Source organism: Polyodon spathula, chromosome 8 (genome assembly GCF_017654505.1).
Source record: "Polyodon spathula isolate WHYD16114869_AA chromosome 8, ASM1765450v1, whole genome shotgun sequence".
NCBI classification, from domain to species: domain Eukaryota; kingdom Metazoa; phylum Chordata; class Actinopteri; order Acipenseriformes; family Polyodontidae; genus Polyodon; species Polyodon spathula.
The window spans coordinates 7,115,812-7,175,232 of record NC_054541.1 but is presented as its reverse complement, the minus strand read 5'-3'; the positions used below and the strand labels follow the sequence as shown (position 1 = coordinate 7,175,232).

Sequence of the window (59,421 nt, the reverse complement as noted above, 5' to 3'; positions counted from 1 at the left end):
AAACTGCTCTGGAATTATTAACTGCATATAGCATACAATTGCGCACGGTATACTCAGGCATAGCTGTATGCAGTGCTACGTTCCTATGTCTGAAACAACCCAAGCACACTGTCATTTTTATATATGTAAAAAATGCACAACCTATTATCGACAATTCAAGGAATGTCTAGCAATGCAATTTGCCAGTACAGTGGCTTAGTTGAGGTGCCCTCCTGGTTTTTGTCCAGACTGTACACTGAATTGATTAATTGGACCAATTAAACTTCTAATAAGGACTTGATTGGTCTTATTCAGTAATTTAGGGCACAGTTGTAAGAAAAGCCAGGAGGGACACCAGCCTTCCAGGACCAGGATTGGCCACCCCTGCTCTAAACAATATAGAGGCAGGCACGACCGCTATAGGTCATTAAACATAATAATAATAATAATAATAATAATAATAATAATAATAATAATAATAATAATAATAATAATTTACCTAAACTGGACCGCCTGTTCTGAAGACTCTGGATCATGGTGGTTTCGAAGTGTGTTGGTGCCCATGACGATGCCACCTCCGGGCTCATGTAGGTCGGGTAAGGGCTAGAATAGGATCCGCTGACCGAGCGCACTAAAGCGTTACCATATTGCTCCGCTCTGCCGCTGTTGCTGATCACCAACGGGTTCTGGTAAGCTCCTTCCCTGGTGCTGCTGCTGACTGCGGTGCTGTGCGGGTAGGAGAACCCGGACGGAGCGTGTGGACTTCCCGGGTTAAAAGCAGTATCGGTACCCGCCTGCGCCCAGCCGTGGTGGCTGCCCGGAGGGTGAGTCTGATGTGCCGAGTCGCAGCTCTGGAGGTACGGCAGCGTCTGGAGCATGGCAGGCACTCTGGTTGTAGGGACGTACACAGGTGAGTTCGCGGAGGAGTGGAGGTAGTTCCCCGTGTCGTGCGGGTAAGCAGACTGTCCATGGTTGGGTGCTAACGCCAGGCTCGGATACATTCTGCTCTCGCCGGGCTAACTTTTAGGTCCTTCTGTTGTCCTGGCTGGTGTCCTTTTGAGTGATTCCAGCGGCGGTAAAGTACGTCCACACTGCTCAGGTGCGTGTCTCGATTTAAAATGGAACCCAACACTGTCTGGGTACCTGAGATGAGGGATCCCCTTAAAGTCAAGCCGCAATAAACAACTCTCTCCCAGTGATTATAATCTCATTAATGCCTGAAACGAAACAGACAATGGATGTTACATCTAATCAACTTCTTTCTGAGTACATGTTCTTGTGACTTCTAAGGGCAGAATGCATATTACATTGCTCGTGTTCAAAAGCAGTGCTAAACGCTTGTTTTGTATGAGCAGTATAGGCTACTAATAAAAATGCACTAGCCGCAACCAGTATCACATACACTGGTCTTATTATTAACAATGCATAGACATTAGGCTACGACATGCTTTCACAAGAATTTTCAGTTCATTTATAAACCTGTTAATACACACAAGATGCCATCTAATCTCAAAAGTAAAAAAAAAAAAAACCCGAAAAACAAAACTAAAAAAAAACAAAAAAACACTAAAACAAGATATTGTATTTAACAAGCAAGGTGCAGCTTTAAATGTGGAAAGAACACCGAATGAATTATATTTTTTAACATTTCGCTTTGTAATGCTGTCGTTTAAACATCTAGTTATGTTTTATCACACACAGTGCAACCTGTTCTAAATAATAATAATAATAATAATAATAATAATATAATAATAATAATAATAATAAAAACATACTATATCCTGTTTTCGATATGGCAAACGAGAATATGGTCCGGCAAAAAAAAAAAAAATTATACCTGCCTTCATCATCAAAAGATAACATTACATTCATATCATATCACGTATATATTATTTTTATCACATCACACAAATAACACAATGTATTGATAATATACTCGCACAAATACAATTTCATCCAAAACCCATCACTGCATTATCTTAGCAGATAAGGTCATCTGAAAGATAAGCAATTCACTTAATATATACCGCAAAAAAAACCAAAACGAAAAGAAAACTCGCAGATACTTACAGAGTAAGATCAGAAACACTGAAGGTATAAGAAAGCGTTTTAAATCTTCAACCCCAAAACAAAAAAAGCGAACAGGGCAGTTGTCCGGTTAAAGCAAATGCGAATCAGCAGGTATACGATCCTCTTTGTAAAACTTCTATATCTGTAAGCAAACAACTGTTGCCTTCGCTGATAATCTCAGATTTGAAGTGGATTCTCCCGGCTTCGGCTCCAGCACTTTACAGCCTGTTATTTGTATGGGCAGGGCCACGTGACCCCTCCTAGGTAGAAGATTGAGTTCTGGGGGAAAAATGGGTGTATACCTGAAACTGACTCTCATCTGAAGGGACTGTTACAGGATCGATCCAAATCAATTATTACCGACTTTTCTTTCTTTCTTTCTTTTTGTAATACTGTAGCCAATTGTCCACTGCCACCTCGGTGTTTCCTATTCTGTCCTTTCACACAGGGATGCATTAAGAAAGCGTAGGCTGTTTGTATTGGAATTCATCTTATTCTGAAATAGCAGGTTAGATCTTTATTGTGTCTTTTTACATCAATTTGAGCACAACTGCAAGTAAACACATAACCTATCAAAGTAAAATAAAAGCTAATTTCATTCCGTTCCCAAATCGTTTTTGAACCTTTCGGAGAACAATTACATCCACAGAATATGTCTGCGCTTTAAGAAATACCTTGTCAGTTTTGTTCTATATATATATATATATATATATATATATATATATATATATATATATATATATATATATATATATATATATAATCAAAAAAAAAAATCATAAAATAAATTATCTTAAAATTACTAAATTTATATAATTATATACATATTAAGTATATTAGTCGACATTATGAATAAAATTAAAATAATACATTATATTATAAAAATTTTTAGTGTTATTCTTTGAAATCCAGCGAATCTCCGCAGAAATAAAGACTTTGAAAAAAACGTTTTCTTTCACATTCACCTGTAGTAAAACGAGCTTTTCCTTCTAATAAAGTTAAATTTTCTTGTATTATATATTTGAATAAGGCAAATTTCAGTTTCAGACCACCTACCTTTTCTTTCTTTTTCTTTCTTTCTTTCTTTCTTTCTTTCTTTCTTTCTTAGTGCAAATCCAACTGAAAATCATTTTAAAATAGTTTTATGGTACACAAAAAACTAATCCATTACTTAGCGAGAGTAAAAGATCGGATTGATTGAAGTCATCCTTAGGACTTCTGACTGTCGGCTTTCTACAGTTTAGGGAAAGTTATAGTCATCTGCTTTATGGGCTGATACATTTTAGTAGCTTCTTAATCAACAATGAAAGCAAAATGATAAGAAATTACTGCATCATAAGTGGACATGGCGATAGTACATTTTTGATTTAGAGTGGCGGGTCGAAGGGTAAACACAAATTAATGTTGCAATACTTCGACCAAATGATAAAAATATTAAACTAACGAGAACAAATATAGTTTGCAAACATTTAATGTTAGAGTATTATAAAAAATATTTCAACTAGATCTTTCTTCTTAGAATACTGCCATATGAATATATATATATATATATATATATATATACACACACACACACACACACACACACACACACACACACACACACACACACACACATACACTATCCATACGCTAATATAGTACAACGTTGTAACAGCCGGTGTATACAATGCGTATGACTGATGTAAATAATATATTTTAATATATTGAAATGTCGTTAGGCTAAGATTTGGTTTTTTTTTTGGCGACACTGCGGCTTACCTTTCAAAGGGGTGAGAGCAATAACGTGAAGACATTATTCATGCACTGTGCCAAGTTGTAAATGATATTTACCCGCAATTGAGTTTAAATGACCAATGCAAGAATACCAACTTGAGAAGGAATTATTGAAACACTTGAGAAATTTAACAAACCGAATAAGGTCACATTCACAACCGTTCACCGTGCTAAGTTAACACCACCTGTTTCTGGTTGGAAAAAGGAAAAAAAAACAAAAAAAACGTTTATGTTAAAAAAAAAAAACATTATTAAAAAAAACAAAAAACGACATCTAAATAAAAGCTGATACATAATGCTGGAAATAGTTATGGTGCCACTTGATGGTGAAGCGATCACGCAACTAATATCTTGTGCGTCACCTGTTAGTCCTACAGCGGAAAACAAGGGCAACGTACTTAGACCAAGAAACTATCGAATCGAAGTGTGGCAGCTGGCAAAGCAATTCTTTTTACTCTTAAAGCAAACGTTTGTCTGCACGATTCATTATTACTTTTTTTCTGTACTTTTCCTCGATCAGAGACAAGTTCGTTGTCAATTTGTCTGTAACACTATTTCCCGACAAAACCCGCAAAATCACCGAAATCATTTACAGCAAGGCCGGGGCAAAATCAACAAACAAACAAACAAACAAACAAACAAAAAAAACACACAACAACAACAACAACAACATACTACTACTACTACTACTACTACTACTAATAATAATAATAATAATAATAATAATAATAATAATAATAATAATAATAATATATGTGTTGTATTTTTTATCTTTTAAAACAAATGCATTGATCAAACACCAGATTCAATTAACTTAATTTGATTAAAATACATGGACGTCTGTGACTTACCAGATTGCATTAATTTGCATATTTTAAAAAGGATTCTGCTAATTTGATTATATAGTTTTAGGCCGGTAATTTTCTTTTTGGATGCTGATTTATTTATTTATTTATTTATTCATTTTTTAAGCGTGGAAACAATAAGCCTATGATAATATAAGCTAATAAGAACAGCGAAATGCACGGGCGTGAATGTGATGCTTTTATTTTAGCTTTAAACAATACATTGAAAGATATTTAACATAAGCGTTTTATAAATCATGATTTTCAATGTGTTGAGTTCCGTAGTTTACTGGTGTTAAATTTCTGACATATAGCCTGCACGTAAAAACGAAGCACAAGCCTTGAAGGATTGCACACAGTATAGATCTATATAATGTCAAATATACAAGAAAGTCAAGTGATCTAGCTGTTGCCTATCATCTAACCAACTGATGCAAGCCTTACGTTTTGGTGTCCGCGTGATTAGTTAGGCTGTAACAAAACATGTCAACTAAAATGTTTAAACTTACCAGTTGAGTTATTTTTTTTTATGCCTGGTACAGAGCAAATAAATAAACAAGCACGTTTCGGGGAGGTGGTAGGTTAATTTTATAGACATGTAAACCTACCAATTACGAGCTTCAGTGAGAAAACAGGGCAATCATAAGCGCTTTCTCTTCTGCGTCCCATGTACCCTTACCCGTGTACCTGTCAATGTCGTTAAACACAAAGATAAAACAGATAAAGCCAGTCAACAGAGTGTGAAGCTACACTCAATTAAAGTGCACGATGTAAGGAATGCTTCGGCTCGCTGTAATGCAACAAGGCGATGCTGCATACCTTGAAAGTGTACCTAACCCCTGTCGGGGACCAGCCAATGGTGACGCGATCAATGGTTGATCATCCAATGGGAAGTGTACTGGAGTAATTTTAACACTGAATTACATTCCGCTTTGCAGTTTTCCATGTGCTTTTGATATATCATGTTGCAGTTTTTTTTTGATTACATGATGTAAATAAAATATCTAAATAATAATAATAATAATAATAATAATAATAATAATAATCTTTATTTTTATATAGCGCCATTAAATTATGTTCATATATAGTATATTTTAAAAGTATGTCTCGATTCTAAAATTCTAGGTGATGCAAAACATTTGGCCATCCCTTTAACATCAAACGTGTTATAATTTCTAAAAATATATATTTTATAAGGAAAGGTTATTTTCGTATGGATTTCTGGCTGCATTTTATGTCAAAATGGATTTTACCACAAATGAATTCGCTCGTATTATTGAGATTTCACTAATATACTGGTTAGACGAATGTATCGTTTTTAGTCAACATTAATTTATTTGTGTGTGGTTGGTTCTTTTAATTAGACACCTGCAGTATTTATTTTCCTAAATAAAATAATTTAATCAAAAATGAAACACAGGGGTGTGCTAACTGATAATATTACATTGATATGGTAAGTAAATTAAATAAATACACAATAGTCGAATACATAGCAGAGTTTACGGAAAAATACGTCATTAGCGTGCTTCAACCGAACCGACTCGTCGGCACCCAAAATACGTCTTAATCTATAAGATTAGCCAGGATTGTTTTTTTTTTTTTTTTTGTTTTTTTTTAAACATTCGCTTGTTGAAAACAGTATTTGTTTCATAGGCTTAGGTGCAATAATGTACACTAGTATACACACAAGCTCGCCTGCAAATGTACAGTTTCAAAACAAACGGTTATTTATTAGTCAGATTTATGTAGCAATGGATATAGCAATGCCCATAGTTCCTTTACTGTGGATCGAATGGATACATTTTTTCCGCAAATGTCTACGTTTTGTTATACCAGTTTGTAACATTGCATTTATTAAATTATTCCTTCATAACGATATTTATGCCAGGACCTCCAAAGGAAAAATTAATTGGTAAATAGCCATTTTAAAATAAAATATAAGTATTTTTCAGAACTGTTTTTTGGATAGACTTTCTAAACATGGATTGAAATGAACCCTCTCTTAAACAACTGAATAAATGTGCCCTGAACCCCAATACCAATTCTCAATATAGCCAAGGGCAAATATTAGAAAACAACATATAGACACAAAACAGAGTTTCAGATCATTTTTTAAATTTTCTTTTTTTTTTTAATACAAAATATCGAGCTTGACTGTACATCGACTGGGTTCATATTGGGAGCATCAGAACGTGTCTGGTGGTAGGATTGCAAAAGAGATTTGTATAATTATTCATGATCTGTCGATTACTTCACTGCAATTCAGGAGGAAATTAAATTATCATACTGCCTTATAGTTTTCAAAGGCTAATCAAAGCTGGCCATTGGCAACCTCCAAGAAAGATTATCTCCTTACCATGCAGATAAAGATCCTGTTTATTATTCAGAATACATACTCGTTCCATGAAGCGCTGGGCAAATAACCAACACAGGGCAATACAACTGCTGGCTTGGCTTAGTTCCCTGGAATGTAATTCTTAAAAAAAAAAAAAAAAAAAAAAAAACATTAGGTCCTGATCCTTCTAAACGTGGACTGGACAGTTATGGACAGGCGGCTCTGTGGTCCAGCGTTTAAAGAAACGGGTTTGTACCCCAAGCAAATCACTTAACCTCCTTGTGCTCCATCTTTCGGGTGAGACGTTGTTCTAAGTGACTCTGCAGCTGATTCATAGTTCACACACCCTAGTATTATATCTTGTAAAGCACTTTGTGATGGTGGTCCCATATGAAAGGCACTATATAAAAATTATTATCTCTGTAAACTGTTGCATCTCAGTGAAACTACTGTTGTTATTGTTATTATTATGATGATGATTTCAGTTTTTCATTTTACTTCCTTAACATCTTTATACATCTTCATATTTGCAGGTCTCACTTATTTAGAAATACTAAAAGAAACGTTTAGTGTTTCTGAATAAAAAAAGCCAATGACAAATGTTTCGCCCAGAAGTGTTCAACACTGAAGACACTGATAGAGACTTATGGTTGTCATTGAATTTAGTTTCTTTTACATCTCAGTTCACTCTGGACAGTCGGATTTGAAGAATATGTTATTTTTCTGATATATTAACCCTCTGTGACAGACTGTATGTGTACTTGTCTCCCACACCCTCGGTCAAGTTGTCCTTGGAGAATATTGCCAACACATTTTTCACTGCAGACCACTGGAGCCTAGAGCTACAGCAGGCAGGTATAGCCAGCAGGCAACTCCCTGTGATAAACTGACAATTACTTAGTTACACCACCTCTCAGTAGTGAGACAAATTGGTCAGAAATTTGTTCAGTAAACAGAGCCTGCAAACAGGTACCAGAAACTTATGAGGGCTGCCTCAGAGCTCAGATAGTGTCAGGGACTAGTTGACTATGTCTGACAAAAGCAAATTCAAACTAACAAACAGTGATGAGCAAATAGTTTCACTGCAGCCCTGAAGAAGAGAAATGTATTGATTTTAATAGTATTTTAGACACACACACACACACAAGTTTGTCTATATTTTTCACGAGGACTTTGCAGAGGGCCATAGATTACTAAGAGTAAATACTTCTGGATTGAATATTGTTTTTTCAAAATATTTTTTTCAAAATATATGTTTAAACATGGGACATGGCCAGTATCCTCACATGATAGTTTCGTTTCATTTTTTAAAACTTTTTCTGACCTCGTAACCACTAACACACACGCACACACACACACACACACACACAGAGAAATAAAGTGCAACCAGTATGGATATTAATATGATTACAAAATAAATACATACAACCATTACAACTACTACTACTCTGGTTTTTCTTCAGATCAAATCTTTCGCATTTTACTAAAGATTTCTGTGGAGAGGAACATTTATGAGTTTCAACTCATTTTTTGATGCCCTGCTTCGGCGGGGCTTCCCTGTATTGTGCAATAATAGAACAAGCTGCATATGTTCATATGCATTTGAATTACACACTATTAATGTCTGTTAAAATATATTACTACCACTATTATCTGGTTCCATTGAAAAAAGCTGTTTGAAATGTGCCTGCTCACCACGGTGCCTTGGTTTGGCAGACTATTGATTTTGGCTAATGATCTAAACAGTGTGGCTCTAAATCCTGTCACCTTTTAACTTGTAAATCCACTATGTAGACTATTTTGATACCTCTCTGATCAGATCATTACCATAGACCCCAGTGTCTCTGGAAAGGTTCAGCCTGAGCCCAATGGGGCAGAATCAGCCCAGTCAAGCAAAACTGTCTTTATATCTGCTGCACTCATGCCAGTAGCTGTTTCCAAGATAAACAACAAATGTTGCACATAAAACATACAGGATCCGAGGACGTAAACAAAGGCAGACCTTTCTACTGTAACTTCTACTGTATATTACTTCCTTCCAATCCAAATCTATTATTCTGTAAAGATAATTAATGGTTTGGACATATTTCATAAGGGTACATGACATAATTTTATTTATGTATCTACTTTAAGTTGTCTGGTTCCATACTTATGAATTAGGTGTTCAGTGAACCATTTCTCCATTAAAAATACATTAAAGTACATTTCTGTAGACGTCCACTTTGGTTATGTAAATAAAACTTTATAGCATATATACAATGTTAATACGCCTATCTGCAATATTAAAGCTTCTTTTTAACTTTATACGTGGAATAATTGTCAGAAGTTTTAGGGCCTATTCTTAAAAGCATGCTACTCTTATCTGTACTTTATTTGTATTTTAGGTAAACTGGTACTTAAACCACTGTATATGCATTTATTTAACGTCAATTTTTGTTAGCAAAGTAAATCAGCATGGATTTTATCAAGACAGGCAAACGGTAATACAATAATATTCCACAGAAAATACATTTGGATGCAATTCTATAATTACATTTGAATTTACCACTGTAACCTATGCAATGGACTGCCGTCAGACTTGTACAGTAAAGGCCATAATCTAACTGCCTTCTCTTAAGTCTGTAAAAGACATGTGTGATAATAAAGGCCCGGCTCACGTCATGAGTCATGCGAGACCGGGGGACAGAGTTTGTGGGAATGCGGAGGTCCTGGGAGAAGGAGTCTGACTAATCTTTCATAAGGAGAGCCCGGCTCCTGTCTGCCTGCTGCGGGCTTCCTATCTGTGTGTTTCATTTCACACTGTCACCCTGTTATCTCTGCATTCACTCTGAGCTGGAGCACACTCGCCAGACCTTGGAAGAGCTCCTAACTCACTCTCAGTACAGGAAGAGCTAGAAGAAAAGACACACAGTTGTGTATTGTACCCAGGTTGTATATAAGAGTACATAATACAGTACTCCCAGCTCACTGGTCCAATCTGTAGGAAGAAAAACAGATCATAAACAGTTTAAAAACTGAACAAATCCACCACCTGGACCACCTAATGCAAAGTCCATAGTAGAGGGAATGCAATAAGACAGCATGTATCCAGGCCACCAACTTCACAGCGCTTCCTCTTGTAACCTTGGCTGCAGTTATGGATTGTCCCTTGTAAGAGCTACACTGCTCTCTGTGTATTAGTCTTGTATTGCTTCATATATCTGTGGAGCCCCAGCATGCTTAATCAGTCTGAGGCTTGACAACAAAGATTGGTTGCTACAGATACAAAAAATATATTGTCCTCTGATGTGCAAAGTTCATGTTACATCATAATAACTGTTACACAGAAAATATCTAGGCTTTTTTTTTTGTGCCTGTTCTGTAATGTTTGTTAAATGCTGTTTTAGAAATCCTTTCTAGATGGTTTCTTGTATTCCTTTTCATTCCAGTGTTTTTCCACTGGTTTTCATTGACCTTGCTGCTTTGTAACATCCGGTTTCAGTCTGTCAATTTAAACAGTACTTGTGTATATATAGTTAATATTGCCCTGGATGAAATCAAAATGGTAGCCCTGCAGTGTACTTTTCTATACCGGATTCTGCCAAGTCAATGCCCCGAGTTGCTGTGCTGCCAATGCTATCCAATAGGACTGATTTCAAAATGTTTTCAACATAATCCCAGCTGTGGATGGAAATAAGACTTCAAGTACATATAGAAACTCGCTTTAAAGGAACAAATGAAAATTACAAAGCAAGAGCCAGTTGAAAATCTTGCTATCAGAGAAGCTAGATCAGTAAATTCTTGAAGCACTTATTTTTTTTTCCTTTTCATGGTATCTTCATCACTGGCAATACTTTTGGTTTACTCATTATTACCAAAAACAAATACATACATTATGCCACTTGAAATTTCATGCTGAGACCTTTAAGTTCTCATATGGATGGGCACAAATGAAAATGTGTGGCAGGGTCTCGTTGCATATAGGTGAAGAAACCAGTGCAACCCTTCTTACATAACTGTCTCCTTTTCACACAGTGAGTGAAGCGGGGTGAAACCCAGGTCAGGATATTTAGAGAGCTATTGTTCTACAAGAGTCCTCAAGGTGCCTCTGACATGTGGAGATGCTGTGATTTACAGCCCAGGTGTGTTGTCAGAACAGCAATGGTTAAACTTTAAGCTTAGAAACAGAAGGGTGAACTGGCATTCGGCAGGCTATTGCAAAGAGCATACTGACTGAAACAAAGCAAATATACAAGTATATAATTGACCTGTTCCATGAACTGATGCTAAACTCTCAACTGTCTTCTCTTGAATTAAATCTTGCTCCAGCTCTAGCAGGATTGCTGGCTATAATCACACCCATAGATACACATAAATAGCCTCTAAAGGTAAGTAAAGTTAATGTATTTATTGGTGCATTTCATGCACAGGTGCACCCATAATGCACATTCAGTAAGAACTTCTGCATGTACTCTATTTGCCTCGTTAATTGCATGTATATTACACTATAGTTGGGTCAGGAGCTGTGCAGAGCTGACCTAAGAGGGTGGGTAGAGCAGGAAATCAAGTTTAGATTATTGCCTTCATTCAAGGCAGTCGTAAGAGAGAACTTCATGCAGCTAAAACCAGTCTGAAACATATTGACTAGATTCTCAATGCAAACAAACACTAATTCTAAAAAGAATAGGAAATAATCAGCAGTCCACTAAATTATATGGCTTTTGGTTATTGTTCGATGTGTTTCATAAAACAGAAAAACAAAAAAGAAACTGTCCTAAAGATAATCTGGAGTAAGAATCTACCCAACACAGTTGCACAAAATCTAACCCTATTTACGATTGTCCTTCAATATATAGCCTTCATAAAATGACATACCGCAGAATGCAAAAAGCTAAATCTAGAATGAAACTAACACTTAAACCCAATGGAAACAAGTGAACAAAATAAACAATAGTCTGAACATTGCCAAAACATAAAAATGTACTGGCAACAGTCAAGGCTGTATGGCCAGACACACAGATTCCAGCTCCTTTTTCAGTGATTCTCCTGTACTGTATTTGAACAATTACACTGCTAAGTGGGGGTGAACTAGAGAGGTGTTAGGAAGAAATGAGCAGCATCTGTGGGGGGCTTTGTCATGGTGTCACTGAAATTGTCCATACATGCCATGAAGAGCCCCACCTCCCCCCCTGGCAGTGACTGCTGTTCCAGTCTGGGGAGCGCTATCCAGGAAGGATGGAGTCACTGAGAGCTAGGAATGAGATTGGACTGACTGGAACTGAAACAAACAAACAAACAGAAATAGTGGTATGGGGGGAAAACAGAAAAAGAGGGGTTAGGGTACAATTTAGGTAAATGACAGTAGCTAGTATACATGTGGGTTATCACTTTTAGGAGTAGGTTTCTTCTATATAGACAAAAGCATAACAGCCTATTTTCAGAGGAATACAAAAAAGCTAATGCTATAAAATCAGCAGTAATCAACTTACTTGGAGAAGTTTAATTATTGTTTTATATTGCTAAAATGTATAGATTATTTGTTAAAAGTCTGCCAATAGTATTATCCCTTAGTAAAAGCATGGGAAAGTGTAATAAAACATATTAAAAGCATGGTAAAGTACAGGTAAGCATTGTAAAGCCCAGAAAGGCATGGTTAAGCATATTAAATACATGGCAAACCATTGTATACTAAGCTACATGCACAGAGTAGCTATGGAAAAGAATGGGATAATTACAAAAGTACTGTGCACATTTCCTGTGATAAACATTTATAAGGAGCATGTGCACCTGAACCTTATTAGTTATAAATCTGGTAATAACAATATCGCAATTAACAGAGAAGGGGATACTGTTTCAAGTATCTCTTTAGTATCTGGGTGATCGTTAAGCTTTCTATAACCTGCTGCTGTACTGTAGATACTAGCAGTTTCGTGCCTCTGTGGCTCATGGAGTGATACAGTGGTAAGCAGATTTCAAGGGGCAAGGAAACTTGTGCTACTAAAGCTAAAACAAGGTCTGCTCTCTGATAAGACAGGCTGCAGAGAAGACTTACTGTGCAAGAATGTAGCAAGCCCAACACCTAGGAGCACAATGGTGCTGTGCTGTAATGTGCTCACTGTTAGTTCCAGAGCCTCTCCCTTCTTAAAAGAGTCCTATGTGACATAAAACAGGACCGGGGTCAAAAGCTGACATTGTGTCTGATGGTACTTGAGTCTGGTTGAGAAACGCAGCCAGTTGCTGTCATGCGCTCAGAATAGCTTTCCCTCTGGTTTCATCGAGCCAGTCTGAGCGCTTAACAGTCGGGCATTCTGAATGAAGTCAGCACTCTGTCGGTTCTGAGAATGACACTTTGAAGATCTTACTTGGGCTGTTAATACGCCTTCTAGTGTTTGTATTTGCGTTACAATTCTGATGATTTACATTAGAGTCAGAACTCTATATTGATTCTTTGATTGTGTTCATGTTCCTAGCCACAGCCCTGCCTCACTGAAAGCAATGCACTTAGTGGCAGTACAGTTCTTGCATTACATTTCCACAGGTTTTATACATTTCAATAGATAATTACTACAAATTAGTAAATAAAGGAACTACTTCAATGTTTTATGTGTGCATTCTAAAGCAGCATTACCTTGTGTCAAGCATCTTCTGAAAGCCAGCTGCAATTACACAGTGCATCCTACTTACTGTATAACACATTTCTCTGAACATCTGATGGTGAATAAACTCTGTCACTGAGAAAGATTACAATCCTCAACTGTGACAGAAGTCAGAACAGATAAATACGTATTGGAGGCTATCACTGTCAAGTCAATGCAGCCCGGGCCTATTAGCTGTACATTACTGTAACGTGAATGACATCACACTTGACTGTTGGTAAAACAGCTCTCAGTGCTAAGTTAAAGACCTCTAAAACAGCAATTAGCTCTAACGATTGGGACTGAGAGATAAATCACAGGGAAGGATCAGATAAGGACTAATGAAAATGCCCTTGAACCCAGTCTGTTTTCTGCCAGAATGTGCAGAGACTGTTTCTTCCCTCATTCTTCAAGGTTGTACTATTTATGAAAGAGTGGGTACTTAACATGTACAATTTTGGCAAAACTTGGTCTTATATAAAAAAATAAAAAAAAATAATAAATCTCACTGCTTTTTTAAAAAGCTTGTTTTGATTGATTAAGATCACTGCTTTTGCAAAAGACTTTGATTAATTTATTAGGGTACATAAGGTTTAGGGGCTCACTTTTAGTGTTAATAATTAAAAACAACGAATTACAATTAATTAATGACACCGAAAAAAAAAAAACCCAGTAGATCCCATGCAAATATATTGATCAATACAGACCCCAAACTAAACAAAGCAGCACAGTTTATTGTACCCCAGGAGTGACTAATGCTGATTACAACAGTGATCACCTCTGGGATGAAAGTAAATACAGGTGCATTATTCAGTATGCTCATCATAGGTCATATAGTAATGCTCACAAAAAAAGTGCAGTGCTCCAAAAATGTATCTGATCATTTCAGCTGTAGAAAACAAGACAATGACATTTCTTTGGCCAATTCTTTTTACTAGAAAACCTTTTCAATGTCTTCAACCCTCAATCAAAGGTCCTATTTGCCTGAATTGCCACTTAATATGAACTCCAGAAGTCTTTGATCATCGTGGTAATAAGAGGATAACACAGCATTTTAATCACCCTGTATAGCCGAAAGGGAACATAAGAGCTATAAGCCTTGTAATTGCAGCATCCAACTACAACAATAATTGAAAACATGTATTTTCTTGGACCCGGTTTGGAGGCGCAGCACGCTGGAAGAACCGTTCTGTCCCATGCAGGTTCTTGGTGTCTGGTGGCCCTGTGGGCTGATGGAACTCTCTCTCTCAGTCTAAGGTCCATACTGTGTAATTGCTTAATAATGCAGAATTTGAGAAAATATTTTCCTACTGGCCTTGAGAACGTTAATTGCCCTGTAATTATTAACTGTCCAGGGAGGGTCCACACTCCCTGGACTTTACTAACGGACCTGGCTTATTCTTGCTTCTATGATACAAACTTTACCAGTTTTTCCACTTTCTCTCAGAAGAATAAACTATGCCTTGTTCCTTTTGCAGCTAGCCTGCTTACACAGCACTCACTTTAGTATACAGACCTTGGTGTTCTCTTCAGATTCATGTCAGCAGCCTGTAGACTGCTGATTTCAAATGTAACAAAAATGACGATAATGACTTTGAAATGCATTATGGTTCATTCTGTGTCTTTTTTTTCAATAAACACTGTACTATATACTTAAGGAATTTAAAAAAATGGAGGTGACATTGAGGTGATTGTGTGAAACCCATCTTGTTTGGCAACACCTATTCCCATAGATAAGAAACCTATAAAAAGTCACATTTGACCAGTGCTTGACACACCAGAGTTACAGACAGAGGGCCTACAATGGCAGTGGTTCTGTAATAAAGGATGGTAGAATGGTACTACAGTATTAACGCAAGTATTTTGACAAGCAGTACCAATGGTACCTCAATTGTCACATGGAGGTAGGTCCTGATTACAATGAAGACAATGGGGGAACTTTTGAACCTACCAAGATGTGACAAAAAAGAGCAAATGCACAATTGCTTTATTTTTTCTTTTAGTATTAAAAGCTGGTCCAACAAAACAGACAGCAGGAGTGTTTTCTCTGTGCATTCCACTGCTGTCAGATGGTAATTCATAGCTGAATTACAATCCAGAACTGTGAATTACAACCTTGTTTTAATGGGTTACTGAGGCTTATTATATGAAATGCACCACACTCACACACACACACCTCCGCACCGCAGGTTTTTGGCTCCGTGTCAAATCTCAGATAACATCACCCTGCAGTGCTCTGCTGGGCCAGGCTTCTCTCTCTCTCTCTTGCTGGTCTGCAATGCTGCTAATCCCTAATACAATTAAGGCGTTAGAAACACAGTTTAGTGGCTCTGGTGTTTGTTTAGCCTCACATTATTAGGGGGTTATGCAAGAGCTGTTGCCAACATCAGCTGAAAACGGGACAATTTCTCTAACCTTTAACTCTGATAAAAACACACTCATGGGCCATAAATAACAACGCGTCCCTGAACACCACGGCTCGGCCCAGGGGCTGTGTTTTTGGTGTTGTCACAGGATTGGGAAACTTGGGACTTTGATGCTTTGGCAGCGCTTCCATACTGTTTGACACACATTGAATCCATCGAGCATGCTGCAAACGACCTTCATTCAATGTCATGCACACTGGCCTCCTGTAAGGATGGAAGAAAGAAAAAAGAAGACAGATGATTAAGCTTCATGTTAGAGGTCCATATTTTTTAAGTGAATAAACACTTTCCCTCGAATGCATCTGTCTGGTCTGTATGCTATTGTTCTTTTCTTATGTTTGTTTGTGCCCTGTCTTTAAGTTTACTTGCTATTGTGTTTCTCTTGTTGGTTAATATTTACTAGTTAGTCCCAATTATTCAAGTCTTGATAGTATTGTAATGGTGTGTACCATGGCCATTCAGTGTTTTGTCCTGTGTTTAAACATTCACTGGAGGTTCACAAGCCTTTTGAAACACAAGAATAGACTCTCTTTATAGTAATATCCATCCTCATTTATTCTTAAAAAATGTCTGTTTCCTTTTATGGATGTATGGATCATCAAAAAGATAATGTTGTGTGAAGTTGACCCCCTTATTTAACGTGATGTGGAATGACAGCTGAATTATCGTCATTGTAAAGTGATACTTAATGCTTGTTTATAGACAGGGTATTCCGGCCATTGACTTTGATAAGAAGATTGGCTAACCTCTGAAAACAAAACAAGAACAATCAAGAAAAAAAGAAAAATGTCAAAAACTTTTAGTGGCAACCATGACAGAACTATTGAACAGAATCGTTATAAGCACTGGTTACCAGGTGAGTAACGTGTCTTAACAATGACCTGTCCTTGACAGCCACCTTCACTGGCCCAATGTTAGCACAGTCTTTATCCCTTCAGCTTGCGCAAATAGCGCTGAAGAGCCCCTCACTGCTTTCTCTGAACTCCTTCTGACCCCAAACCCCGTCAGTTACGCAACTCCATCCAGCCAGCAAGGCCCCTGTGATTACTTTGATTCATGAAATGTGCACATCGTACTTTTAAATAACTTCTGCTGGGCTTTGAACCCTCCCTGGCACATTAGGATTCAAACTTGTAACAGACCAGACAATGAAACCAGTAGGCTTTTACAAGTTACCTTTCAAGAGAGAGCCAGGAAGAACTCCTATAAGGATCAGCAAAAGGATTGTCACTGATCAAACACACAACAATCGATCGTTTACAGCCACTGTAGGTATTGTATTGAAGATCAAAAAGTGTCACCTTTCTTTCTCTGTGAATTCCCGAATGAGGTATCAAGTTCCGAAGTCTACAAAACACAACTGTAAAACAGTAACGCGAAAAGAAGCCATGCTTGCCAGAAACTCAGATTAAACACACTGCAGGGATGAAGCAGACATATATAGAAACTGAACTGGAACATCATGTTGTTAATAATAGTCATGGACTAGGCAGGATAAAAGTGCTGATGATGCCACCAGTAATTATTGAGCGCTTAATGGAGGGATGTATATAGATGTATCACACATATTGTATCACACATATTATATTACTTACAATTTGGGCCGTTTGAACAACAAATGGGGGGTCATTTGATTAAAAATTGAAAAATGATATAGCTCTCAGAATAGCTGGTATTACAGACTGAGACAGACGCTTGACTACTGTAAGCTAAAATGCTATTACCCTATTTAAGACAACACACAGCCACTTTAAAGCGAACAGAGGCTGCATCCAAGACCCTTTTTAGTTTTATCAATATGACTTGAAGTGGTGATTAAAATCACAGCCAATAAACAACAGGAAAACCCCTTCAAGTGCATACAATTGCTTGGTGTTTTTGTGGTCAATGTATTCAGGCTGAAATCACAATGGAGAGCATACTAACCGTCCTTGCCAGGAAAAATTCAAAATAAACCACCACTGGTAACCGCGCATCTGCGGTGCATCTCATAAGACAATGTAAAAACAGATAGCAAAGACCTCTAATAAAGCACAAAGTGTTGTTTAAATGAAACATAAATCTTACCATATGGATTATAAGCATTTCAGTATTATAGGCTTTACACTACATTGTGTACTTGGGTAATACTTGTATTGTTTTCTTGTACGTCTAAAGAGTCAAAACAATTGAAACGTGTTTATAATCTGTGTCGTATGACATTGATTCAGAAAAAAAAAAAAACCACCAATCCTATTAAGAGAGCATCCTTAAATGATGTATTGTACCTAGTCTATTATTATTATAACAAACAATGTTATACTGGTAAGTGAAGGGTTAATATATTTCGTTTTATTAACATGATAAAGGTTATGCAAGTCATTTAAAATGTTTTTGTATATTTATTCTTTTGCTTTAAAAAAACAAACAAACTGGTATATAATTGCTCATTTTCACTTATTTATTTATTTTTTTAATTTATGCTAAATTAATTATTTAATTTCTCATTTATTTAGGGGGAAAAAATGCTAACGAGTGTCTATTTATTTATTTATTTATTTATTTAAATTTAGAAACCTGAATGTGTTTTAAGTTGCGACTCTTGGGAAAAAACAAAAAACAAAAGAAAACAAAAAAATAAACAGCTATAACAAACTTTGATTAAGGCAAATCAATTAGATTATGGCTATGACCTTTTACTACTAAACCACATGTAATTAATTGTTTTGCATTATATATTTAATCCAAGCAAAACGAATATTGATCTCAACCCTGTTGAGATAACCCGTACGCAGCACGCTAGCAACCAGCATAGAAACTAACAAATGTATTGTGAGCGAAGTTAAAAGTTGATCAACTTTTTTTTTTTTTTTTTTTAACCATAATATATTGCCAGCTATTTTAATTGTAATTTTAATGGCAAATGCAAAACCACTTAATGTAAATGATTTGTTCTTTTTCAGTAGGATCACGGTATTGTAATCATTTAGAATAGATCCAATAGCTCACAAAACAACGTGTATTTAATTTAAAATTATAATTCGCGCTTTTCTAGATTGCGCATACAATACGCCAGACAGAAATGTATATATATATATATATATATTAACAATAGTATATATATATATAGTATATATATGATATAGTTATATATAATATCACAACACACAACAAGTGGAAGTGACTGCTACATACCCTACAGCTATGCCAAAAGTTTTGCATATTGCATCATAAAGTCGAACGAAACCTGCTGAGCAATATTACGTTAACATTACACACCGTTCATAGTTTTATACTTCCCGAAAAAAACAGACGAAAATTTGAAAAATTTGACATTTCAAAGTCTAACATCAAATACCGTACTACTTGTTGTATGGCTTTCGGTAGACTTTTGCGATATAATATTGCAGTTTATCTGATTACATGTTGTTAAATAAAATAAAATAAAATAATGTTCATGTAGTTTTTTGTTTATTTTTTGTTTTGTTTTGTTTTTAAATGATTTCTCAATCCTAAAATTCTAGGTGATGCAAAACTTTTGGGCATAGCTGTACATAAACATACAGTTCAAGCAAGAATAATCATCTTTATATAGCACCTTTCATTGTGGACCACAATCACAAAGCGCTTTACAAGATACGAGACTAGGGTGTGTGAAGTATGAATCAGCTGCAGAGTCACTGACAACAACGTCTCACCCGAAAGACGGAGCACAAGGAGGTCAAGTGACTTGCTCAGGGTCACACAGTGAGTCAGTGACTGAGCTGGTATTTCAACCGGGTACTTCCTAGTTACAAGCCCGTTTCTTTAACCACTGGGCCACACAGTGAAAACGAGTAAAATGAATCAACACATGAAATCACTTAAAAAAAAATACACTAATGGGTTTAATATACTTTTCAGTTAATTAGGCTATAGAAAGCAGAAGTTAACATTGTAAGTCAAAGTGCAGTACTTACACACACAAAGCTATAATTTACTTTGGCTGGAGTATTTTGACACGTAGAACAGGCATGAAATGATAAGAGAAGAATGCGGTACAGCACGGACTATTTATTGAACAAACTCCTCGCTCACCATTTAGATTGCTGCGCGCTGATGCGACATTCTTGCCTTCATTGGGAGGTAAACGAAGCAAACAGCGCCCCTCGGTGGCATGAGTAAGAAATTGCTCCACAGTTGGCCGGCTTTTTTGTGAGTCTCTTGAAGTTTCTTATTGTTCTGCATTGTAAGAAAGCAATATAAACTAATTTATATATAATCCATATGTCCTCTATAAGTATATGAATACATTATTCATACATGTGATATATACTATAAACAGTTCCATGTCAATAAGTGATTCCGAAGCCAGAAAATAAAAATCAAATAGCACCCAAATAAAAAATAAATTAAAAAAATCAAGTTAGCGTTAAACTCAACACCGTTGTTACCAGCAGCAGGTTATTTAAAGGAATGAGTTGGACAGAATAGTGTTCCGATTATTTGTAGCCACTAGAGGGCAACCACAGTTGTGTCCAGAATGTGTTCAAATGCAACATTAGCTTCATTGATATTCGAATGCATCGTCCCAAGATGTGCTGCACCAAAGCTACTGTACTAAGGAGGATAGTGTGTGGTTGCAGAATGCATGTATTGATTAACAACCACAGCTTATGCTTTGAGTCTAATTGGTTTTAAAGCTGCAGTGTAGTTAGCTCTACCCTAGCTAGTCATTTTATTGGACAACCTGCCACTGAAGTTCAGACATAAGACGGATTTGAAGCCAGTATAGGACTAGTGCACTAAGGTAAGATTCACTAAGCATTTGCTCCAATGGAATATGTACTGCATTATTACAAGCTGTTTATATTAGTACATTAGATAGCAGACACGCTGTTTATTTCTGTTTTTAAACATTCATATTTTATATTCGTTTTAGAAAGAATGGGCCTGCAAGCTTTGTAGAGTTTCAAAGAATTATAAGGCCCCTTAGTATGTTCGATGAAAAAAAAAAAAAAAATTACAAATAAAGCATCTGCACCCTCACAAAAACATATTGTAACGATGCAGTATCTGATTGCACCAAAGACTTTGACCCGCTGTGCTGCACAGCTGAATGAGGTTTCCTCAAGGGGATAATTAAGCACTAAACCTTCTGCAAACTTTTATAACACTGCCACAGGACGAGGCGGAGAAGGAAAACTGTTTACCTTAGCAATCGCAAATATTGGATGAAAACAGCAATGCCACACAGCCAGGGAGCTTGGTACTAGCAGTTACGGCACAGGGCGTGTTTACTTACTGGCTCTCAGCCACGGTTTCTCACACGGAATGAGGCCAGTGACACCGCTTCATGCGCTCTGCAGCGGTCCTGTGTGCTTTAGCCTCTGCTGACACTAGCTGGCGGGTTTCAGGTGTGAGGTTTCTGTCGGGCGACATGGTGGCCTCACAGTAAGTATTTCAACCGGAGCAATAAAACACGCAACACTATATAACTACTGAAACAATTGTCAATTGAAAGAACATATTTCGACTAGAAGTCTTTCTCACGACGTTGAAGAGAAATAAGTGATTTGCGTCGCCGGGACAGACTGTTGTGACCGTTTTACATACATTCTTTTAAATTTTTTTTTTTTTTTTTTTTGGTTTTTTAACTTAATTGGAGAAATCAGAAACACGTAATACAGTCCGAGCGCCTTTACTGTGAGCTCAGTCGGGATATTTTACACCCTATAGTAAATCTATTCAGAAATACTGTCATTTCAAAACCAAAACCAGCAAAATAGATTATGCATTCTGCTGGACCCTATTTTGTATTAATTAAATCAATGTGCAGATCACAAAACTCTGTGAGTTTAGAGAGTGTTGCATGATCCAGTTGTCAGTCCACAGTAGTTTTGGCACATCACTGGGTCTATACACCCAGTGGCACTGGAACAATGTTTAAAGTGGGGGTGCTGAAATACATTGAACAAAACTGTAACCCATGTATATGACGGAAGCCATGCAAAGACAGGGGGTGCTGCCGCACCCCCAGCACCCCTAGTTCCAGCGCCCTTGTATACACCGCAATGCTGAATATAGATCACATTGAGACAACCCTCCCTGTACAAGACTGGCATCCACAATGCAATTGTGTTTGGAGAAAACCAGGTCATTGTGTTCTTTGATCAATAATGATTGTATAGCCTTTTAGGTTCTTCAACCTACACAAAATCAGATTGTAAATCTGTCAAAATATGTTTCAACACTGCTCTCTGGTGGCCAGAGATGTATAACTACAACACGGAAAACTCCTGTTACATTGTTATTATTGATTTTAGTAGACGTTGTCTTTATGGTCAGTTTCCCCTTCACTTGGGCTTATAGAGCTTGTTCCACCCAGCTTCTCCTGAAATCACACCTTAATTAAAACTTTAACCATCGTTCAATAACAAGCCAACTCCGAATGACTTCGTCAGTTTACAAGCAATTTGTAACTCCAGAAGTCTGGATGACAGACTAATTGTCTATTTTTCAATGCCTGTATTAAGAGTTTTGAAACGGTGGACGGAATTCGCTAAGCTTTGCTGAGCCGTTATCCTCATTAGCATACCGTTAACAGCAATCAATAAGGAGAAGCTTAACACCAGACTGTCGCTAGGGGATGAGTAATAGGTGACTGAAAAATACCAACCATTGCTTAGTAACACAGTAGGAGAAGTCAGCCTTTTCAACATGGCTGTAAACCAAAGCACTGGAAACTCAATTGAAATCAGCAGTATTGATTGGTCAGGTTTAGATTTTCTGCCTGTAGTTCTGTTGGCAAATTGTGGCCAGCTGGGCATGACACGACTTCCTGGAATTTATTTAAAAATACCTTATAAAAGAATATAGCGGTATGGTATAAATATGGTATAAACTATTGAATATTCACAGAATAACCAGAAAAAAAGTGTGAGCCATAAGACTGTGAAATCCTGGACACAGTGAACTTCATTCATTTATGAACTTAAACATTTGGATTATCCTGCTCTTAATACAGACCAACACTGTTTAAATGCTATCCAGTTAAACAAATTAATAGAAAAGACTGTTTTATAAGAGACATGGCTTAAAGCTGTCTGTCTCCTTGTTCAAGTACAGTTTGCCTCAGTATATTTTGCAAGATCACAAAAAAGTATCTCAACCTGTCAAAACTTAAAGCTGTCACACCCGGAGTGCAGTTTTAAGTGCATGTGAAATCCTTCAGTTGAACCGTGCCACCCTCACTGCTGCAGTACTGGCCCTCATAGTTACTAATGCATATGATGTATGGTCTCTTCGATTTTCTTTTTAGTGGATCGCTGTCAGTCTAGGATTTGGAGAAAAGTTTCCTGTGAAATAATATTCAAGTAACCTTATAAATCATCCAGTGACATTAGTCTTGTAATTAAGAGACATTTTTACTACATGTACTTAGAAAAAAAAAACCTCAAAGTGTTTTTTTAAAACATGTCAAAGTCCTGTTTAGCTTGAGAGCCTGCAGCTGCAGTGATAGCGCCAAGACCACTCTTGTATTACTGAAGTACGTGCACACTGAGGTTACATGTGATGTTTTATATGGCAAAGAAAAGTTTTGTAAGTTTATATGTGGTTTATTATTAATTTCAACGATCAACCAAGGACAGCCAACTCTCTCTTTTCCTGAAAGCTTTTGAGGACTGTGGCAGGGAGGGGAGATTGCAGTTCAGCCCTTTCTCTGCACACTTTTATTTTACAAACACAAAATAAAAATAACTCAAACCATTAAATAAAAGCAACACCTAAGCTGTACTATCACAGTGCCAGGGGCAGGCAGCACAACCTTCTACTCCCAGTCCGTTCTCTAAACTAACAGAGAGCACTTCCCCAGCTTCTCTTTTATACAGATGAGCATCCCTAAATTGACAATCAATTAACCAATTTGGAAATGGCCACATTCTACACATATTATTGGAGGAATGGGATTTTAACCCCATTCCTGCCAAACAAATTCAAAATAGACAAAACTACATTTACAAAACACAGAATCACAACCACAAGGACAATTACTTTTCCAATTAAAACATGAAATACGTTCAGTATGTTTTGTATTTATCAAAAAAGCCCAAGACCATCACTTGAAGAAAATGACATGTGTTAAAGAGATGGTTTTATAAGAACATAAACATGTATGTATCAAATAAACCAAAAACATACTTAAAATAAAATAATAATAATATAATAATAAAAATATAATAATAACATCTGGTCGTACAGACTTTAGTAATCCTTATTTAGCTCAAGACAGTGCTTCACAATCAATATATATTATTCCTTCTCTAGTCTCATTAAGGCCTGTGCGCTGTGATCTGCTACAAGAAAAATGAAGCAAGATCAAACACAGCCCTTGGTTTTGCTTGATTTCTTTTATAGGTTTGAGAATTACAAGTTCTTTTTAAAACTATTCTTTAAAACAAAAACTAAAAATCCTGTCATCCATTAGGTTTGGTATCAGTAGCACTGCTAAAACAGTCAGTTTGACCAGGGAGCAGATTATATATTTCACAAACAATTACATTTTTTTGTGATCATAAAAACAGTTTTTTTTAGCTTGTGAGTTTTTATCTACGCATGACTGAAGGTTGTATTCACAAACAAAAATACAGTGGCAAAATATACAAGGTGTGTGTTTGGAAATGTAATTGAATAGCATACATGGATAGGAAACTCTGACAAAGTCAGCACTGGAAACAGAGATTTATTTTAAATAATAATGAACTTCCCCAATCGATTTTATGCTAATTATATTTAAAGAATTTCCATCTTTGCATGTGTGCTGTGAATAAAATACAACCAAACCCACAGTGTATTCACTTTCTAATTTCTGTGTTCCAAATGGGCGGGGCTAGCATCACAGCACAGCGTTGGTTTTAAAATCAATATTTATTTCGAACTGTAGAACACCAAATCCCTTGTTTGTACGTATTTCTTCATTGTTGCTGCGGAGCACTTTATGTTTTCTGATAAACCCTAGGTTCGAAGTTGAAAATACTACATAGGGATATTTATGCAGGTATTTTGTTCAGAACTGAAATGATCTGTGTGTTTTCTTACTGCTTATATTAATAATACATTATGGGTTAAAGCAGGGCTTCTCAAACTCGGTCCTGGGAACTCCCTGTGGCTGCTGGTTTTCATTCCAACCGAGCGCTTAGTTACTTAACTAGAACTTTGATTGAACTGATAATTTGCTTAATTTGACATTTTTACTTGTTTTCAGCTCTTAAACAGTTGCAGTTCAAGTTACTTATCAAATGTTACACCTAACTTGAAATATGCAAACTGTTCTAGTCAAGTCAAGGGTCTAGTTAAGTAATTAAGAGCTCGGTTGGAATGAAAACCAGCAGCCACAGGGGGTCCCCAGGACCGAGTTGAGAAGCCCTGGGTTAAAGCATTTGGAATCCTAGCCATCAAATTGTTGTGACCAAATCATTTAAAGAAACGTTATCCTGAATGACTTTGCTGTTATTCCTAGTAGCTACACCTGCTAAGCAAATGACACTTGGACAAGATGAATCTGGTCTTATGAAAAGAAATGTAGCAGGCAGATCAAAGTGGCTGGTTAAACCATATTAAAAGGACAAGAATACATAGTCTTCATGATTTCAAAGAACTATCTCTAATGCGGTAGAATAATTATCTTAAAACATCTCTACAACAGTGTGGTTTTAATGCTAATATGACATCTCGATGCTGTGGAAAAGACATGCACTGATGAGCAACGAACAGAGTGAAGGCACAAAATGATCTGCAAAAATAGCAAAGGCTCACTTTACAAGTCATTGAGTGTATGTGGAGCACACAGGTCTAACTACTAGAAGCTGAAAGACCACATTGGTATGGGAATATATAGTTTTCTTAACTAATGTATTCCTCTTGTTTAGATTCACTCTGTATATAATTTTCTGTTTCAGTTGTCGCATCCTATTCATTTGTTTTACAATCTAAAGAACCTCCCTGGCCTGAACAGTTCTCAAACGCATCTTTTCTCAAAGCACAGCTGGTAAACCAGAGTGTAACCGTTAACCTACCCCACTGCAACACCACCTTGCTGGCTGTAAGGCATACATCAGTAAGCAATATGAATGTGGTATTTCTTATATCCAATGGAGTGGAAAATTGTTGCAGGGGGGACATATTAATGGTTACACTCTAGTGTACCAGGTGTACTTAGAGAGAAGGCATGTTTGACAACTTTATAAAGGTCACAAGAGGGCTTTTAAATTCTGTCCCCAGGATGTAACGACTGAAACCAAAAAAGGATATACCCAGTGACTCTAAACAAAAATACGTCAGTTACGATAAATGTGATATTTAATATCCTTACCAGGTTGTTTAAAATGCATTACGCAGCACACACTGTACTTTTAAAGCTTTTACAGAGTTACAAAATGTAATGTTACAAAACAGAGAAACAATCTATATGTGCTAATAAAATAAAATAAAATAAAAAATAAACACACCCATTTATTTGTATGGAGAATTAACAAATGCTTTTCTGCTGCTCTCGTATCTGATAACACAGCAGAAATAGCACAATCTCTAAAAGACTGTTATGGTCTTTTGCTGACTTTGTCAAGTGGTGATAACAGAGTTTCCAGTTCAGTGGTTGAGTCATATGACCGCTACTTAAAGATTGAGATAGCAATTGAATGGTGACTTTAATGTTCAGGGGGAGTGAATATGATTTATAATTGTGATTTCAGTTTAGAACTAGGGTTGTGTGTAGATGCTCCTGGAAGTCTGGCTGTTGCTGAAGCATTTGGCTCTGTGCAAATTGATGATGTGCGGTTTAATTTGTGTAATTAAAAAAAAATGAAATTTCAGAAAGTTGCTAAAACATGTTACAAATGCGTTACTGCATATTTTGAATGTGTTTTCCAATTTCACCACATGTGCAATTGCAGTATAATTGCATTATAATAACCAAACTCCAAACAGTAATTGTTGTTTTTATTTTTATTTATTTGTTTCATGAAAAAAAAGTGACAGTAACAAATTTGGAGTAAATTGTTACACATTAAACAAAAAACGTCCCTTCATAAAAACACACTCAGAAGCATTAACTATTGCATGAGCGCTTGTTATAAGAAATCTCAAGTATGTTATAACAATATTTTCTAAGCCTGGTTATTGCTGTTAATATATAAGCCTGTATTCACAGTATTATTTCCTTGCAAGCTTGCAGTAAACAGATGGTTAGAAGGAGGACAGGTATGGCAGAGGCTAAGCTCCCTTCCAGTAGAGGTCACATTACTGGAGTCCTTTGTCCCCTGCAATCTTCTGAGCATGGATTCCTTCAGAGCCCACAGCTTGTCCTTGAACTCTTTTCTGAGGAGCACGTACAGGACGGGGTTGATGCAGCTGTTTATGTAGCCAATACTCGAGGCCAGAGGGAGGTACGGTTGTAAATGCTGGAACACTTCCTTTCTTTGGGAGTAGATGGCAATCACCTGGACTATCCCAAGAATGCGAGACGGCGCCCAGGTGATGAAGAAGGAGAACACGGCGGCCACAAGCAATCTGTAGAGGTTGCTGAAGCGGAGCCGCTCAGTTTTCATCCTGTAAGCAATGACCGAGTAGGAGGAGGTGATGACTCCGAGAGGAATTAAAAAGCCACAAATGAAAATGGGCAGGAAGACCGCTAAAACATTGGCCAGCATTTGTTGTCCCTCCCGAGAAGTGCTGTTTTGCACATCCGAGACATTGGTGGCAACATATATATCCACAAAGCAGTTAGAAACATTCTTTTTGGTTTCTTTAAGTTTTGAATAAAAAGCCAAAGGCAGGCTCATGGCGAAGGTCAGGACCCACAGGCACTGACTAACCTTTTGAGCGAGTTGCTTTGGTCGGTGGTTACGATGCCACAGCGGGTAGACCATTGCGATGCAGCGATCAATACTGACAGCCATTAGGATGAAGGCGCTGGTGTACATGTTGACAGTGGAAAGGAAGTAATACCCTTTGCAAAGCGCCACACCAAAGGACCAGCGGCGCAGGAAAAGACTGACCATTCGAAGAGGCAGACAGAGGATGAACAAGAAGTCTGCCACTGCCAGGTTGAGAAACCACATGTTGAATTCTGTCTTCTTCACCCTGAAGCCGGTAAGCCAGATGACAATCCCGTTCCAGGTGATCCCAATGATGAAGATGAGGCTACAGAGGAACAGGTTTAAATAGCGCAGCACCTCTTCAGGATTCCCAATGTCTTGTTTCAGAGGTTCCCCAGTCACAGTCATTTTCTTCCCAAAGTGTCAGCCCCTGTTCTCAAACAAGCAGGAGATAGTCAAACATACCACACCCCGCTTATCATAATCAGATTGAAATGTCCCGACAGCAATGTAACGGGAGTCGATGGAAACAAGATCCTGATAATATCACTTTGGTTAATGTCACACTCCGCAGAATATCAAGGAAATGTAACAGTGATACAATTGATTTCCACCCTACTTAATCACTCCAAATGGTCTGCATCAACTGTACTGTATTTTGACAGATTCTGTATACACTGCTCTACAGCCTTGTGGTCACACGATCACTCAGTGTGACTTGTAGAGATCAGTGTTCAGGGTTTTCTTAACCGTTGCATATTAAAAGGAAAGCATTCCAGATTGTGTTGCAAAAAGAATTATATTAAAAAAAAGAAAACATACAATCAAAAAAATTGAATGCCTAGTATACTGGATGTGACACCACAAAGCATTACACTGAAGAAAAAAAAAGAACACTTAACAGTAAATAGGCTCTTCATCTTGGTGATTAGGTAAGTTTTACAACTTTTTAATATGCATTTCCAAATTAACAGCACACTACAAAATTATGAACTTGCCCAACTTACAGCTTTTCAAGAGCACACTGATGATCTACAGTGGGCTGATCCAACTTGCTGGTTGTGTCCCTTCTGAACCTTCAGCTAGAAGAAGTTCTTAACTCGCTTTCATAAGAGCCTTTTAGATCAGGACTGCAAACCACAACGGAGCAGGAAGTGTCTGCATTAGAAATCTCTATGAGACTAAAAGCGCAGTTTAGCGTGACAGCACTGAGCAAGTTTACCTAGAAAGAACATCTTGTTTCTAAGAGGGTTCAGTCCCGTGCCAGTCCACAGGGTGAATGGAACCGATGTAGCCCTCGTTGAGTTCACTAGAGGAAATCGATTTGTTTTGTGTTAGCAATGATTCAGAAGGTTTCATATTAATATTGCTCAAATCTTTTTTTAGAAGACTGTGAAGGTGCTTTGATTGAGTTTGGGAGCCGCTCCAGTTCCAGTTGCTTGCAATAGACATATGTAACACAGGCTAGATGGGTGAAAGTTTCTTTCTATTTAGTGAAACAATTAGACATTTTAGCTGATCTAGCTATATACAGCTGAAAAAAAGATGGGAGAATTACTACCAGCGCATATTTTTAAATCTAGTGTGCCCAAATATTTTACCCTTGATATTCTCCCCAATTTGGAATATCCACTTGTTTTCTCTCCTCACCACAGCAATTCCCCACACAGCTCAGGAGATCCAAGTTCAGTGGGCGTCCTCCAATCCCAGAACCAAGCCAGCTAGCTTCCTCTTTTACACACAGGAACTGCAGTTTAATTACTTAAGTCCAGTAATACACAATTGTATTTTTATTTAACTTTCAATTTTTTTTTTTTTGTTTTTTTTTTTGGGATTGTCAAAATCTGACTTCCACAAATGCATAACATGAATCTTACCACTCAGTTTTACAAAAGCAATAAACTGATAAACCGTGCCTTACTTAGATGGGAGCTTCATCCCATGGCTGTCAAACAACATAAAGAAAAACTCCATAGGAAACTAAACATTGCTGTATTTTTAAGGACACAACAGCCTTAAGTTATTAATTCAATAAGCAAACAAAAAAAAATTACAATGTATAAACTCAGCTATCAAAAAAAAAAAAACATTTCAAACACTGTACATGAAAATAAAGCAACTCTATCTGATCAATATGCCCAAGATTAAATAATTAAAACAGTATACAACAACAAATTCACACCACATAGTACAAAAAAGTGCCTTATAAAAAACCTTTCTGTGGAGACATAAGATTTAAATTAATTGCCAATTAGAAACTAAAAAGTCAAATCTTGGCAAGAAACTAAACTATTACAAAATAAAAAATATGTAAAAGCTATTCCCAGGTCTTTCTTTCTTCTTAGAAACAAGGGCCGTTTAAGTGACCACTTAATATGTTTTCCAGTTTCAGTTTATAGCTTTGCATTCAGGATCCATTTAGTGATCTGAATGCTACAGCCCTATAACTACTAATCCTGCTGCAGTTCCCTCTCACAGGGGTCCGAGCTGTTAGAAACATGCTGGAAGTCTGAGACAGAGCGGCATTCAAAGTTTTAAAGGTGGCTCTGTTTTAGATAATTAAGACAGACTTCATGATCTTCAGCACTCTAAAAAGGTGCAACAGGATTTAACTTACCATTACTATGAGACTGTACATTGTGTCTTTTTGGAATGAGCTTGGACTGTAGTTGAGAGACGTTATTTGCCTTCCAAACATACAGTACTGTCAAAACACACAGCTCCTTTAGTGACATCCAAACACACTAGATTGTCTTGGTGAGACAGTAAAGAGCATGCAGCTTGAGACGTCATTGTTAGCAGGGTTTGCAATAATTCTGACTGCTTCTAGGTTCTGTTGCTCCATTATTAAGTTCTGTTTTTTCTCTCAATCTGCTTTTACCAGGCCTGGAGAATCCTAAATGCCAGCCTTCCTCATTCTATTCAAATCATGTAACATTTTGACTCTGCCAGCCACCCCTGCTCTACATGTGGATATAGGGAGTGGGCATGGCTGGCAGAGTGGAAAGGTCGCATTGTCACGTGATTTAAATGGAATGGGGAAGGCTGCTGAGTCACACCAGTTAGGATTCTCCAGACAAGCTCAAGCAAGGAAAATGATAATTACTCAACATTGGAGCAACTGAAACCAGTATCAAGTTAGCAAGACTTCAAACACCATCAAATAGAAAGGGAGTCTTTAAAATAAATAAATAAAAAAAAAAAAAAGATACATTAAAATGACATTTGAATCAAAGTTATCTTTAAGCAGCTAAAATTGGTTCAGGTGTATCTGAACTGATTGCTTGTCAATCAAGCACAATAGTGGTTCCAAAGTCTTATTAGAAGAATGGAAATTGGTTTTGCAAAGAACTTGCAGATAAAACCACCGGACTACTTTGGTAGTGTTGGAAACCAGCCTCAGAAATTTTCAGCAAGAGTTTTTGAGTGCCATGGATAGATCACTCGGGTGGAAGGCACCACCACTTTGTGAAAAAGGCAATAATCATTACAACTTCAGAGTTTGTGATTGGCCCATTTTCTAGTTACCCAACAAGGGGCTAGACATCTGTATTTACTTGGCATCCAATCAGACAAATGGCGTACCAAGTCGAAGTGAGCTGGGGACCGCCATGGCTTTGAAGTGATAAGCAAGAAACAAATGAGAGCAAAAGAAGCCTCATTACTGTGATCAGACTCATTACATTACCCCCACCCCCCCTCTCCATTCTATACATCTTTCAAAAATCCAAAGGGGTCAAGTCTCCAAAGTCACAGTCAAACAGTTCACTCACACCCTCTCCCTCCCCCAGTCCAAAATGGTAGTCATGATTTTGGGGCGGGGAAAGGTTGATAAAGGAATCCAATGGGAGGGAGAAATCCTCAGAGTTCCTATCCAGCTGGTAACTGGAAGACATCAGAGGTGAAAGATTACCAAAGTCAGGTAGCCCCCTCAGTGGAGATATAGTGTCTGTCAGCAGAGGCTCTGTAAAGAAATTGAACATGAGAAGTGATGGTTTAAAAAAAAAAAAGCAATTGGGCAAAACTTAAGCGGATCAACGTTGCCTTTATCAGTGTGCAGCAAGATCTATCACAGATACCTTCCATTACCCACAAGATACTTCATAGGAAGTAGCATTGCACTAGCTACTTCATCTGCTACAATGTAAATAACATTGATCATAATGGAATGAACATTGTTAAGTCAGACACTAGCTGTACCATAAAGCTTCAAGACTCACTGTATTCACCCGTAATGTTGAATCTTCTCTTTTTTGGAGTTCCTAGACATTATTAAGCTCAACGTTCCAGCAACTACACTGCTACTCAGCCTTCTCATTTCGTATCCACAGTTATGTTTCCATGGACACCGTGAAACAAGACGGACCAATCAGTTTCGAGATTACAAGCAATGTTGGTGATGAAGGCCTAACTGTACAATCATATACCTGAGTCAGTAAACGTACAGCAGAGTTATGAAATTGTATCACTTTTTTTTTTTTTTTTTTTTTTTTTTTTTAAATAAACAACCTGCGTTTTCTATGTAAGATTGTCTTTTTTACTCGGATCTGAAACCTAGCATATATAATTAATTCAGGAAACGATATTTGCATTTCACAATTAATGAATATGACTTATTTTTATGTGCGTTGTTTTGCTGATTCAGTCTTTGTTAAATGAAAAATATCACCGAACGAACTACAAGATATACCGCTCAGATCTTCTGCTGCATAATCAGTTGCTGCAAAACTGTGGTCTAGTATTGACTGCTTACACACACAACACGTAGATACCGGTAAAAAGCACACCCACACAAAAGTACAAATACTCAAACACATACTGGGATTATCTATGTATGTTTAAATAGGCCATGTACTAACGACAATTAAAGACAAAGGTTCGTTAAGTTAGAAGACTTTCTAAATTCCCTTTTTAAGAAGTTCAAGTCAAATGGAAATGTATGTTCAAACTTATGTACAGTTTGAATCACCTCTTCCTCCTCCTCCTCTTGTCACACTTTCTACGTATTGACAACACAGCCAGATTTTCTTTGTATATTAGGCAAGAGCTACAGTGGGGGGGGGGGGAGGCTATTCTCATGCTAAAAGTAATGCTAGAAAGTACTTTTTTTTTACTGGGGAGGGGAAGGAATTGATGCTTGGGTATAGCTATAAAAAACAAAAAGAAAAAAAGAGAAGCGATGCTACACCAAGTGCTGATGTTACCAGGTCTTTAGCATATTAAAAGGCATGGCCCAAACATAGACACACAGTACACAAAATGTAGTCATTAAATGAATTGGTTGAACTCTGCATTTGCTTTCACTTTGAATCTTTTCACTCCTAAGCACTCACCAGCTGTATAGTTGGCTCATCGATCCAACTGCCTCTTGTGGCGACACATTCTGCCACATCTGAGCTACAACGGTATATTCAAAGTCTTTCACAGAGTGTGCACAATCTATTTTAATAACTTTTACACTTTTTGAGGTTCCTACATAAACATTATTGTGATTTCTACAGTAAGCATTTGTACTTTAATTGAGAGGAACAGTAGCTCCTCGCGCTAAGTTATCAGCGAAGGGTGAGAACTGCCAGACTCTCGATACAGTAAGGATAGTTTACGTGTTTTCAGGGTATTGGCGCAGCAAAAATATATCAGCCAAACACCATTCCACATTTAATTTGTAGAAATAAGTTGCCAAAGTAAGGTAAAGATGTTCTTCTCCTCCTTTTTCTCCCAATGTATTTTTTTGCAGACCCCAGGCACTTATTTATTTATTTCATTTATATAGCACCTTTCATACCAGTGTATCAAGGCACTGTACATAAATACAATACAAAATATATACAATAATAATAAAAAAATCATTAAAAGCGAGCAATTATGTTGCATTAAAACCACTAGGATAAAAATTCCAAGTTTAGTTCCAAATTAAGTTTAGACTTAAAAATCCCAACAGAACCAGCTTCCCTAACACATGCAGGTAGAGCATTCCACAGTTTAGTGGCTCTAAAAGAAAAGGCCTTCTCTCCTGTATTGATTTAATTGACCCTGGAAACAACGAGCAACCCTGCTTCCTGTGATCTAAAAGTGCAATTTGGGAGATACGTGGTCAATAGCTCCTGCATATAGCTAGGTGCTGCTCCAGTCAAGGCTTTATAGGTCAATAACAAGATTTTAAAATCAATTCTTTATTGAACAGGGAGCCAGTGCAAGGAGGCTAAAATAGGGGTGAGATGCTCATTTTTCTGGTTTTAGTCAAAATTCTAGCAGCGGTATTCTGAACAAGCTGCAGGTGGAATACCGCAGGTTTTGGGATACCAGAGAGGAGTGCATTACAGTTCTTGAAGAAACAAAGGCATGTGTTAGTCTCTCTGTGTCAGATAAGGAGATAAAAGGCCTCAGATTGGCTGTTTCTCAAGTGATAGAAGGACACTTGAGAAACTTCCCTAATATGAGACTCAAAAGATTAATCAGGATCAAAAGAGAACCCCCATTTTTTAATTTCAGTTTTAGGATTTGATAAAAGACTGCTAGGGTCAAACTCATGCAATCCTACATTTTTTATTTGGTTATGGCATCCTACAAACATAACCTCTGTTTTACCTGAATTTAACATTATGAAGTTTTGAGACACCCAGCACTTGACATCAGCAAGGCAAACAGCAAATAACACCCTGTGGCAGGGCAGGGCCCTGCCTGTAAATATTGTTTTGTGGTGTTTTGGTGGTGGTTGGCAGGGATGGGGTTAATTTCCTGTCCCTGCCAAATTACATGTGAGAATGTGGCTGGAGCTGATTGAATAATTGATAATCAGGCTCCAGCCACATGGTATAAAAAACAGAGAAAATGCTTTGTTTGGTGGAGGGAATTTGGGAGTGAAGAAGTTTTGTTACTCTGTGTTTGGGATAAGGTTCAGTGAAGGCTCTTCCCAACCTGAACAGTTCTGTTTAAAACTTTTGTTTTTGGCCCTTGCGCTGGTTATTTTTGTTTCTCTTATAGTGTTTGTGACCTGTTTTTGTTAAACTTTTTTTTATTTTTGTTGATTAAACAGTGCAGCAGCCCTTTCACTGCAGTTTCCTTGTCTCGGAGTCTCCTTGCCTGCCGATTCCACCTGGGCCCGCAACGCTACCCTGTCACACACCCCGACAGAAGTATCACCAGGTTTTAAAGACAAACACAGCTGGGTGGCATCTGCGTAGCAGTGGAAGTTCACACCATGTTTCTTTTTATGTATATTACAGGACATCCGAGTTTAATGACAACTTGTTTTGTCAACATGGAAATACTAGGTTGCTGTCTGTAGCTATATTAAACAATTTATTGATAATTTAAAATGGACTAGTCGCATGCATCGAACACACACACACAAAAAAAAGAAAAAACTTTTTTGAAGACCCCCCAAGGGAGTTTTATCCACGCATATGTATACTACAGGACATCTGAGTTTCAACGACAATTAACTTGTTTTGTCAACATGGAAATATACTAGGGCACGCACTTATTGTGTCGTCTATATAATTTATATTAAATGCTTTATTTCTGTTTTAAAATGGAACATTTGCCTGCAAAAAAATCTTTTTTTTATATTTAAAAAAAAAAAAAAACATCTGGCATGCGTTGGATTTTAAACTATAACCTTCAGTTTGCAAGCATGTTGTGTTCCTGTCAGTGCTGCACGATTAGTTGAGACAAGCAGTGTTTTGAAAGATGTTAGCTATGCTAAAGATGTCAGCACAATAATAAAAGCAGATTGAACTCGCATCACAGGCCAAGTTAGTAGAAACAACTGAGGCAACCTTGACCCCTATTGCTTTTACAGTTGTGACTATTTGCTTGGTGCTGGCCAAGGTTGTCCCAGTTGTTTCTTCTAAATTAGCTTGTGTTTTTGATACAAGTCAGCAGAAACAAATCTGGGCAACCTTCAGGCCTGGACTAACCTATTCTGAGACCCTGTGCTCTACCATAAATGGGGCCCTGTGCCCAGGGTTGCCGCATCTGTAGCCAAAAGCTCAACCAAAATCTGCGAAATATAGCCATAAACGGATTCAGAAATAGCCCAAAAAGTAGGCAAAAAAATTTTTTACTACATTTTACACAATATTAACCTTAAAATGTACTAATTTAGGACATACAAGTATTTTAAATTAACAGTAATAAAGAATAAAATTAAATAGATATATAACTATATAAATGGCTGACTGGAGACGCTGGCTGGCTATAGAAGCTTGTTCTGGTTCAGGCTGTACTGGGCCATGGACTTCATCAGCACAGCCTGACGTTTCGCGTTTTGCTGAGCTGCTCTTTGCCCCGCTGTTGCTTTGTTTCTGCTTCCGTCTTTCTTTCACCACTTTTTTACGTGCAAGAAATTATTGCAAAACCGAACGGTTTGCTTAAATATGTGGACTTCACTTACTTTGAAATGTACTGTGTGCTAAGACAAGTTTGCGGTTTTAAAATTGTAATATAAATACTTTATTTTGTTACATTAAGTTATACACTTATTTTAACTTTTGGGTCCCTATTAAGGCGCTGTGGTGGAGTGACCCGCCCCTTTATGTTTATTACTGTTTTATGTTGTATGTAGTGTTAATGTTGGTGTTTATGAATAAAATACACAGGATATAAATATGGGTTACGAGCAAAGTGTTTAAAATGTATATTTGTATTTAGGCACGAGGATTGCATAGCACTTCACTTGCAGGTAAAATAATATGTGAGCACGGGGAATTGCACTTTTATGAATTCACGTGCAGTTGTACCGAGTCTCCAATTGAATGATTGATTAGCAATCGAGTCTCGGTACAGCTGCATAAAAGCTGCATGTTTTCACTCACTCTGGGTTGTTGTGTGTTCGGTTTGTCGAGAACGGGTGTGGAGAGGAGAAAGTAAAAACAAAAGTAAATAACTGTTTTGACTCACGGTGTTTGTTTGTCTGTTAGTCCACTGTTTGTTTAGTGTTAGTCCGTTTTGCTTCATCTCTTTATTTTGGCTAAATGGCCGTGTCCTGCGTTTTGTTTGTCTTGCAACCTTTTATTTTCTGCTTGTTTAATTATTAAATGCTGAGCGGTAACAATCGCTCAGCTTCACCAAACTCCACCTCTCTGTTTATTTTGTGTTGGTTCCTGTTTCTGGTCGGACATCACCCACTGCAGCCGTCTAAATATGTGACAGGGACATATTTAGGTCCCAGGATATGCAGTTTTAGACCCCTGCAAAATCCTGAAATTCGTTTTCGGTGGGGGGCGTTGCCACCTGCACCCGCGCCGGGGGAGGACCCTCATACCCCCCTGCACCCACGCCGGGGGAGGACCCCCATACCCCCCCTGCACCCATGCCGGGGGAGGACCCCCATACCCCCCTGCCTTCTATTTAGGATTTCTAGCCTCCTGCTTTAAATGAAAATGAAAAGACTATTGTACACTTAGTTTTGTACGCTACAGACACCAGAGGAAACTTTACAGCATAGGTAAATGTTTCGATTACACCCCAATGCCTCCATTCTGCAAAACTGATGAAATATCTAACAGAGACTCACCTCGTCCACTCGTAATTAACAGGGGAGCCAATGACACTTCCTGGGAGGAGCTGCAGGGCGGGGATTCTGTGGTGGTTACGGCATGCAGTAGTAGATCCTGATTGGCTGCTTTGGAAGGGCTGTTGCCAGTGACAGGACTGCCAACTCCTACCCCATCCTCTGGGCACAGGAACACATCGATGGGGCCTTGGGGGCTTTTCAGAGAAATCTGCATCCCCTTGAAATACAAAGAGCACTTGTGTTTTCATCCCAAGTATGCCTGGGATTTGTTTATTATTTTAGGTTGCTTTAATCAGAACAGTAAAAAAAAAAAAAAAAAAAAAAAAAAAAAAAAAATATATATATATATATTTTAATAACACCCAAACGAATGTCTACTATGCCTGAAATGTTTGTCTATGTGTTATGGGTGTATACTTACAACTGAAACAATATTAAACAGACAGAACCTTGCTAGTAAACTTCTATTACTGTTAATTTATCGCACACTATAATATACACCTTTGCAGTTTTGCAATGTTTACGAGCTACTGAAGACAAAACAAGGAATGGGTTAGCTTGACAGTTTCAGAATACAATCGAGTAATAATACTATACTGACCTCTAGGGGGTGCAGAACAGATCATTCCCATAACTTAATAATGTGTCATTCTAACTTTCTTCCTGTAGATGGCACCAAAATATTATAAATGAAACACAAAACAATGGCCTGCAGTATGGAACAAATGGCGCACATATTCAAACAGACACAGTAATCCTGGACTTATTAGGCCGTCCAATATTAGTTCTAATTAGGATGTGTGAAACCAGGCATCAATGTGATATGGAAAGTGGAAAGACTGGGTAATGGTTCCAGAACCCCCACTTCGCCCCACCTCACCTCACTGGGGTCCAAGACCTGCATCTGTGTTCCAGGAGGGGCCTTCACCACCATCAGCAGCTGGTCCGGGGGGTCGACTGTGTTCCTCAGGTCCTGGCACATCACATACGCCAACGTGCGAGTGGTTAAGGAGACTGGCAACAAAGTCGAAAGCGTTTAGTTTCCAGATAGCTGGATCCGTTCCACTACATTGCTAGTTTTCACGCTGTCGCTCCAGTTCACTCTACTAGTTCCAATCAGGCTAATACGTAACTCTGGACTAACGTTGAATATGTTAAGGAACATATTAGCTCCATGACTGCCTGCACCCTGGCTCGTTCAGTGAAGGATATTTTTTGTTTTGCGGGTCCTCCGTCAACAGTTTCAGCTGCAGGTTACACTTTGTGATGAGCTCGTCCAGTCTCTGCTCTGTCTCTCCCAGATCACTCACCTCCTTCACCAGCGCCTGGTGCCGGGCGCCAGACATCCCATCCAGACGGCTGCCCCTGAGAAAGAGAAAGACACCGTGCTCACAACCTACTAGTTCAGTGTTTCTTTTTTTATTGAACATGAGGACGCTTAGATCTAGCAGGGATCTCTGAATTACAGTATAGTATTAAAGGTGAGCTTGAGTCAGGGACTCCATGCTGGGGAAGCAGCTCGTGGCCAGGCGAGACTCACAGCCACTGAATGTTGTTCTTGGATTTCTTGGTGATGAGCTGGATTCCCTCCAGCACGTTGGTGATGTCATAGATTCGCCTCTTCTGCACCTCCAGCACCTGCGAAGCCAGGTTAAGGTCGACCACGCCGTCGGGGGACTGGGCCAGCAGCTCCAGGAAGCGCTTGGTGGTCAGGTTCAGGGAGGTGTCGTAGCGGGATTTCTCACTGGGGGACTTTAATCCTGGGGATGGAGAATGTCAGGGTAACACACCACCACAGCAGGCTCAGGGCCCCATGCTTCATCTGGAAACATACCCAAACCAGCGTGGATGTCTTTAACCTAGATGTCAGTTTTGTTCTACCTTTAAACTACGGCTTCAGGGCGGATTAAAGGCAGGTTTTCAACTATAGATAGGTTGGGAAAGCAGGACAATTAGAGAACTTCATTAGGGTAAAGTAGGTGTCTTTTTACAGTGAGGTAACCAGATTTAAACTAACTAAAGCAAAAACATGCTTTTCCAGGATTTCCTGTTAAATATGTATGCACTGTAAGGGGAGGACGGGGGCTCGATTTTGGGTTCCCCACGCAGCTGGAATGTTGCATTAATTTCTGTTGCAGGCTTATCTTGGTTCTGTGCTACAAACTGTTGAGAGTTTTGAAATGAGGTTGCTTTATTTAGTGCATACCTGCCTCTCCTACCCGGCACCTGCCTCGGGGAGTCTGCTTGGTTTCTGCCACGTACTGGTGGTCAGTCTCCAGGTCCAGCTTCCTTTTTACCTGCAAGAGTCACAGGACATCAGCAAACAGGTCAAGATAACAAAACATTCACCTTCACATTGCAGTGACTACAATTATTATGTTGCTACATACTGACATTGACTTGTTGCTATATTGCCGCCTACAAAATATGCAAGCATGAGATGCTACATTTCAGCATGGTATTGTAATGTGTGAAATACTCCTGGCTTAGATAGGGGGGAACCCATAATGATATCTTTTGTCTACAGGTTGCGGCATCTTACATTACAGGTCTATTTTATGGAGTGTTTTTTTTTGTTTGTTTGGACTATACCCATTCTGAATAATGAGATCAGGTTTGCAGTTCAAAAAGCCCCTTTAAACTGTTTAGGAGGTTCACAATTGTTTTAAAGTTTCATATTCTGGAGTTCACTGTTTAACCTAAAACACTGTTTACAAACTATTCAATGACAGTACTGTACTTAACAAAAACAGTGGGTAAATTTGTGGGCATAGGGCCCTATATTACCACCTGGGGTGCAAACTAATTCCTCACATTCTTGAAATGTACTTAAAGGCACAACGTTTAGCCACCTAGTGGACATTTAAGAAATTACATGTTGATATTAGTTTTGTAAATCACAAAGTTTAGTGTCTTTCTTGAATTGACAATAAAGTCAAATCTCCTTCAGCTCCTGCTTGCGATGACCGAATACTTCTGTGTGTTTAGTGTTATTCATATTGGTTACTTCGTGTCCCTTTTATTGCAGTCGACAGCTAATATAATAAAAGGTACTTTAAAGTGCAACTCGTTTTTTGTTTGTTTTTTGTGTTTATTTAATACAGTAAATAAATCGACATGTGCTGCATGTGTTCTGGAATCTGCTGTAGTAGAACACAAACGTGTTGAACAAACATGTACTCTTGCTACGGGGCGGAGGGGGGGGGGATTATAAAGCTACAGTTTACCGGCGGCCTCCCCAAGGTGGGTCTCCTTCCTCCATCCCCAGGTCTTGGGCCCTGTGGAGTGGCGAACAGCAATATTTCACCGGCCATACCGGAGGTTGCGGGGTGCAAATCCACATTTCCGGATGTCGAAATGATCACGATCTGCTGCTGGTCTAACTCTATACCCCCAGCTTCTAAAATGGATTCATAATCAGCCAAAAGATCCTCCGAGGTCTGTCCTGATACAAGCTGCTGTGACATGGCACGTCGGCGTTTCTTTTTTAATAAGGCAAAGCTATCTCCGTTGTTTTGTGTTGATCGTTAAAAGTCGGTTTGTGGGATGCAGTAGCAGTTCAGCATCTCTGCATCTGTACAGGCTACAAAACTTTGGGGTTTCAAAAAAATAAAAGCTTATTTTAAAAGTATGAATTAGGAAACACCTCCTTCCTGTGATGCGTTACAACGTATAAAACAAATGAAAGCTGACCAAGATGTGGTTAAGAGATACATTTAACTTGCATCACAGAACATCTGATTGCATAATGTAAAAACAAATAAAAGGAAAAACTGCTTTTAAAACATCTTAACAAATTGTCACTGTCGTTACACTGCAAATACAAAAGCAAATGGCAAATCAGCTAACTACAAATGCCTTCCGACTGAAAAAGACAATATTTCTTGCAGGGCCAATAATTTCAAGAACGGCGCTGTCTGCAGTGCAAGATGTAACCGAGTTTCACTTTCCCAGTCTGTGGAATCCAGGTCATTCTGGGATTCGAATATTAATAGTATCACTAACAATCATTCGTGCGTTTATTATTCCCAGCGCTCAAACGATGTATTGTTACAAACGTGTCATTCAATCCGCTAAACCAGTTTACATTTGCCTAAATTGAACTTTGCGTTATTAATTACGATTTGTATAAACAGAAAATAAAATTCCGATGCACAATTCACTTTTTGATTAGGCGGTTCCGAACAGGTTAATGCACATGCATGAAGGGATCAAACCAGTCCGACTGGCTCAGTCATTTTTGTGTTGCTCTATAATCATATTTTTGAGGTTAGCTCCTCTGGCTTTTAGTGCTGGTTCACTATGGCTCCAAATTTAGACTGCTGGTAAATTATATAAAATATATAGTTAACATATTTTTGCTCAGCGTGCACAAAAGCTTGTTTTTCGCCTAGATGTAGGGTGCTTCTTTGTTAATATATCTCAGTCATTTGTTTTTGTTTTCTTTCCTGTCTCCAAAAAGTTATGTGAAAAGTATTCCTGCAACCATACAGTACCATATATTTTGCATAAATGGTTAATATTTATGTTATAGTATATGTGGATAAAAAAAAAGGATCTGGACATTCAAATAGACTTTACACCGCAACACTGATCCGCCCGGTCGTTATCGGCTGCTTCACTTTGTCATTGTCAGTCATTGAATCCAGGAAGCAAGTGGAGATTGTAAAGAGGAAAAGCCAAAACAGAACCCCGGCTGAGCTATCCTGGGCGAGAGCATGTCCAGGGAAAATAAAGGTTTCTTTCGCATCTGCCCTCTGTGTTTTTGAGCCGATCACCTTGCCCCTTCCACAGATTTGTATTTGTTGTTGTTGTTCTGCACCAGCTGACCCGGCAAGCTCAGGGGTTTACGCGCCAAATCTTTTTTACCGCGAAACCTGCACACGTGACCCTGGCTCATTCTGATTGGCAGAGCCGCAGGAACCCTCACTGAGAAACGACACAGCGCCGGACTGCCAGTGGCTCAGAGGGAGCCCCTCTCCGGGTGACGACACAGGTTGCAAGCGGCGTTCTGGTGATTTGATGGAGAGTTCTGTGCACTAATCATGGGCCGCCAACAACTTTCTCAAGTTCATAATTGGCCCAGTACTTTACTAACAAACCAATAGGAAGAGAATGAATGTCGATCGTTGTATTATTCCGGGTTGTGTTCTACTCCCTTCATTGGGGAAAGAGCCCTTTTTGTTCCCAAAATATATCAGTATCTGTCCAAGGGCGTTACATCAGCTAAGTGTGGTATCACAATATCTCACACATATCGGTATTTTTAATTATTATTAATATTATTTTGCGTACGAGGTTTTTTTTTTTTTTTTTTTTTTTTACTGTATAACTTAAATGACAGTATTACACAATCACTTAAGTTAACACATGAAAAGAAAACTTACAAAACAAGAAATAAACCACTTTTGTTCACACGGGAACAGTCGTTTATAAATACAGTAATCGTAACAAATGCTTTTAATTCGCGTTGCAAACTTTGCACAGGAATAAAGTCTTACCTAAACCAACGAGGCCAATTAAACATTTTAAATGTATTTTTCAACATTTTGAAAACGAAAGCAAACCATTACTTCCTGTGCTAATACAAAGTCCAGTAAAACAGCACTTCAGAAACACCTTGAACAGGTCTTACTGGATCAGTTAGTCAACTTTGCTCTCTGTGGTGTGAGAGAACTTTTGCTACGTCCTGCCGGGAGAGATATCCTTACAGACTAGACTGTCCGCCCATAAGAAGACACCAGCCCCTGCTATAGAGAACAGTGCAGTCATCTGCCTGCATTAGATTAAATGGTGTTGCTGGGGAGAACCCAGCACTTCAATCCACATTAGGAAGTTTCAGTGAATTCACTTACTTAATCTGATCCATATAGGTGGGATAAAAAGGACACAGTAATAGCATTGCTTGAATGTTAATCGCATAAGTATACATCTATAAATTATAAACAAAAACTTTCTAAAAGTGCTAGTTCAAGCGTTTTTCAGCTTCAATTTAAGCTGTAACTCTGAACTGTGTATATAAAAAGGGGATATTCACCCATATGAGAGTACTGTACTTCAATAGAAAGAATCAGAGCATATTGAAGAGTTCAGAGAAACTATTTCAATGTATTCTTCATACAATAAATACATGCATTTCTGCACTTTCTAGTCTGAAGACACATTTTTCAGGAATCATTTTTAGGAACTCAATCATTACAACAAGTTAGATTTAATTTATTTTATTTGACCCCAACTGATAACACTATTTTTTACATTAATTTTAATCTAATATAAAGTATGTATTTAGAAATGCTATCAGTGGTAAAAAGAAATTAAACAAATCATCAATACAGTGTTAAACATGGTTGGGATTAGGGAAAAAAGCAAACAGTTTCTGTGTTGTACAATACAGTAATTATATAGGGCAACACTGTCAAATCAATGGCAAATGCTATTGTTGGTGTTGTTCCACTATGACATGACATCTTGTGGTAATAACAGATTTAATTCATGTAACAACCCCCCCCCCCCCCCCCCCCAAGAGATATTTTTGCAATTACTGCCAGTAACTCAGTGCACCTATTAGACCTGCTCAAGCAACATTCATATTGACAAAGACAGACTATCCAATCTTACTTATGATCCTTCTACTAAGAAGTTGATGGCCCATTATACCTTCTTGGAGAGATGTCTGCATAGAAGTTGCCTAGCTGTTTGAGCCAGTGCAAGTACAGTATGCATGTTTGAGCTCAGGTTTAATCAATATGGCTCAAGCTATTTTGTGATTCTAATGGTGAATGAGAGTAGAAGTAATTAATGGCATAATAAAAACAGAACTAAAATTAAAACAACTCAAATCTGTATACAGCATTTGAACTCATCCCCTGCCTCTAGGGTGGGTACATTCACTGTTCTGCCATCTTGATATCAGAGGTTCTCATTCATATATAATATCAAGCAAATAGTAAATATATAGTTTATCGCTAGTTCAACCCCTTCATATCCACACAAGCAAAGTATTACAATTTGTTAGGCGCAGTAATATGCATATTGAACGTGAAATTACAGTATTAAGTTTTGCTCTCAACAGTATTCAGTACATCCATGCATTTGATCCAAGGTTATTCATGCAAATGCCCAGTCATCAGGGATATAGAATAAAAGACAAAAAACAAAGTACAGTAGTAGAGGATCATCATCAGTAAACTAGAAGAGCAAAGCGATGTCTAATTATACTCATAGTAAATCTTGGAATGGCTCAAACAGCTATACAATATTTCCATCCCTGTTCAGGTCTTCTAATAATGGTCTTAACATTGTACACAGACAGGGACAAAAAAGCTCCTCAACTTCAATTGTGTAACATAAGAACAGTGAGCTAATTCAGTAAATATGATTATATTATTAATTAGTTCACTTTAATACATTTAAATTAAAATATAATTTTAAAAAAATCACAAGCATTAGAAATTAAAAAATTGCACCAACAACAAAGCTGGTAACCATCAATCAGGTTAGGAATTTTGATTTTTTTTCTTTTTTTTAAGTTTTCATTAAGATGAACAGAAAGATATTTCAAACAAAATAAAAACTACCGTCACTAAACATGTTTGAAAATAAGACATTGCATATCAGTTTTAGCCACTCAGGGTTTCACTTTGAACCACAATTGAATCTGAAAAAGCATGTTATAAGTTCATAGTAAAAGCACTATGCAATAGAATTCCTATATCAAGTCCTGCTAACAGTGACCTTCAGCTTTCAGTCCCTCGCTAACTGTTTCTTCAAAATACAGGAGAAGCAAACAGTACACTGGATCTAGCAGCAGTACCTGCAGGACAAAGGCTGGTTTATAAAGTAAATTCGTTAAGAGCTCCATTATCCCATTGCAATCTGGAATGGAAGCATAGCGGTACGTGGGCTCTCCTGAAAGGAAGGGGCTGAGGCTCCATTATTTCTGCGCCCCTGCTCTGGGCTTGTTGTAGACAAGGAAGTCAGAGATGTTGTGCCAGACATTGCTGTCATGGTAGAGGTAGCTCATGGAGGACTGGAGCGAGGGCTGCAGAGTATGGGGGTGGTACTCAAAGAGCCACAGAACGATGCCCCAGACCAGTGCTGCAAACAGGGGGAAGGGGTCTTTCTTTGGCTGGGGGATGTAACCTTTCTCCACAGCTAGACGCGACAGCCCAAACAGGATCCGGGACAAAAGGTACATGTTTATCTGGAGGGAAGGTAAAACTTTATAAAACTCCTACACAGAAGGAAATAGACTTTACAAAGGAATTGTAATCAGGAAACAAGATTATTTTTTCTTGTTTAATACGAAAGAGCAGGTAACATCAAATGGCATTTTTATAGATTTTGTTTTTAAATCTATGATGTTTGTAATTATTCTGAGTGGTCCTGGGCTCTTTTAAACTCTGCCAATCCTGCCTTTCTTACTCTCGCTCTTTCTCTATAGATGTATATTTGTAGAGTAGGTGGGGTTGGCAGAAATGCAAAGGTTACATTGTCATACAGTATGATTTGAACTGAATAAGGAAGGCTGTTCAGGTAGTTCAAAATTGGAGAGGAACGCCTACAACCTCAGAATAATTGCAAAAATCATAAAATAGTAATCTATTAAAAATAATATTTGCAGCAACCTGCCGTTTCAGATTGTATTGTATGTGGGTTGTAAATGGACGTGACAATCCGACAATATTTTAGCAGGGAGAATGACAGAGAGAGCAGTCCTCCTCCTCACCTGGCTGTTGATGTTGTTGTTCTCCCCAAAAACGAGCCACCCTCCCAGGCAGGCTGCAAGGAAGGAATGGGACTGGCAGGCTTTCCCCTGCAGCCGCTGCTGCAGGGTCTGTAGCCCCTTGTAGGTGAACACGAAGCAGGCCAGGTTCCGAGAGTGTGTGTATGTTGCCTGGGCAATGGCTTTCACTTTGTCTCTCAGGCTGGTACAGGCAAAGGAAACACAACAATAAAGGTTCTGAACATTAAATCAGGAATGGTCTAAAAAATATTTACTAAATAATTTCAAATAAAGGAATAACCCATCATATTATTTTGGTGTGGTTTACGATTAATGTAGTGCAGACAGCCACAGTGAAATCCAACTATATATACAGGTAATTGACCTTGAGGGTTGTCCTTAGCTTTCTATATCTTGTTTTTAGAAAAAAAAAAAGGTTGTACAGAAATAAACTAAACAATAATATATAATACCGTATGCCCTGAAAAGAACACCAGGTCAGAACATACGCAGGAATTCCATTTCAAAGATTCTATGTAAAGTTTTCATTTAAAGGTGCCAGGTGTCTCTGAGAAACAAAACACTAAAAGCTTGTAATCTTCCAACATCAAATGTGTTGTTCATAGAAAACTGTAGCTAACTATTTATATATTTGTTGTGTGACAGGATAGTGTAACGACAAGTCAATCGTTATACCACGAAGTTCTGTTGTTAAACATCAATAAAAAAAAACAAAAAAAACTCATCATACTTTTGGCATATTTACCTCCCACTTCTAAAAAGAAACGTCATCACCAGGGCATGTGGCGCTCTGATTTTCACTCCGTATCTGAATCACAGCAGAGAAAACATCAATTATCCCGATACATTTGAATCGTCGAAATCCCACACATGCATTTCAGCTGCAGTTAAAAGATTGCATTGAACTTCAACAGACAGCATTTCAGAGGGTAATACTTTTTCACTTAAATTAACGGACCTGTTCTTCCACAAGTGAGGCAAGATGTGCAATAGTATGTTCAACCTAACATTTACCTCCACTTGTCAATCAACATCAAGCAGTTTGTACATTACACAAAACATATCAATTTCTTATAAACAAGTAATAATAATAATAATAATAATAATAATAATAATAATAATAATAATAATAATAATAATAACTGAATATATACTGAATACAGTCCAGCACTGGTTTTAAGCTGGTTATTCTGTTTTATGTATTATATATATATAATAATACTTGCTATCGATATCTTTGGTTGACTCTATACAAAATGTCAACAAATGTCCACACATCGTTATCGTCTATAAGTTTTGTACATTTTTCAAGTAACGTAATACATATATAACGGAAATTATACTTACACGGCTCCATTCCTGAACCCTTTGATGACAGCCAATGCAGCCTTGTACTTCTCTTGTTGTAAAATAGTATTTATCGTAAAAATTAGAGTTTTAAAAAGGTCAGAATCTGCCATTGTGGAAGCTTTATCTGGAGGGGCAGCAGAAAGTGTAACACTAAACTGATAAAAGTGGAACAGCTGAACTAATACCACGTTCAGAAACGATGTCGGTTGAAAATAAGTTCCTAGTGACGTTGTAAGACCAAAATGGGGCGCGCTTTCCAGTGAAAAAGCAACACAAAACCTGTTCATGTAACAATGTTTGCACAGCTATAAAAGTCTTATCTGTACAATAGTATTAATCAATTACAGATTTACCCCAGCAAAGTTTAGTGTATGAGGTCGCTTAGAAATTATTTTGCCTAAAATCCTGATGTTCATAGCCAATCAACCCTTTAGCTCCTTATAGTTACACTGCACTTTCTCCACATTCAAAGCTCTTTACCCCAGTCTGAAAAACGATTAAGACACAACTTGAGGATACTGTGCTTAAAGTAAATGAAATCTAGTTTGTTTATAAGTTAAAAATGTGTTATTCCTTTTGCATGCTACATGTATCTGTTATGCTGGGCCCTGGCACAAATGGCAACATTTCAGTGTGCTACTAAAATGCAAATAACAGTACACAGTTAATAAAATGTAAACACTTTGGTGCAAATCTGAAAATGCTGGCAGGCCACTGACCTGAAAATGTGATGCTGCATTGTGATTTTGAGAGCAGCATTGTGTCTCTTATGATGCAGGGAAACGCTTTGAATCCTCCTCAGTCTGGACCTTGCTCTACATATCAGTCAGATTACTGAAAGAGGTCGATCTGGACAGCTCAGAATACAGGGTGTGTCCACTTCCATCAGTCCACCAGATCTCTGGTGCAGTGCGCCACCCTTCCGACACCCTGTCGCCTGGGAGGTCACTGATGTCAGTGACTAGGGGGCTACCAAGTTTTGGGGTTTTATAAATAAAACAGATGCAGATCCAGAAATAAACCCCTTTAAAAACACTTTTTTCTTTTTTTTTTCTTTTTTTTTAAAACATGCAGACATAAATAGTATGGTAACTTGGGTACATTAATTCTTTCAAAAAAAGTGGGCTGATTACAATGGAGAGCTTTGTAAATATAACCCATGTTGTGTTAACTTTGTTTAGCAACTTCAAAATCATATTCAGCATTATAGTTACAGGAAATCAGAATGCAATTAAATTGTAGCTAACTCTTATCTGCTAAAGATATTTGGAGCTGAAGTAGAAAAAAGGACACAACACCAAAAAAAAAAAAAAAATCCATTCTGGTGCCTTAAATATTATATTCATACCTGAAGAAAAAGTACTTTTAACAATACACTTCTGCAATACTGTCATTTTAAAGTCACTTTGCTGTCATTTGATTGTCCAAATGGGGATAAGGTTTTGCTTAATTACCACAGTAAAAAAAAAAAAAAAAAAAGAAAAGAAAAAGAGGATGTATATTTCTGAAAGCTGGCATGGCAAATAAACCATATTGACACACTACATGCCTAGAGACAATCTGGCAATTACACAGTCGAGATGGGGAAGTGGATCGTGTGGGAGGGATGTGCGGGGCTCAGTTGCTTACTGTTCCGATTGCAGCATCAGGAACTTGGCTATGCTACGTACTTTCGTCATAAGTCATAAAATGTACCATTGTTTGCCTTTGTTTTTTATTATGCTGTACCACACCTCTCTGGGTATTGTATCAGGCTTTCACCATAATATTTAGAAGTGTAGATGTGACTGATATATACCAGTATCTGTATAGGTCCTAGGAAATGGCAAAAGTTGGCAACAGTTCTTTAATAGTGAATATTTTTTTAAAGAAAAATCTATAGCAAATTATTTTTATTTATATTAAGTGTTTCTGTAAAATACAGTAAATAGTTTGTAACATATTCATTGTATGTGTTGTTTATTGTTTCTAATTACCAACTCGTTACTCTGCAATACTGTTGTATTTCTACTCAACTTTATCTTAAAATATATACAGACTTTTTGAAACAGGTTCAAATAACACAGTTTACTGAGCACCCTGCTCAGTGCTAGCAGTGCTTTGTAAAACTGGCCTCTGCTCTCTGCTGGCAAGCGCTGGTATCGCTACTCTTATTTCCCAGAATGCCAACTTCATACACATAAGAAGATGGCGCAGGCTATATTTGAAGCCCTAGAAGGTAATTAAAAAACTACATTTCCCCAAACTGCTATATTATTACCAAAACCGCCAAGACAGTTTTATACACCATTTTCTTATTTCATGCAATGCCGGTATTTTCACGAGTCAAGAGAGAAACAGTCCGATGCAGATCTCTGTAAAATTGTGGAAAGTGATGTTTTGTTGTATCTGTGACTATGGCTCTGAAAAGAAAGTCGTTTTCCACGGACGACTAAGGTATTCGCTGAAGTAGGGTGGGATTGAACGAACGCTTTTGTCCGGGGTACGAGTGTTAGCGTTTTGGAGTTTTATTTCGAGTGTTTAGTGGCCGAGTAGAGGGGGCGGGTGTTACTGCGACAACAGCTGGTGAAGTGCTCAGAAGATAGCAGGAGGAGACAGGCATGTTGTTGGAAAAGCGGCGGATGGAGCGGAGCCCAAAACGGCGTAGTACTCACTGTTTAAAGTGAGAATATGACCAAGCGAATGATTAGACTGGTTTTCAGTACACATACTGGTTTTACGTTTCTGAAACCATAAAACTTAGCAGTAATTTAGAGAAAGCAATGCTGTTTTTCATTCTTGATTATATTTTCAGGAACATAGGCTATATGTCTCCATACGGGGGCGCTATAGTTTAAACCTTTTGTAAAAATGTTAAATTACTGTAATGGTACTGTAGTGCTGTATTTGCTATTGCAATGTGCATTTTTGTACATAATGGAAGTTTTATAGATGGGTGAATAGTCAAGTAAGGATGCATATTGTTTTACATTATAATTTACTTTCAATATAATTTAATATCAGGCTGTGCATAGCTCACAGGGCCCTGCTACCTTAGGCGGCAGTGCCATAGCACAATCAATTGGAACAAGTTGAACATCATTTTTTGCTGCCCATAGCCAAACAAATACTTTGCTATTCACCCCTTAACCTTATAGTTTTCTTTTTAGAAAACAAATTCTTAATGTAGCAGCCCCTTTCCCTCTAAACCCAAGGACAATAACATAAATGAATGTCTTTCTTCAACCTCAACGTGCATTGAAAGCAAGGCCCTGTAAATATTTAGAAATGTTGAATACTTAGCTTCTAAAATTCTACTGCTGCTCATAATCATAAAAACTAACAAAGAACTGGGGATAAAGGAGGAAAGAAATATGCGGGACTGGCCGAATACAATAGCATGTTTTAAAAGCTGTGAGGGTAACAGTCTTCTTCTCTCACAGGGTTGGACAATCAGACGGTCCTGGCTGTTCAATCCCTATTGGACGGACAGGGTGGAGTCACAGACCCAACCAATCAGAATGTTTCGGCCACTTCTACCATTCAGCCAATGGGTGAGTACTGGAAGTACTGGATTTACACGCTCCGTGTGTCACATGACCATGAAACAGTTTACTTCTTTATTTATACATTGATTGAGAGTATTAAGGGCCACTGCCCTTAAAATTGAGTTGCAGGTCACCTGACACGCATTGGGTCTGACAAATCTGTATCGTAATTTGACGGCTAAGGGAAAGGACACTAACTACAACATTTTAGTGTGCATATCATAAAACTATGTATTTTTTGCTAGTAAATGCCTGTCATGTTCATCCGTTCACTATGTAGGTCTAGGTCATTTACCACACCCCTTCAGTGCTTTTCTGTCATTAATCAACCAGCTTCTTTACCTATTGGCTGACAAGCTTTACAGCCAGTAACACGTAGACACTGTTCAGGTGAAATGACCTTGAAAGTGACCAGTGGAAACAAGGTAAACAAAGTGACAACTGTCTTTAAACTATAGCAGATATAATTTTTTCAATGTAAAAACATATGTTCTAGACCTGTGTTTCTTAGCATGTTTCAAGACCTTTGAATGGAATTGTTCTTGCCGTGTTTAAGATTTTTGAATGGAATTGCAAGAGAGATACGGTTTATGGAATTTTGTTTTAGCTACAAACCATGTTAAGCAAATCTCTAGATGGATCTAGGGTTTTTTTTTTCTGATGGTTTCTGCTTTGTAGTTCAGCCCTTTAGATGAATTGTTACAAATTGAGTGGAATGGCGCGGTACCTGCTGTGTTACGAATGCTGCTTTTCCACTGTCTGTCCACAGACGATGAGGATGTCTTCCTGTGTGGGAAGTGCAAGAAGCAGTTCAACTCGCTGCCAGCCTTCATGACCCACAAGCGGGAGCAGTGCCAGGCTAACACGCCCTCCCTGGCCACCGTCTCGCTGGCCTCCAGCAATGTGTACACCTCCGTCCCTTCCATCAGCTCTGTGCAGCAGAACCCCTCCTCCAGTAGGCAGGTCAGACTTTATTTCAAGCACTGGAGACCTATGGATTTCTACAAGCGCAGCACTAACTGTCTTGTTAAAACATACCCATCGGTTGGTTTCACAAACAGCGTTAGCAATAATCTTGGACTTTCTTACTTAAGGTAACATAATGTTGCCCAAGATGTGCTAGTCTTGTGATCTGCACATCAGCTGTTTGCACCCTTCACACACTGCCTAAATAACAGTATTTAGGGCTGTTTAGCTGTCCTTACAAAAGTGATTGTGTAATGGGAGTTTTATTTAGACATTAGAGAATTAATCTTTAAGAGTGGAGGGTATTGAAATAGGTTCAGATGTCCTAGGCCATTGATCCAGCACATACAGTAGATATAGCAGAGAGGATAAATCTTGACCGATTGTCTGTGTTTGGTCTTTAGCAAGTGTCCACCTACATCACAGTGCCCCAGTCGCCTCTCGCTCACGCGCTGGTCCAGGGGAATGTGCTAGTCAGCGATGATGCGTTGATGTCAGCCATCTCTGCCTTCTCCTCGATGGACCAGCCCATGACTGCCATGCAGCCACCTGTTCAGGTACATCTGCTGATAAAAGCAAGTCAGGCTGCAGAGAGTTATTTGGAATCCCTCAACTATCAGGAAACCCGTGGTTGTTTTTCAGAGTAACCTGAGCATGCACACAGGCTCACCCTATCTGCAGCATGGCCCACCCCCTAGCCAGGCTCCATCACTCTCCTCGCAGTCCAGCAATGCCGTGGTCCAGATCTACAGCACACTGCCTCCCATGGCAGGGAATGGAACAGCAGAGGTCCAGACCCTGGGTCTTCAGCAGTTCCAGCAGGTACAGGTAGGGTATTCTTGAGTAGAGAGGGTTTAAGTATTGTTTTGAAGTAACTTGGTAGGGAAAGTCCTGTTTTATTTTTTTGTGCAGGTACCCAGCCAGTGTGTGGAGAGCATTGCCTTCAACACGCCTCCGGTTTACAGTCCAGGGAAGCAAGGCTTTAAGACCAAAACCAGCAGCATCTCCACAGGCTTGAGCAACAGCAACCCTGGAGAGCTGCCAGACTTTGATCAGGCTGCCAAGCCTCGGCCCTCTAAGAATGATGTGGATGGACAGGAAGGTATGAGAAGAGTTCTGTCAAATTAGTTTTCCCATAATGTTCGAAAGTATCAAGAAACAACTTCCTAATAAGTCACCTAACACTAATCAGAAGAAAGGCGTGGCATTGGTGCAAACAGAATGGAAATTAATACCATGGAGTTCAGTATAGTTTTCAGTAATGACAGTGCATCAGAGAAAAAGAAACATCTGTGTAACAATGATGTGAACTTTACACAATGAACTATATCTTATAATAATTTCACTGAATATAGCTACCCCTTTTTTTTATTCTCTTTTTCTTAAAGGTGTCCCAGTAAAAGGAAAGGCGCAGAAACTAAAGTGCAATTTCTGCGACAAAACATTCACCAAGAACTTTGATTTACAACAGCACATTCGGAGGTAATCTGCAATAGGATGACGACAATTGAACGGCAGCTCTCTGAATTAAATGATTTTTTTATGAGGCTTACATATTTTATATAAAAGCTATGCTAGAGCATGTTGGCTTTTAATACTCTTCTGGTACATCTCATGTTCTTGAGACCTGAGAAGAACGAAGAAGTGCTCAGATATGCCATTCTGGTTCTTGGTGACTAACCTGTTATTCAGTCTGTCAGTATTTAGAATGACTGTGTGCCCTGTGTCTCAACACAGCCACACAGGGGAGAAGCCGTTTCAGTGCATCGTGTGTGGCCGTGCCTTCGCTCAGAAATCCAACGTGAAGAAGCACATGCAGACCCACAAGGTGTGGCCCTCGGGCATGGGCACCACTGTCTCCCGGCTGCCCATCACTGTCAGGGTGGTGCCGGTGACCGGCAGCGAGGAGAGAGTGCAGCTGACAGAGAAGGAGAACACAGGTACTGCCGACGCCATATAGCGGAGAAACACGATGGTGCAACTCTTGCAATGTTTGAACTACAGTATGTTGTTTTCCGTAGCTTTTTATAAGTAACTTTTTCTCTGCAGTCTGGACTTTGCAGTAATACTAGGATAACTAATTACTAGTAGGAACACAATTGCAGAGGTTAGGTATAGCATAAAACAGGTAATTCATGGAGCCATGTTACTTTGCAGGTGAATGTGAAGGAGCAGACAGCGATGCCCCTGTGGAGGCAGACTGCCAGGATGGCAAGCTCAAGCCTGCAGGGAAAGCGGAGAACAAGCAGGTCGTCTTGATAGACAGCTCCTACCAGTGTCAGTTCTGCGCCAGCAAGTTCAACACCTACTTCCAGCTCAAATCACACATGACCCAACACAAGGACGAGCAGGTGTGTGCACAGCAGGACTGCGCTGGGGAAAACCTCACTGCTGGCAAAAATGCTTACTGTTAAGGAAAATGACCTTATGGGAAACAACATTTTGGGGTTTTTCCATGATATTTTTTATGCCGTTCTAGGATTTACTATCCTCTGTATAGTGATGGATTTTAAAACAAAGATTATATTAAACTAGAAATGCAATGTCATGATAAGAAAGGGAAAACCATAAAAAAGAAAAAGGTGACCCAGGTGTGTCCGTTTTCTGTTAAGGTGTACAAGTGTGTGGCGAAGCCCTGCTCTCTGACCTTCCAGAAGCTGGAGCTCTTCCTGGAGCATATCCAGAGCCACCAGGAGCAGCTGACGTACCGCTGCCACCTGTGCTGTAAGGTCTTCACCTCGCTGTTCGACCTGGGCGTGCACCAGTACTCCCATAACTACTGTCCACAGCAGAGCCCTCGGAAGGAGCCCACCTTCTACAGGTGAGCCAGAAGGATAGGTGGTTCATTTAAATCCTTTGTTTAAAAACAAAGGTGGAGCCGAGGGTTGCGTTTGCAGCAGAACCTGCTCTATCCGATTTGATTGGTTCCAGGGGTCCATCAGATATGTTACAATATGGTATCCAAGAGGGAGTTGGTATACTGCATTGCAGTTGTTTTATTAACATCAAGGCATTTTAATTAACTATGCCAGGTCCAGGAGTGATAAAACACAAAGTATGGGATTGTTACTATACTATACAAAGAGAATCAGTGACAGTGATTGCAAAACAAGGTACTCTAATATAGTATTTGGCATTTTACAAAGCTGCATTACAAAATAGTTCTTCCTTTGCTTTGTCAGTCAACGTTATGTCAGAGTAGTCCGACAGGTTGTTTAATGCATGTTAATGTGAGGAAGAAACGCGAAAACACAAACTGGCTTTGTAGGTCGTCGAAAAATCTGGTTTCAGCTTTTTAACGGTACAGTAATTGTATTAATCCCTTGCTTTCTTGTTTTATTTAACATGGGTAAATTGAGCAGTTACGTGAAGTGACAGCATTGGTAAAAGTGAAACTTAATTACGAAACACACCATCTTTTTAAAAAATGTGCAACTGAATCCATTCTGTTTACTGTTTTTGACCCATAACAAAATATGCATGGTTCAGTTTCCATCGACAAGTACAAAAGAAACTTGAACTTGATTTAAATTCCGGCAATATCGCTGTACCTTTAGGTGCTTGAAGTGCCAGAGCAAATATTCAACACAGGAGGCCCTGGACCAGCATCTTCAAACAGCTTCTCACAACTTTCCTTGTCCCCACTGCCAGAAGGTACAGTACATCACAGTAAATAACTGGTACACTGATGTACAGTACAGCAACGTGCAGTAGAGCAGGGTACAATGTAACAGCACATAAGAGCACAGTTCACTCTAGTAAAGAGGGGAATGTAGCTTGGAGTATTGCAAACTGTAAAAACAGCCAAAATTAGCAGTAGACTACAAAAGACTGCTATTTGTTAATAACTTTTCAGCACCTGATACTTGCATCCTGGTACTGCTGACAGTAAGATCGACGAATATCAACAAGCTTCTGGTTGGTTCATGGAATAAAAAATGTGCGAGTGATTGTGTTGCTTCTGTCATCTTGAATCCAGGTGTTCCCGTGTGAAAGGTACTTTCGCCGCCATCTCCCTACGCACGGGGTGGGTGGAAAGTTCAAATGCCAGATCTGCAAGAAGTTCTTCAAGACGGAGCACTACCTCAAACTGCATACCCGCATTCACTCCGGTGACTGAACTTTTCAAACATTTTCCTGAATGCACGTACTGCACAGGTCTCTTGATAATAGCAAAAAGAAACTTGGTAGTAAAAATTAAAGTAAATTGTGTTGAAGGTTATGGATGAAGTGATTGGGCCAGCGTCCAGCACATTAAGTTGTGTACATTTCAATTATTGATTTGGCCCATTTAAATGTTGCTTTTGAGTAACAAATCAAATGTTACGATCTGCAGGAGAAAAGCCTTATAAATGCAGTGTATGCGATGCCACATTCAACCGCAAGGACAAAGTGAAGAGGCACATGCTGATCCATGAGCCCTTTAAAAAATACAAGTGCCCATTCAGGTAAGCAGAACAGAGTTGTTTTGTACTGGGACAAGTTGTTGTGTCTCATTTTTATAAACAGTATATAGAGGGAAAATGATTGGGTGGGTGGTTGTAGTTGAACAGCAGCCTAAATCTATATTGATCATACTGTCTGATATTTTTCTCCTGTGCTTTGTCTCACAGAACACATGTAGGCTGCACTAAAGAGTTCAACAGACCAGACAAGCTGAAAGCACATATACTCTCCCACTCCGGTAAGTGAACAATCTGGGGAAGGTAGAGCATTGTCTGGCTCAGAGCACAATCATGAGCTTCATTTGAAGATTGATTAATAAAAACAATATTACTTGAAAACTACACTTTAGCGTATTATGTGCTCCTTACTAAAGATGGAATCCTGTTTTAGCCAGGCAAGGTTAAAACAAGCTGTTTTTTAATCTTTTCAGTTGCCTTTATCGCATTTACATGTTAAACCCAATCCTAGTGTGCATGTGAAAAAAAAAAAAGTGGATACATCCCATAGAACCATTATTGTGTCTCTTCGGGCTGTGCTGTGGTGCCCACTTTTATCTGTCTTGTCTTTTCAGGCATCAAGCCCTACAAGTGCCAATACTGTCAGAAGGCATTCAGCCGTAGGGCCCACATGCTGGAGCACCAGCGATCCCACACAGACAACTACAAGTTCCGCTGCCCTGCCTGCAACAAAGGCTTCACCCGGCAGAAATACTTCCGGGACCACAAGTGCCCCCAGGCGGGCGGGGCAGAGAAGCAGGGGCCAGACAAAGGCAGAGCCAAAAAGAAGCAGCCCCGCTCCAGGAAGGCTGGAGGAAATGCCCAGACTGGCGAGGAGGCAAGGCTGTCCCAGGCTGTGATTGGACAGGACGGGAAGGTGACGGGTCCGGAGCTGGGAGAGGAGGAGGAAGGGATGCTGGCGCCCCAGACTGTGCTGTCGATAGTCGTGGGAGATGAGGGGGTGGAAGATGACACAGAAGAGCATGCCATTCCAGAGGGGGATGGTTCGGAAGCCTTGGGGAGCAATGAAGACCTGACTGAACTTCAGACCAGCCCAGATGTCGCCATGTTGGCGGTGCCTGTATACATACAGACCACAGACTGAGAGAGTGGGCTGGACTCTCTAATGTTACCTTAGGTAAGGTAATCCAAGATTAGTTCTTAATTGAGATCTGTAAAAACCAGACCATTGCGTTATAAAAATAACCATCCTGTTCACCTGGATTCTGCATTCCACGGACTAATAGGCCATATTGGGACAAAAACATTCCTGTTGCAGAACATCAGCAGTGCAAGCAGCGTCTTGTGCGTTTTAGTTTGGAACTCTCAAAAATGTGATTTTAGTTTTTATCTTTGCATTACTCCCTGAGAGCTACAGTACAGTCTTAACATTTCCAAGGAGGTTTGTGTGCATCATGCAGGCAGGTTCACAGATCCAAGTTATCCTCAGGGAGGATTGCAGTCTGCAGCGTCCTGGTTTAGAGAGGTGAGAGGGCTAACCACTTAGCCAAGGCACCTCTCGTCACGTTTAAAATATTGAGAATCTAGGGTGTGGTTCTGCTAGAGACACTGGTAAATCCTGCCAGCAAAAGCTGCACAGTGGACTTGTAAATGCAAACACTATTTCAGGGTGTTTTATATTAAAACGTTTTAGAATCAAAAGTATACAAAAAAACAAAGCAGAAGCACGCCGCTGTCATACGTTTTTCTACAGCTTTCTTCTGCATTGTTTATTACGTATTCTTCTGCTCATTTTCCATATTTCACATTCTTTTTCTAGTTTTGTATTTTATTTTGTTGCAGCAGTTAAATGTGTTATTGCTACTACTGATAACAACCAAATGTGGTTCCGATGTGATTGTATTGTGTTACACTTATCATCATGACACGATGGATAATTATTTGCAAATCATTTACATTTCTTTAATAAAATAAATAAATAAATACTGAAATTAAAATAAACAGGGGGATTTGTTTAATCTACTTGTTTCTCATGTCATATTTCAACTGACTGCCTATTAAGAAATACAAAAAATAAACATTTTCTGTCTTCATTTGATTTAGATGATTATTTTAAATGGCATGGGTACTTATGAACACTGGCATAAACTGGCAGACATATCCTTTAGGTGGTGATCCTGAATGCTGTTACATTCTAAATTGGCATAAGACAGAAGCCTGGAAATGCATAGCAGATTTTAGATCCAACGTTGTTTTGGGATGAGAACAGTGACACGTAACAGCTACGTTATGTAAGGAATAATGTATACCAAACTGTATACAATAAAGCTGTAACCCATCAGTGGCTTCAGGGGTTAAATAAACTACAAGAGCACTAGTTTAAGTGGTGTAACAATATTACCAGGAACCGGTGATGGAAGTCTTAGGATTTTTTAAAATATATTTGCGCAACAGTTAATAAAAGTAAATACAGCAGTGCTAGATGACTTTTGACAGGGAGAAGCGCATAATGCGCCTACTGTCCACTGAAATATGACAATCATATCCACTTAACCGGCAGCTAAAGGGCTGGGTTTGAGATATAGAAAACAGCACGAATCAAAAGATGTTGCAGAGTCACATTTCGTTCTCACTCTGTCGTCGGCTCGTGTGAACTCTTTGAGCTCCTTTTCCTGTGGGACTCCAGTCTGTGAAAAACACCCCCTTCAGGCAGAACAGGTACTCGTACACAAAGCTGTGGGATGAGGTTTTAAACGCATTAGAAAAAAAATGATTAAACAGTGTTTATATCCATCGTTGTTCAGAACAACTGTATAGAGCTTTTGGTTTTTAACAAACTATTATTTCAGTAAAAGGATCTTACCGGCGTGACTACAAAGCCATGACTGTGTTCCCTGGAGTAGCCAGCAACAGAATCGTTGTCCCTGCCAAGGCAGCCAGGCACTGTTTGACAATACAGAGCTGTGGCACTCAAATCTGGCCCTCGAGCTCCAGTCCAGGTTTTTACTCCATGCAGGCCCCAATGTAGTT

At 38.6% G+C, this 59,421-nt stretch overlaps 5 protein-coding genes and 1 non-coding gene across 9 annotated transcripts in view; 2 read left to right on the top strand and 4 right to left on the bottom strand.

The window, feature by feature from the left end:
- The window catches only part of LOC121319269 (transcription factor GATA-5-like), a 7,846-nt gene extending 5,581 nt beyond the window's left edge, over positions 1-2,265 (bottom strand). The window contains exons 1-2 of one of the 2 annotated variants that reach the window (XM_041256521.1): positions 2,050-2,265; positions 479-1,196 (exon numbers count right to left, since the gene is read on the bottom strand). In XM_041256521.1, coding sequence (XP_041112455.1) covers positions 479-980 — 502 coding nt within the window. In that variant the 5' untranslated portion in view covers positions 981-1,196; positions 2,050-2,265. The remainder of the gene's footprint in view (positions 1-478; positions 1,197-2,049) is intronic. The other variant, XM_041256520.1, reaches the window with a different exon arrangement.
- Positions 2,266-8,448: 6,183 nt separating this feature from the next.
- Positions 8,449-8,559, top strand: LOC121320306. Its single transcript, XR_005950808.1, has one exon. It is a non-coding gene; the product is annotated as a U5 spliceosomal RNA (small nuclear RNA).
- An 18,609-nt stretch (positions 8,560-27,168) lies between these two features.
- Positions 27,169-28,287, bottom strand: LOC121320168 (N-formyl peptide receptor 3-like). Its single transcript, XM_041258425.1, has one exon. It carries the CDS (start codon positions 28,285-28,287, stop codon positions 27,169-27,171), a length of 1,119 nt encoding a protein of 372 aa, XP_041114359.1.
- A 1,384-nt stretch (positions 28,288-29,671) lies between these two features.
- Positions 29,672-42,287, bottom strand: LOC121319268 (transcription factor E2F1-like). Its single transcript, XM_041256519.1, has 7 exons — positions 40,627-42,287; positions 39,606-39,696; positions 38,940-39,159; positions 38,612-38,764; positions 38,280-38,394; positions 37,400-37,616; positions 29,672-31,843 (listed from the first exon to the last, which is right to left on the bottom strand). The coding sequence occupies exons 1-7, from the start codon at positions 40,864-40,866 to the stop codon at positions 31,599-31,601; spliced, it is 1,281 nt and encodes a 426-aa protein (XP_041112453.1). The 5' UTR covers positions 40,867-42,287; the 3' UTR covers positions 29,672-31,598.
- Positions 42,288-43,674: 1,387 nt separating this feature from the next.
- On the bottom strand, positions 43,675-47,645 carry LOC121319266 (peroxisomal membrane protein 4-like). The gene is made up of 4 exons (XM_041256517.1): positions 47,493-47,645; positions 46,891-46,953; positions 46,128-46,326; positions 43,675-45,602 (listed from the first exon to the last, which is right to left on the bottom strand). The coding sequence occupies exons 1-4, from the start codon at positions 47,603-47,605 to the stop codon at positions 45,333-45,335; spliced, it is 645 nt and encodes a 214-aa protein (XP_041112451.1). The 5' UTR covers positions 47,606-47,645; the 3' UTR covers positions 43,675-45,332.
- Positions 47,646-49,664: 2,019 nt separating this feature from the next.
- On the top strand, positions 49,665-58,439 carry LOC121319265 (zinc finger protein 341-like). Of its 3 annotated transcripts, none has more exons than XM_041256515.1 (15): positions 49,665-49,713; positions 50,918-51,028; positions 51,792-51,985; positions 52,393-52,545; positions 52,631-52,810; positions 52,901-53,090; positions 53,377-53,470; positions 53,726-53,928; positions 54,146-54,339; positions 54,601-54,809; positions 55,546-55,642; positions 55,968-56,100; positions 56,325-56,436; positions 56,602-56,672; positions 57,006-58,439. In XM_041256515.1, the coding sequence occupies exons 1-15, from the start codon at positions 49,683-49,685 to the stop codon at positions 57,533-57,535; spliced, it is 2,502 nt and encodes an 833-aa protein (XP_041112449.1). In that variant the 5' UTR covers positions 49,665-49,682; the 3' UTR covers positions 57,536-58,439. The 3 variants fall into 3 exon arrangements, with proteins under 3 accessions (XP_041112449.1, XP_041112448.1, XP_041112450.1); XM_041256514.1 differs by having other exon boundaries at positions 52,631-52,816; XM_041256516.1 differs by lacking the exon at positions 49,665-49,713 and adding an exon at positions 49,834-49,931 and having other exon boundaries at positions 52,631-52,816.
- Positions 58,440-59,421: the final 982 nt, after the last annotated feature.

Bases quoted from the DNA above. Each gene is read 5' to 3' on its own strand.
- LOC121319268 (XM_041256519.1), bottom strand. From the start codon at position 40,866: ATGTCACAGCAGCTTGTATCAGGACAGACCTCGGAGGATCTTTTGGCT. The intron at 38,395-38,611 runs ATATCCTTCACT...AACCACTCGCAC, and splicing joins GAGGACCCGCAAAACAAAAA to GTTGGCGTATGTGATGTGCC. The intron at 31,844-37,399 runs GTGAGTCTCTGT...ATTTCTTTACAG, and splicing joins GTTAATTACGAGTGGACGAG to AGCCTCTGCTGACAGACACT.
- LOC121319265 (XM_041256514.1), top strand. From the start codon at position 49,683: ATGGCGCAGGCTATATTTGAAGCCCTAGAAG. The intron at 52,817-52,900 runs GTAGGGTATTCT...TTTTTTGTGCAG, and splicing joins AGCAGTTCCAGCAGGTACAG to GTACCCAGCCAGTGTGTGGA. The intron at 56,101-56,324 runs GTGACTGAACTT...TACGATCTGCAG, and splicing joins GCATACCCGCATTCACTCCG to GAGAAAAGCCTTATAAATGC.
- LOC121320168 (XM_041258425.1), bottom strand. From the start codon at position 28,287: ATGACTGTGACTGGGGAACCTCTGAAACAAGACATTGGGAATCCTGAA.
- LOC121319266 (XM_041256517.1), bottom strand. From the start codon at position 47,605: ATGGCAGATTCTGACCTTTTTAAAACTCTAATTTTTACGATAAATACT. The intron at 46,954-47,492 runs GTAAGTATAATT...GCTGTGATTCAG, and splicing joins GGGTTCAGGAATGGAGCCGT to ATACGGAGTGAAAATCAGAG. The intron at 46,327-46,890 runs GTAAATATGCCA...TGCCTGTACCAG, and splicing joins TTTCTTTTTAGAAGTGGGAG to CCTGAGAGACAAAGTGAAAG.